This window comes from Chinchilla lanigera, unplaced genomic scaffold (genome assembly GCF_000276665.1).
Source record: "Chinchilla lanigera isolate Chin_1 unplaced genomic scaffold, ChiLan1.0 scaffold00001, whole genome shotgun sequence".
Classification (NCBI taxonomy): domain Eukaryota; kingdom Metazoa; phylum Chordata; class Mammalia; order Rodentia; family Chinchillidae; genus Chinchilla; species Chinchilla lanigera.
The window spans coordinates 1,376,129-1,448,217 of record NW_004955402.1 but is presented as its reverse complement, the minus strand read 5'-3'; the positions used below and the strand labels follow the sequence as shown (position 1 = coordinate 1,448,217).

At 46.0% G+C, this 72,089-nt stretch overlaps 2 long non-coding RNA genes across 4 annotated transcripts; one reads left to right on the top strand and one right to left on the bottom strand.

Moving 5' to 3' along the window:
* Positions 1 to 16,308: 16,308 nt before the first annotated feature.
* Positions 16,309 to 33,406, bottom strand: LOC106148589. 3 transcript variants are annotated; one of them, XR_001234186.1, is made up of 3 exons: positions 33,299 to 33,406; positions 32,297 to 32,441; positions 16,309 to 17,019 (listed from the first exon to the last, which is right to left on the bottom strand). It is a non-coding gene; the product is annotated as an uncharacterized LOC106148589 (long non-coding RNA). The 3 variants fall into 3 exon arrangements; XR_001234181.1 differs by lacking the exon at positions 16,309 to 17,019 and adding an exon at positions 30,621 to 30,682; XR_001234188.1 differs by lacking the exon at positions 16,309 to 17,019 and adding an exon at positions 31,296 to 31,490.
* Positions 33,407 to 38,813: 5,407 nt separating this feature from the next.
* On the top strand, positions 38,814 to 45,086 carry LOC106148588. Its single transcript, XR_001234177.1, has 2 exons — positions 38,814 to 38,895; positions 42,224 to 45,086. It is a non-coding gene; the product is annotated as an uncharacterized LOC106148588 (long non-coding RNA).
* Positions 45,087 to 72,089: the final 27,003 nt, after the last annotated feature.

Below are 72,089 nucleotides of genomic sequence, written 5' to 3'. Positions count from 1 at the left end.
AAATAACTGTAAAGGGAACAACAGATGCCAGCCCTGGTTGCTCTTTGTACAGGTGAGGGAGGGTCCACCAGCCCCCTCTTCGGTAGACTGCTGAGCGTGCACCTGCCACTGGCTGCACCCCAGCCTCTGCGGGCTCTTCTGAATTAAGTACCACAACCCTCAGCCATAGGGCGGCACCTATCCCTATGTATTTAAAGCCTTAAAAAAATGCATACCTTTGCAGGGGCAGTTCTTGTTTCATAGACCTTGTAACCTTCACGTTTTCCTGCATGCACTGGGGATGTGCTTTGAAGCATCATCCCTTCCCCTGCAGATGAGTCTTGTCCTCTGCAGACTGAGGGTGCGATGACTCTGATGCTTGAAGGCCTGGCCTGAGCCTCCCTGGCTCCTGCTTGGGCTCCTCTTGACCCCTGTCTCCCCTCGCAGCCAGACCTTCCGTGCTGGGCCTCAGGGCTTTCTCTTGAGCCATAGCAGTGGCCAAACAGTCCAGGTCCAGGGAGTCCTGTGTCACCCTGGGAAGACAGTGCCGAGCCTCCAGCCAGATCCCCGATGAAGAAGGGACCTATAGTGAACTGAGGGCAGACCAGTGACGGGGGAGCGGGTGCTTCAGGGGCTCAGCCTCTGCTTCCCGCTGTGAAATCGCCTCGGGTGACGGCGGTGCCTGAGTGCTCCCCAGCGGCTTCCCAGAAGTGACCCAAGCTGTGTCGTCGCAGACCCAGTTCCTTAGCAAATAGTTTTCTTTGATTGTATGGTTCAATCAAGTTTTTTTAAGGGAACAAATTTCTTGCCCTTGTAGCAGCTTAAGGCCAAATTAAAAATACAGTTTTTGTTCTCACCATTTCTGCTTATTTTATCAATTTTATGATTATGTGGGAGTGTTTACACTTGGGATCTGACATGTACCCTGCCTCATTTTTACTGTAGCTTTAAAAAGATCATCTTTAAGGCAAGCACATTGGTGCACACTTGTAGCCCCATAGCGGCAGGCACTTGGGAGGCTGAAACAGGAGTATTGCCTGAACCCAGGAGCTCAAGGCTAGCCTGTGCAAGATAGCAAGACCCCCATCTCAAAAGAAAAAGAAAAAAAAGTCCTCTCTTTTTTCCTTTGAGGTGACATACTTGTCATTTCTTTTCAAATAATGCCAACTTCTCTCTTAATCAAAATATTTTCCTCAGGCTAATACAGAACCTCTGCAACTGGAGTGTGGCTTCTTTCACTATATATGTGTGTAAAGGTATGAGTGTGAATGTTGGTATAAGGTAGTGTGTTTATTAGCTTTGCCTCAGTGTTTTGACGCCCATGGTGAGTGGTTCATCTTAGCTGTCAAGCTGGCTGGATGCAGAGGCTTCCTGGAGAGCTGACTGCATGGGTGGATGAGGCACCGTTTTTCCCAGAGGAGCTCAGAGTGTGTGGGGGCCTGCATCCTGCAATGAGTCAGGAATGGAAATGGCTGTGTTCCCACTGTTCTTTGGCTACCTGTTGAAAAAGCAATTCAACAAAATTGTTCAAAAATGTTTTTAAATGCAGGAAAAGTTGTCAGAAATAACCTAGTGGCTTCCCCCATGTAGACAGAGCTGGAGGGCGGGGACACACAGGCAGAGCACATCAGTGTGTCCTCTGAGCCCCCTGAGGCAGCCTAGGGTCGCTGTCCCAGCTGGGCAGCTTTGGCCTCACCTGGCTTTCTGCTGTCCACTCATGTGCTGCGCTTTATGCTCATAGATGGACAAAACCTACATGAGAAAGCTCAGAGGCACTTAAGCAGCATGTGACATTTGTTGAGTGATGAAGTAGATTTCAGAATGTAAGTTGGAAAATTGAAGTTAATAGAGAAATTTGTACAGGTTAAAGAATGTGTGCCTCTAGGACTCTTGGAATTATATGAGGAAGATCTGTGGATCTGCCACATAAACACCTCTCATTTCATAGGACCGGTGGTCTCCTTACTAGCAAGCCCCTCCTGCCATGTCCAAGTGGGGTGATCACTGTCACCCATCTCCTCTCTGCCTGGTGGAGAAAGTACCTGTGTCACACACAGGTCACTCACCAACACACATGCCTTCGCTTCTACTGTGGAAATAGAACTGCATGCAAAAAGTCAGAACAATTAGAACAGGCAGACCATAAAACAAGATCATTTCTCCAAGTCTCAGGGACATGGGGAAGATCAGGGAGATTCCATGAGATTGGAAGTGCCCTAAGGCAGGGCTGTGACAGCTGTAACAGCAGAGCACTCCGGAGGCCCTGAGGATAGAGGGTAGAGGATGTGACGATGGGAAGAGTTCTACCCAGAAGCTGCACCCGCAGAACACTCCTGCTCCACCTGTGCTCTTCAGTTTCTCCACCTGTGCTCTTCAGTTTCACCCGCTGTGCTGTGACCTACCCTTCTGCCTGATCTCTGCAACAGTTCCCATAGGTCCTCTCTCCCATGCCCTACACACTGCATAACCCAACCTCTTAATGCTTCCCTCAAATTCTCCTTAGACACAAACTGTGACAGTACAAGGATGCCCAAAGCTTAGCTCCATTGCTCGCCCCTAGTATCAGTGCTTTGTCTAAGGGCAGGAAGCTGTAAACGCATCCCTGACTGTGGTATTTCTGATAGCATCAGGCAGGAAGAGGATCCGTTTTTCCAGATGGGCCAGAATTCCAGGTGACCTTCCACCTGCCTGGAGGCAGTTGCTCTGCCCTCCTCTGAGGCTCTTGCGTGTCCTTACCTGTACTGCAAGTCTCCCGTCCTCAAATAAGTCCTGGAGCCAGCTACATCTCTGTCCTTTCCTGCTATTTGAACACTGGCATGGCCTGAAAGGAATCCATGCCCTCCAGCTCCCAACACCACAATGTCTAAAAGCAAATGCAGCAGCCCTAAGAAGTTCACCATGGTCTTTTCTCCTTATTCATAAAAAACAGATATGAAGTCACTGCAGAACCAACCACATAAACTAAGACCATGCCCTTTGGAGATACCCCTGGCATTCATCAAATCTCATCTCAAATAATTCTCTACAACTTAAACACAGGGAAGGAATTTAAACTCAGTAGGGATTTAGAGTCTGAGAATAAACATGAACATGTGTGTTTGGCACAGAAGGAAAGCAGGGGGCCAGTGGAGCATTTCCCCTTCAAGCTCCGGGTCTCCCTGGGTTCTTAGGAAGACAGATGAAGGGAACATTTTCACCTGCAAGCCTGCAAGAAAGAATTTATGAGTCTAAACTGCTGCCAGAAGGACTAAAAATTTGGAAGTGACCATGCTTACTAGTTATCATCAGTGTAGTATTAGCCCGATAGACAATCCACAAATAGTAGGTTGATCATTTAATCTTAATAACAATGAATTGCAATGTGCTGTTTCTTTGTCATTACCATAGCAGATAATAACAAGAAATTTTATTCCCACAGGATTTTTAAGTAAGTTTCAGAACAATAAATAAAGGGGGTTATAGATTCAACCCCAAGAAAAAATAGATAATCAATAAACACAGACAGTAACCCTAAGGAAGAAATACCTAGGTTTATAGTTTGAACAGCTGGGCAAAGAGTGGCTTCAGTTAGTGAAATCTGGAAGTAGAGAAGGAAGGGAGAAGACAGAGCAGGGGCAGGGTGGAAAGGGACAGGGAAGGCTCATTTTAGGTATGTTCGCTTTTGTGGTAGATTGGCACCTGGTGGTCAGCTTGTAACCCCCAGCTGAACTGAACCAGCGTGGTGCTGGGTGTGGGAGGCCCACCTGACGATTGTTGCCCGCAGCATAAGAGGCAGGACTGGAGAGGAGGAAGTTAGGCTGTTGGGAGCAGGTAGAACTGTTGGGAAGCTGGTAGGGAGCTGTGGGTTCTCTTGGGCTATTCTGCTGGAAGACCCTGTTGTGCTGGCTTTCCTCATGAACTTGGTTGTCCTCATCAGAGGAGGAGCTCAGGACCTTGTTGTTGCTGAGAATGGCTATGATTCACTGGGGGAGCTCTGGTCCTCACTTTGAGCATCCCTTCCTGGCTCTAGAGGGGAAGATGGTGTGCCTTGGTCTGTCTCCTGGAGAAGCTTGTCATGTTCCTGTTGGGAACTCAGCTTCCCTCATCACTGGAGGAGCTCAGGACCTCACTGTTACTGAGGACGGCTGTGGTACTTTTGAGGGGAGCTCTGGATCTTACTTTGTGGTCGCTTCCTGGCTCCAGTGCCGATCCCTCAGCCTGCTGGCACAGATCCTTCATCCTGCTGGCACAGACTTTCTAGCTTCCACCACTGACCTTTGGGCCTTCCCAGTGCAGATCTGTGAAACAAGCCTGCATAAGACATTGTCATGGGCTCTAGTCCTCCAGTTGGACTCATGGGAGGTATTGCTAGGTCTTCAGCTGGACTTATGCAGACATTACTGTGGGATCCAGGCCCTCAGCTGGATTCTTTGGTCTCTAGTGTGTAGACAGATTTCCTGCCCTCTCTTTGTATATAACTCTTTGGGTAACTATTATAAATAATTTTATCAAATGTGTGTCCTGTGTTATATTATTCCCCTTGCAGAACCCCAACTACAACAGCTCTGGAGTGCCTGCAGAAAGTTCCAGACAAGAGGCCAAGTACAATCAGTTACACACATTTAGAACTCTCAAAATTTGAGCAAGACATAGAAATATAGGCATTACAAGTACATAAATAAATAGTATCACTGTATGGGAAAGGAACTGGAGTTTCATTTTGGTATATACACACACAAGCATTCCCTTAGGGGAGGTTGCTTTCAGGATTCCCCCATGAACTCCAAAATCAGAGGCATGGTGACCACACACCCCAGTCGGTGAAGACAGTCCTGACAGACATCTGAGGCAGAGGCCTGGCAACCACACCTGTCTCTTCTGTGGAGGACTACCTGGGTGACTCTCCTTGAAGGAGGAGCAATTGCCTCCATTTTGGCTGAACTTGACCTTATTTCCATGTATTGATATGTACAGTGCTGGCTGGGACTTTTCCTTATCTCCTCAGTTGGTTTCAAGCAATGCATATTGGTCCAGCTTAGGTGCTGATATGTAGTCTTTGAAGCGAAGACCACAGGGCAATGTTTGCCACGTCCCCTGCAGCTCCCAGATAAAACATGTATGAGCTGGCACGTGGTGGGATGGAGAGCCGTGCTCCACCCCACTCTGTCAGCGTGGATGAGCCTCAAGATAAGAGGCTATGACTTCCCAGGGCATAAAAGATTGCACATCAGAGCTGAAGCACTGACCCCAAAACATTAGATACTATCTCAATTGTGTTATGCAGGTTACTCTTTCTGTGTATCCTTCTCTCTGCATATGGCAGAGGTGATTTCAGACCTCCTACCTAGCCCAGCTCATGTACTCCCCGCCACTCTCACAGTCACTCACCCTCAAGCCACTCCCCTCTTCATGAATTAATAAAATCCGTATTCAGTCCTAGGTCAACGCCTTTGTCCTGGTTAACCATCATCCTAGCCGGACTTAGGACCCCCTTGATTCCCTACCATTTGGGATCTATTATTGTGTCTTTATTTATGCCGTGGGTTGCACTGGGAGTGGTAGACTGAAACTGATGGGATTCCAATAACTTTTCCATGGGATTACAAATATAAACTTCCTAGACCATGGCAAGGACAGGGAGGGGCACTCTATATCCTCTGCTTTGCACTATAAACTGCCAGTTGGGTTGTGTAGATCTGCAACCCAGTATCTTTCTTTCCCTTCCCTGGACAAGCTTCTCAAGGCCTCTCTGCCCACAACCTCAGCTATCCAAGGGCCTGTCCCTTGGGACAGTGCATCCTCATCCTGCCTTGTGGTCAGAACTGGAGACTCCCATGATGACCCTGAGTTCAAGGCCCGATTCCTGGGAAACATCCGGGAAACCATGAGGTGTCCTGAGCTCCAGCAGCACACACAGTGACCCTCAGCTAGAGTTGCTCTTGACCGCCTTTCACAAGATTGTGCTAACGCTTGTGTTCCTTGGTTGTTTGTGGTCTTTCTGTGGTGTGCCATATGTATTTTATTAGGTCTTTCCTTAAAGCTAATTTAAATTTAAGTAACAACCATTAAGTTAAGCAGTGAAATTCAGATCTTCCCCCTGGCTGTGATGTTCATACTGTTCTAAAAGAAGGTCACGCTTACTGTGGAAATTAGTTATCAATAGTAACTCATTCTTGCTTAGTTGCTCTGTTTGGTGCTACCACACAGATCTGTCACCAGAGCTCACCCAGCTTTTCAGCTGCAGGAAGTAAGGCTTGTTAAACCCGTTCAGCTCATTGGTGGTTGAGTTGAAAAATCTAATAGGTTTGATTTTGAAAATCTAAACTTTATTGCTCTGTTTTCCCAAAATCTCCAGATAGCACCTATGTAGCAGTGAAGATGCAGAGCCACGCAGTCAGGTGGGCACTGGTCCAGTTTCCATTCCTGTATATTTCTTGTTTGTGGCTTTGGATTTGTTATCTACCCCGGCAAAAACATCTTTTTGTCATTTGCAAAATGGAGATAAAAGAAGTAGCTCCGTTACATGGCATGTGTGTGAAATAATATTCTAGGTGCATTTCATGTTACAATATCATGTGGGACACACTTGCACCAATCATATTTTCTTAGGTTCCTTTGATATAATGGTTAAGATGAAAACATAACTCTCATAGCACTTTATAAAAATCTCATATAAGGGAGAAAATAAAAGCCTCTAGCATATTTTTAAAATTATCTTAAATGAACAGTTTAGGAATCATTTGGTTTTGCCTGTGATAATCATGGCTAAAGGCGGAGAAGATTTGGAGATTACTGACACAAAGACAAGCATTTTCCTGGCCAGTCCTGAGGACACAATGACCTTTGAGTCCCAAAGCAAGAGGCCATTTGAACTGTAGCCACAGCAACCCTGGGAAGGAGAAGAAATCATACTTTAAAGATTAGTCTTTCCAACCCTCCTGCCCTGAAAACCAAAGGGACAAGCACATAATTTAGAACAAAAAGAAAAAAATTGGCCCTATGCTTCTATTCTGTCAAAGATCAGACATTACCAGTATTTTATTTGATTCCATCATTTTTTTCCAGACCAGTGTATTGCAGCTAGCCAGGTACAGATGCATAATGTATAAATCAGTCTTGTTGACTATTATATTAAATTCTGGAGAATTGCTGATTGTCTTCGGAAAGCCAAAAATGTTTCTCATATGAGGTTTTCTGAACCCCAGCCAGACTTGCAATGGATTGTATGTCTGGTGGCTATGTGCAGGGGACAAAGGTCAAATAGCCCCAATGTCCTGGCAGGGCCACTGTGTTTTCTAGCTCTGCTGCGGTTCTGGGGGCGGTAAGTGTTGGCAGAGTGACCGGAAAGGTATTGCACTTGACTGGCTGAAAGATAAGTTCTCTTTCATTGGTTTCCTAATGACTGGCTGGTTCATGCAAAAAGAACCACAAAAAATTTCAAAACTCTTGCTAATCCAGAGCAAAATAATGGTCACATCACTTTGCTAGAGATGTGGTGCACATTTGTGGAACATATCTCTTAGGACAGACAGTGAACCTCAATCACATTCACCACTGAAGTAGATCTACGAGCGAAGGGTGAGGAAGCACCACAGGCCAGAGACTTCAAATGCTGGAGACAATGGACACTCCCCCACCCGCCACGTGCCTGGAATGTCTCCATCTTTCTCACCAGCTGAGGCAGGTGGCAGTGAAGGGACAGTCCCGGAGTTTGCTAGGAACTGAGCTAAGCTGCTCTTGGATCTAGGATGCAGTTAGCAACTGAACACCCTGCATTAGTAGAAACAATATTTTTTATACAGTGAAGTCTGCATCTGGCTTGAACCAAAGTCTCTTTGATTTTGGTTTAATCACCACTGTGATTCCTCGAGAGCTGGAGACCTAAGGAATATGTGGGCTATTGTTGTGGCACGACTTAGAGTGAAGAAAGATCCAGCACTAGCACAGCAGTTGTCCACATCCTGGTGGAACCTTTACACATTGGCCTTAAATGCAGTATGGTTCAGTCTGGTAAGTTTGTATACTTGCTGCCCTGGTGGTTCTAGTTACTCACTAGAGATTTCAGAAAGATTGGGGAAACAAAGGAGTGTGGCAGGATGAATGACCACCTGGCTCATAGACCTTAACTGCCCTCCATGTGGGTCTTATGACATCCGTTCCGTGGAAAATGATCAGCGACTATCAAGCTGTAACCAAATGCATGACTGTCTCAACTATAGTTGCTGTGTTAGACACAAGCTTCAGAGACCAGCGCTGTGTAAATGACAAAGTTGTTCTTAGCAGTGGTGAAGAAGGTGTTCCAGAAAGAAACTGTAAGTTACATGAGGGGTGCAGTGGCATTGTGGTACCACAGTGTCCACCTGTGTCACCAGCTGCTTGGGGGCTCCCCATGGCACAAGTGGGTAGAAAGTAGCACTGAGTCTTTGATGGTTTCAGACATTGGGAGATGTTGGGATGGGGTGAAGACATTTCACCTGTGGGATGGACTTGGATCTGGGAACCTAGGGATGGACTCTGGTAGACAGCATAATACCCCTGAATGTGTTCAAGCCCTCATCCCCTTAAGTCTATAAACATGTTAGCTTAAGTTGTAAAGTGAACTGTGTAGATGCGACTGAGGATCAGAGAAAGGAATAGGATCCTGGATTATTTGGATGTGTCCAATGGAATCAGAGGGCCCCTATTACAGGGAGGCAGGAAGACCAATACCGGAGAGGAGGAGGGATCATAGAAACATAAGTCAGTGACAGAGAGGCGTAGGGGTTGAAGATGTAGGTGCTATACCACTGGAGATGAGGATGAAAGAAGAGGCCACAAGCCAAGGGATGGGGGTAACCTTGAGAAATTGGAAAAGTCAAAGAAATGGTTTTCTACCAGAGCTTCTGGAAAGAAGTTAACCCTACTGCAACTTCAATTTGGGGATTTCTGATCTCTAAAACTATAATATAAATTTATGTTGTTTAAAGTTTGTGATAACTTACTCTGGCAGCAATAGGAAATTAATACAGACGTGTTCATAAAGTTGTAGAAGTTCCCATTTCAGTGCCTGCACTCATTCTCCAAGAGAACTGGAGATGACACTGGCATCAGACGAGCTACTACTGTGTAGGGAAGACAGTTCCACCCACTGAAAAGAAGAACCTAAGAGCAGGCTGTTTAGCAGCTCTGGAGCAACAGTTGGCTTCCTGCCGCAGTGGCAGTGGTCAGCCCTGGCCAGATTCCAGAGGGAGCTGCCCCTGGGCCAGGCCGTCAGTGTGAGCTCGAGCAGAGGAGCAGCTGCTGTGATTTCCCCCCTTCTGCAGAGAAAAGAGGGTTAATGTTGGTTCTCAGAAGAATGGTATGGCCACTGCCCTTGATACTTCTACTTTTGGCAACCTGACAATGTTAGTCTTAGCTTGCCTAAGGCAATGTCTACACTACTGTCTGAGGCTTGTTACTGTACAGCTTTTCTTGGGTCTAGCTCCTGAATGCAGGCTCCCACGGGCCCAGAAGCCCACCCACGGCAGTGGCTGTGAGTAGCACTAGACCTTAACCCGGAAACACCTGTATGTGACTCAGCTTGGCTGGGATTGTCGCTTACATGTCATTTACTAAGACAGGTAGTAATCCAGTGGCCATTTTTGCTGAAGGATTTGACTCTGCCTGTTTAAGTAGCACTTGAGAATAACCATGCAATGACTCCAAAGCCTATTTTCACTCATTCTGGACATTGTTGGTCCAGAAGTAAGTAGCAGTCTGCTGCTGCAGCTCTACTGATATTAGTGATTCCTGGACATTTTATTCTTTTCTGCCTGATTAAAAGAATGGTTCATAGATGCTCAACTGCATCTTTATAGCAGCACAGTTGCTCACTGCTCGCTGCGGGTGTCTGCTGTGTGGATCTCACAGAATGGCCCATCGCCTCTGGAGGCAGAGACAGGCCCTGCAAGCACCTCCCACAGAATAGGTTGGTTGGCTTGGGTCAGCTTTAACAGCCATCAGCAATCATTTTCAGGGATTTGTTAGAGGCCAAGATCAGAATATTTGAGACTAATGCATCCTAACTCTTCTCTTATGGGTCCTTTCCAAAAATTTTAAAGCACTAATTTGTCTTTTGCCAGGAAATATTAGGTTGGTTTAGATTCAACTAAGTGGGCTTTACTTTAAAAAAAAAAAAAAAAAGCAGAGAGATTTTATGTTGGATTATGACATAGGAATCTGTGTTGCCTTTCCTTATAAAGATGGCAGTTTGACACTGACAGATACAAACTCAGGGTCTGGAGTGAATGGAGGAGGTCGGCTCGGGGATGTTTGTGACCAGGAGTTGTGCAGTCACACACAGCCCGGGTGCACTTTCCCATCTCGCCTGTGACACAGGCCGGGAGAATCACCTCAAACTGGTGCAGCAGGGAGAAAGCGATCAAATTAGAGACCCAACCAGCTTCCCGGCAGCCTCCAGGCCAGCCGAGAGTGAGTTTAACCGTTCTGTGCTGTCCTATTGAAGGCTGTGCTTGCCGACAGGCTCTGCAGAGGGTGAGATGACTCCATCATACTTACTCCATCATACTCCATCTTACTTCCATCATACTTACTCCATCATACTCCATCTTACTTCCACTGATTGCGTGAGGGAGCTCCAGGCAGGCCAAGTTTCCAGCCTAGAATGGCCTGAGAGGGCTGATGAGAGTACTGGGGCACCTTTGACTGTTTTGTTAAATGATAATTGTGATTTAGATAATTCTGCAGGTGATAGTTCCTCTGCCTTTTGTTGAATGGTAGTTGATGCGTGCACATCGGCAGAGGCGTGCGTGTACTTGTGTGTGTGTGCGTGGGGGCTGTGCTGCGACTCGGGGCTGAACAGCTCTCCGAGGCCTCCTGCCCTCAGAGAAGGTGCTGTCCCAAGCGGACTGGACCCGGGGGGCGAAGCCGGCTTGCCCTTAGGGGCGTGACTGGGAAGGTGCGGCTCCCCAGCAGCTCCCGCTCCCGCGCTCTCTCTGCTTCGTGGCCACCAGGGTGTGAGCAGCTTTCTTCTGCCCAGCCCCTTCCACCAGGATGCTCTGCCTTGGAGCAGCCGGGGGCTGGAGAGGTGGACCAGGACAAACTTCTCCGGCTTTGAACTGTAGCTGCTGGTGTCTACCGCCTCCCAGTGACAGGAAAGTAAGACGGTGCGTGCATGTGTGGGTGTGTGGGTGTGTGCATGTGTGGGTGGGTGTGTACATGTGTGTATGAGTGCATGCATGTGTGGGTGTGTGTGCATGCATGTGTGAGTGGGTGTGTGCGTGGGTGGTGTATGTGTGCGTATGTGTGTATGCATGGGCGGGTGTGTGCGTGTGTGAGGGTGTGCGTATGTGGCTGTGTTCATGTGTGCATGATTGTGCATGTGTGTGTGTGTGTGTGTGCGTATACATGCATGGGTGGGTGTATGCGTGCGTGGGTGTGTGTGCATGGGTGGGTGTGTACGTGTGGGTGTGTGTATGAGTGTATACATGTGTGGGTGGGGTGTGCACATGTGTGTATGCGTGCGTGGGTGGGTGTGCGTGGGTGGGTGGGTGTGTGCATGTGTGTGAGTGTGCGTGTGTGGGTGAGTGTGCGCCTTTGTGAGTGTGCATGTGGACTTGAGGGTGCACCTGTGCACGTGCGTGCTCATCTGTGGATGTGGACATATCTGTGGATGTGTAGCAACCATGGCTGTGTGTGCATGGGGAGGGAGCGTCGTGAAACAAATTTTTAGAAGGCTGAATCTATTGTAAAGTAAGCCCGGCATTTAATTTGAATAACCTAGAGTGAGTGCATGGCTTGCTTGTTCTCTGCAGAGTTCACCACTCTCCAGGCTGCGCTCCGTGACAAGAAGCTGGCACCTTGTCTCCCACGGCACGTACCTCTCACCTTGTCACTGCACCCACACAGGGCCCCTGGCCTACGTGTCTGTAGCTCTACGATACTGTTATAAAACTCTTGTCTGTATTCTAAGTACTTAAACTAACACCTGAGTTTTTCCACTGGTCAGTGTTTTACATAATGACTGGCTCATTAGAGAAATGCAATAGAATTGTGTAGGTCCATCAGATGTCCATCCAATTAGCCAAATAAGGAAAAGAAAAATATTTCACATTTACTTTGGTTCTCATGGTATAAATTTTGTACTAGTGTTGGTATTATCTAAAAAGTACATGGTTTATATTAGGTGAAATATTTCTAGCAAAGCTCTTTAAAACACAGTGACTGTAGCTTAGAGTTACATTTTTTGCTAATTTTAGACTTCATTCCATTCTTCTGTCTCTTAATGAAGCTGCTCAGACAGAACACAAAATTTATCATTTGGAAAATTATAATGCTATATAGTAAAGACTTATAAAAGAATGATTAAGTCAATATTAGGCTTTAAAACCTTTGTTTTTATATATTTTTCAGAGCAGTTTTGGGTTCACAGCAGACCGAATAGAAAGTGCAGACGATTCTCGTTTACTGTCTGTCCCAGCACACACGACTTCCTCGAGGTGGCACATTTATGACAGTTGGTGAACCTGCCACCTCACAATCACTCAGGGTCCACAGTTATGCCAGGGTTCACTCCTGATGCTGTGCATTCTGTGAGCTTGGACCAATGCGTAGTGACATGTACCTCCCATCACAACGTCACACAGAACAGTGTCGCCACCTTACACACCCTCCCCACTCACCCCTTCCCCCACAGCCCATGCCAGCTACTGATCCTTTTCCTGCCACCATAGTTTTGCCTCTCCCAGACTGGCATGTGTTGGAACCATACAGCATGTAGTCTTTTCAGATGGCGCCTTCCATTTGGTAGTAGTCATTTAAGTTTCCTCCATGTCTTTTAATTATTCGATAGCTAATTTATTTTCAGCACTTAATAATCTTCCATTGTCTGGGAGGACCACAGTTTATTTACCCATTCACCAACTGAAAGACATCTTGGTTGCTTCTGAGTTTTAGCAATTATGATCCACACTGCTATAAACACCCCTGAGATCTCTGGGGGAGGAGATGAATTTTCAACTCACATAAATACCAAGAAGCTTTACTGCAAAATTGCACAATAAAAGTAGGTTAAATTTTTAAAGAAACTCCTAAACTGTCTTCCAAAATAGCCTTCAATTTTTCATTCCCATGAACAGTGAGTAAGAGTTCCTCTTGCTCCACATCCTCACCAGCATTGAGTGTTGTCAACATTTGCGGTTTTAGCCATCTTAATGAATGTATAGTAGATAACAGGATCATATTGTTGCCTTAATATGCAATTGTGCAATGATATATGATGTTGCATATCTCTTCATGTGTTTATTTATCACCTGTTTACCTTCTTTGGTGAAGTCCTGTCCAGGTCTTTTGTCTTTTTTTAAATTGTGTCATCTGTTTTTTTTTTTTTACTGTTGAGTCTTACAGGTTCCGTGTACGTGTTGGACAACAGCACTTTCTCAGATGTATCTTTACAAACATTTTTGACTAGGATTCTTGTTGCACACTTTTAAAGTGGAGCAGAAGTTTTGAATTTTAATGAAGTTCAATTTGTCAATGATTCTCTCATAGATTGTGCCTTTGGTGTTGCGTTCTTAAAAGTTTTTGTCTTATCTAAGATTGTCTCCTGGGTTGTTTTCTAATTCTACAGTTTTTCATGTTGCACTTGACACTACGGTCCACATTTCCTTAGTTTTTTGAAGGGTATAAGCCCTGTACGGGTTTTCTTTTGGCAGGGCCGGGGTCCAGACTTCTTTAAAAGGACTGTCTGTTCTCCATTACGTCATACTTGCTCCTTTGTCAAAGGTCACTGAAACACGTTCATGTAGGCCTATTCTGGGGCCTTACGCTCTGTTCCGTGGGTGTGATGGTCTGTCCCTTTGCCAGTACCACACTTTTCTCATTAATGCAGTTTTGTAGTAGGTCTGAAATATTACACTGCTCTTTGTTCTTCAGTCATTTCATTAGCTTTTCTGTGTTCTTTGCCGTTCTATCTATGCTTTAGAATAATTTTCAGTGCCCATAAAATAACTTGCTGAGGTTTTATTTGGGAATGTATTGACTATAGAATAAATTGGGGAAAAAAAAACTCATCTTGATAACACTAAGACTTTGTATCCATGGGATATCTCTCCATCTTGGCAATACTGGATCTTCCTGTCCATGAAAGGAGGACATTTCTCTATTTTTAGAGTTTTCCCTTGATTTCTTTCATCAGAGTTTTGCAGTTTTCCTCAGATAGATCTTATAAATATTTTGTTAGGTTTGTACTGAATTTCGAGAGATACTAATGTAAATGTACTGTGTTTTTAATTTCCAAGTCCAGTGTTTCATCATTGGCACATAGGAAAATGATTTCCTGCCTAAGGGAGAATGAAGACATTTTTAAGCTCCACTGTAGTGGATGCTGCAGCCAGGTCCTCTCTTTAAAGTGAGGCATCCGTGGCCCAGCTGCTAAGACCACCCGCCATTGCACTCCTCCTGGAATGATCCCTAGCCCTGAGAACTACCTTGCCCAAGATTATACCCGCTCCAGGCTGACGGAAGTTTATAAGGGCCTGCTACTTTGCAGTCTGAAGAAGCCTTAAAGCCAGCCAGCCTCGGAGCTTTCTGTGGGACGGGCTGAAGCATGAGTGGCAGCCGCACTGTGATCAGCGTCCTACCTGCCCTCTCTTCTCCCAGGGGCACCTCCTGAGAGCCTCCTCAGAGGAGCTTCTATGTAACCAACCATTTCTGACTTTCTGTGCTGAAGAGAACCAGCTTAAGAGCATTGGTACATGGAGTGGACCTGGCAAGCATTTTTCTGCTGGGGTTCAGAGGTGGAACGCGTGCGGGAAGGCTGGTGTTGAGGACACCGTTGCTAAGGGGAACGTTTGCACGTCGCCTGGAATGCTCTCGTGCAGTGGTGGGGAACCTATGGCACGCATGCCACGGAAGGCACAGAGCCCTCTCTATCAGCGTAAGAGCTGAGCCACCCCAGCAGCTGAGCATCGGATGTTCAGGTTTAATCACATTGTTTGCGCTTCATGATAAGTAAGTGGGTTTTGGGTTGCAGTTTGGGCATTCATCTCTAAAAGATTTGCCATCACTGTTCTTTCTAGTGGCACAACTTCTAATCCTCTGCTGGCGGGGAGGGAGACGGAGAACCAATGAGAAGGGCCACGGTGGCCGCGTCCTGCACTTGAGAGGCACACCACAGCCTCCTCGTTCCCAAGTGGGCTGCTGGACCACAGTGACGAGTCCAGCTCACCACGGGTGCAGTGCCTCACGTATGTCTCTGTGGTTGGAGCTGGACTGGAGCCGAACATTCTCACTTGCACTTACCTTTCCTATCTGCCACACTTCAGCCGGAACCACTGAAGATTGCTAGAGCACTGAGTAGCATCTAATGATGCCAGTGCTAAACCATAGAATCTTATTTCCGCACTTAGTGCAGGCTGCTTATGGGAACTTTCTTGCTCTTTTCATGCTAAAAATGGAAGGCGTATTATAGGAGATCCCTAACCCATTTTCCCTCAAAGGAGAACAGATAGAACGTATGAGCGATTTCTCTGTTACTGCTTAGTTTAGTCGCCAGTGAGCTAAATGCATTGAAAAGACTCTTGGAACATTTTAAGATAAATTCCTGCAAAATAAAAACAAATTTAATGTTCCCTTATTTTAAAATATGGCCCAGAACTGCTAAAGGAAGCATTCTTTATCTCTTCGCAATAAATTAAACATGCATTTGGTTCACTGAGAGCCAAGAGCTAATATATAAAAGCAAATAGCTGAGTTTCAATGTACATTTTTTGAGTTCTTCAAAATATTTCAGTGTGAAGCATACTGATAACAAACAGCATTGAGATGGATCCTAGATTGTCTGAGATTGTGTCTGGCATCACAAATAAACTATTTAGAATAAAAGAGTTTTATGTAATAAAAATTGTCATTTTTTTAGAAATTAAAATCATTTAAATTGTACTTAAAAAGTAAATCCTAATTTTACAATACTATTGCTTCATAACATAGTACATGTGGTAGTTATATGTCATTTCTAAATATTAAATTTTGATTATACTGAAAATTTAGATATTTCGGGAAAGTCAGGATTTAAAAGTATTCTCCTCCTGGTAGCTATAAGACAAAAAATTGAAACAATTTTCCATTTTCCTTAACATATTTTATTGGTTTGAGAAATAATAATTTTATTTCTAATAAGCTTTTTTCTCTACTTATCAAGCCACTCATTTCAACAAAACTTTTTCAAAGAGTTATTCTAGGTATATGTGTAAATTTTTTCTTAATTGTTCTTTATATAACACCAACAAAAATAAATTGTTGTATATATACTAAACAGTATTTCCTAGGCTGAAGGTATACTCACTGAGCTCAGCACAGGTGAAGGCCCTGGGTTCGATCCTCAGCATCAAAAAGTAATACATTAAAATACTTGCCCAAATTAGGAAATTCTGAGTAGTGTAACATTAAAACCAAATTAATGAGCCACAATAAACCCTTTTCATTCTCATAGCTCTTTTCTAGTGGTAAAGAACTATGCTAATTTTAAAACTTTTATCTAATCTAAAGAGAAGTCTCATTTTCCTTTACTACAATGCTATCCTTCATATTCATTAAAATATCGACTTCACCCCGCTTTATGAGCTTGCCAGGTAAAATTATAGATATGATTGCAAGTTCAGGAGAGCAGGGGAATCTGCAAGAAATTTGGATCTTTGGACTTAAATTACTGCACAAGAATGCCTTAAAAACTGCTTTTTCAGAGGACTTCACTGTATCCATTACCCCTCCTGAAACAAAAAACAAGAAGAATGACCTTTCTGTAGTAGACCTTAGGCAGTGCAGAATGGTGACCCCTGAGAAGCAGGAAGTGAGTGAGGGGTCCTTTCCTTGCCCCCACAGCTGCCTGGAGGGGGTTCTCATGCACCAACACCCTCAAAAGAGCTCAGCAGTCTCCTGAGCTTTGAGGAGAAGGATCCAAGTATCTGGAGAGGCCAGGGCAGCGTAAGCTCACTTGGCAGAGACACAGAGAGGACAGCTGCAGGAAGGGTGTCCTGGAAGGTTTCAGAGAGCACGCTGAGGGTCACTTGTGCACGAGGAAACCACCTGCAGCCAGGAGAAGAAGCATCTGAGCAAGCAGTAGTCACTGAGACCCACACGGGCCTGGAGTCCCCAGGGTGCAGCACCACCCGGCCCAGGAACACTAGGCAGAGCCTCTTCAGCATCACAGTGACCTTGGGAAGATCAGGTTCCTCCATAAAATTATAGGAACACAAAATTATACCCAATGAAATGAACTTCACAGTTCTGGGATCCCAGTCAAATATTACTAGACATGCAGAGAAGCAGGAAATGCAATCCAGAATGACTACAGCAATCAATTAATAGAAATAGACCAAGAAATGACATAAACAGTAGAATTAATAAGGACACGAAAATGTTATGACTTCAGACAGCAGTAGAGTGGTGGTTGCCAGGGACTGGAGGGAAAAGCCAGGGACGGTGGGGAAATGGACGATGTGTAATGGGTCTAGGCTCTCAGTTTTACAAGGTGAAAAGATTTAGGGAGGAGCGAGGTGGTGACGGTTGCACATTAGGAGTGAATTTAATACTACTGGACTGTACACTTCAAATAGGTAAGATGTTCAATTTTATATGTTCATTCTAGAATACAATGGATATGGAAAAATTTATATCTATGCTCCATATGTTCAAGAAGAGAAAAACACTGAGCATATTAGGGACAAATGTGGAAGATTTACAGTATTCTCATTTGAAGTTCTAATAATAAAGAAAATTCTTGATATGAAAACCATACTGCATGGGATAAACAGCATCGCAGACATTACAGAAGAAAAGATCAGTAACTTTAAAGATGGAGCAATAAAAACTGTCTAAAATGATGAAACAGAAAAAAGGTAAGGAAATATAAATAAGTAGAGCATCATGTAACTGGATGACTATTCAGGGCTGCTAATATACATGTAATTAGAATCCCTGTGGAAGAGAAAACTGAAAGAACACTTTTAAAACGGCCTAAAATTTTCCAGATTTCATGAAAACTGTAAACCCTTAGATCCAAGGAGTTCAATGAAATCCTAATATAAGAAAGGTATGGCCAAGCTGTATTTTATAACAAAGATATAGGCTTTTCCCCCAGAATTCACCTACTTAAATAGAAATCGCACTTTCATTAAAAGTTGCCATTTTCAGGAGCTAAAGCTCTGTTTTCAGTTCAAGGAAATCTTTTTGGATTGAGCAACATTGTGTAAGAGGTAAAATAAACTCACTTTATATTTTCTAAGAAGTTTGTATAGTGTTTTTAAAGTAATGTTTGTGACTTTTAAATACTTGATACCATCAAGCCAACCATCTCCTCATTCATATTTTCCTAATTCTCCCATTTAAACATTCTTTTTGTCACCAACAAGCTTATGGTTCCATTTAATGAAGTGCAGAACTCCTTAAGTATGTAACATAAAACACATGGTAGTACACACACCCAGAAGTAGTTAAGTCAATGGGATATTCAGAAAGCGCCCCATTCTCTACAGCTCCGGGTTCCAAAAAAAGTAAATCAACCACACCTATCTAAAATAATTTTGGATTGAGTGCTTGAATTGGGACATTTTCAGAAAAACAATCACAGCAGGAATTCCTTAAAGGAACAAATTTGAGAAGAAAAATGAACCTAACTATAAAATACTTTTTTCTAATGTCCAGTACACTGAGTATTAAATCTAGTTTAAAAAAAAAAAAAGATGGCATTGCTTCTTGGCCTTTTGGCCAAAATCAAATGTAAAAAGAAGGTGGGATACATTTCCTTTAAAATTCCACTAAAGGTCATTGGTGCTTCCTGTGCACTTTGATAGCCTTTTAGCACAAATAAATATTGTTCCTTGTCATCTAACTTACTGGAAGTAAAATCAAATGTGAGGGAAATATGGTGACTTTAATTCCCAATATAGTTTTGAATCTTTGCTCCTTTGCTAACTTAAAGTTTTTAAATGTTGTGTCTAGTTGATCTACTTGTGACAGTGGGGTATTAAGGCCCCCCACTTATAATGTGTTGGTCTTTATCTGATCATTTCAGTATAGAGTTTGTTTTATGAAGTGGGCACATTGACGTTTAGTGCCTATATGTTTCTAATTCCTATCTCTTCCTGTTGAATTGCTGCCTTAAATAATATGTACTGACTTTATTTGCCTCTTCTATTTACTTTTGGCTTTGAAGTCCTTATATCTGAAATTAGGTAGCTACTCCTGCTTTAATGGAGAGTTCCATTATATGGAATATTATCTTCCATTCTTTGATTTTTAATCTGAATTTCTTTTTGGATTAAATGTGTTTCTTATATACACCATATCTTTCATGAAACCGAAAGGGAAGAACTACTCCAAGTCTTTCCTGGAGGCCAGCATTATACTCATGCCAAAATCAGAAAAAAAACAACTGAAAAATAAAACTGCAGGCCAATCTCTTTAAGGAACATAGACACAAAAATCCTCAAGATACTGGCAAACAGAATGCAACAAATCGTAAAAAAATAGATCACACACCAAGTCAAGATTCATCCCAGGGATGCAAGAATGGTTTAACATATACAAATCAATACTCTGGTTTCTCTTCAGATCATATAAATCTTTCACCTTTTTAACATATATAAATCAATAAATTTAATACATCACGTAAACAGAAGCAAGAACAATCAGATCACTATGGGAATCGCTTCTTCCCAGCCCCCAAAATACACTCCGCTCAAGGGTCTCTTAAGAAACTTAAACACCCCGGGTCTCAGAGAGACTGTCAAACCAAAACAAATACTTTTTACTGCCAGACAGCTTGGCCTCAGTACACACTTGATAATGGAAGCCACTGGCCCAAGGAAGGTATTTTTGATTTTAATATCCTCCCTAACCTAGACAGTGTCTGCTACCGCAACAGCAAATGGTCAGAAATAACTTACATACTAGGCTTCTTTGCCCGTAGGGTGCGTCCCTCTCTCCTTCAGGGTGTGAAGCCTCCCAGGTGTTACTGGCCCACTCCCCACCTCAAAATCCCTCCCCCAGATACTCCTCTCAAACTGCTGGATGATATTCCTTCTGTCCATGTGCCTCCCCCACCTTATCCTCAACCACTTCCTCACCCTCTCTCACCATCGGCCTCCCCTCCCCTATCCTCCACCATTTCCTCCTCCCCCACTCCTCTGTCACCATTTTGTTCCCCAACACACCATACCCAATCTCATTCCTCCCACTCGTCACCATCTTCTCACCCACTGTCACCTCCTTCTGGCCATCTGCCATTTTCTTAACCCTCCTCCACCCCTCCATTGCCATTTTCTCCCCAGCGCACCATGCCCAGTCTCACTGCTCCCACCCCCCACCACCTTGTAGCCGACCTCCATCTTCTTCCGGCCAGCCACCATCTTCTTTTGATGAGCCATCATCTTCCTACCGTCAATAGCTATCTTGTAGTCAGCTGACATCTCCTGAGCGCCAACCCCTCCTTCCTTTCATTGAACAGGCTGGCCCAGAGGGGCTAGTTTGCATACACATCTCTTTTACCTGCTCTGATCTTTCTCAAATCTCTCACAAATGAGGCTCTTTCTCTACAGTCTCCCACAACTATATCAAAGAGTTACAATTTGTGATTAATTCCTATTATTTACTTTACAAAGACCTCTATATCATCCTTGCATCCACCCTCTCCACTCAACAAAAAATTCAGCTGTGGGAAGCAGCACAAGCCGAAGCTGACCAAAGACACCAGACTAATCTTAACCATCCTACTTTGGCTGCTGCTGTACCAAATGTGGACCCCTACTAGGATTATCAGGGAAATAATGGCTCGTGGTGCATGGCTACAACGATTGGTTGCATTACTGCAGGTCTAAACAAACTTTCCCACAAGTAAACTAATTATCAAAAACTTCAGGAATAAACCCAACACACTGATGAAAATCCTCCTGAATTTCTTACACGCTTTACTGATACCCTAACCAAATACACTAATCTGGATCCTTAAACCCCTGAGCAAATAACCCTTATTAACTCCCATTTCATCTCCCAATCTGCCCCAGACATTTGGGTCACATTATAAAAGACAGAGTCTGGCCCTCAAACCCCACAGGGAGATCTCCTTAATCTGGCCTTCCATGTCTTCAATAATGGAGAAGAACAACAGAAATAGAACAGACAACAACATGCCAAACTTACATGCCAACTTTGGCTGCAGCTCTTGGGGTTTCTGAAAAAACAGCCTAAGCCGAGTGGTGCTACCTGAGCCTCTCCTAGACCATGCTTTAAGTGTGGAAAAGAAGGATATCGGGCACTGCCCCAACCCACAGCTACAACCTTATCCCATCTGCAGTCTTGAGGGTCACTGGAAGTCCTGTCTGCCAGCTACCGGGTAAGTCATCTAACTCCCTACCCTCACAGAAGATCTAATCACCTCCACTGGACTCATCATTAGCTGGCCTGCTCAGTCTTGCTGCTGAAGAGGATTGACGGGACTCTGGGGCCACAACCCCATCAAGGTATCTTTCTCAGAGCCCTGAGCCTTGCTGGATATCTCAGGTAAGACACTCTCTTTTCTTGTTGACAGAGGGGCTACATATAATGTTCTACCTGAGTTCTCGGGTCTCTGTATCCGATCCATGATTTCCATTGTGGGTGTTGACAGCCAGCCTCACAACCCTCCAGACAGGACCCATCCTCTGCAGATTCCAGATTCTCTTCTTCACCGGTGATTTCCTTGTCATTCCAACTTGTCCCACAGCCCTCTTGGGTAGGGATCGCCTCCAAAAGCTTAACTTCTCTTTCACCATCTCTCTTCCCATGACTCTCATTCTTGAAATTCAAGCACCACGTGTCACCAGTTCTTCCCCTCCCCTTCTGCCTTCTCTTGTCAGTCCTATCGTTTGGGACACCTCCACTCCTACCCATGCTACTCATGCTGCTCCTGTGCTGATTCACCTCAAAAATCCTTCAACTTTCCCATGTGTTTCCCAATACCCAATAGCTCCAAAACACCAACAGGGAATTAAACCTACAATCCAATGTCTCTTAGCCAGTGGCTTTCTCTGAGCTGCCCATTCACTGTACAGTACCCTTATTTTCCTGTACTCAAGCCTAATGGCTCCTACCATTTGGTTCAAGATCTCAGCTGTCAATGAAGCAGTGATGCCGATTCACCCAGTGGTACCTCACCCTTACACTATGCTCTCCCATATTCCCCTGTTCCCCTCCTATTGTACAGTTCTACATCTTAAAGATGCATTCTTTATTATACCCCTACACCCTGACTGTCAAGACCTGTTTGCATTCACATGGACAGACCCAGATACACTTGGGTCCCTACAGCTCACATGGACAGTCCTACCTCAAGGGTTCGGAGATAGCTCTCACTCCTTTAGCCAACCCCTTGCTGCCAACCCTGCAACTCTTGACCTCAAACCCAGTGCTGTCCTTCAGTATATAAATGACCTTCTTCTCTGCTCCCCATCATATGCTTCAGCTATACAACATACAGATTTTTCCTCAACTTCCTCTCCAGTTGTGGATATAGAGTATCCCCTACCAAAGTTCAGTTAGCCTTGCCAAAGTCAAACATTTGGGACTTACTCTTACCCTTGCTCTTACCCGGTTCTGGGACACTCCTTCATGCACCCACTTTCCTAAGCCCTTTCAAGCTCATGTATGGGAAACCATTCTTGCTCAACAACCTCCCAGCCTCACAATGCCTTCCTCCTGAGGCAGACTACATTCCTATCCTCTTTCCTCAGATACCTACTCTGCCAACATGCCAATACCTGTCTTCCACAGCCAGTCACAGGCCCAAGCCAAAACACTCCCATCTCCCCAGGAGACCTAATCTTTCTCAAATCTTCTATGCCCACAGGACTACAGCCTAAGTGGACAGGACCATACATAGCTACCCTCACAACACCAACAGCAATAAAAATCGCCAAACTTCCCTCCTGGTTCCATATCACCCAGGTTAAACAATGTCCCAACAACAACCCCAATATCCCTCACCCCACATCCCCAGAGTGGTCATCACACCTCCTTTCCCTTAACTGCCTTCCACTCACCAAGAGGCCCCAAGAGCCCCCATTTCATCTACGTATTGTTACCCAGTCTGGTTCCTGACCCCCTATCTCCTGCTGAGCCTCGCATTTACTGTCAGGCTCTGGGTCACCACTCCAAAAGATTATAAAATTCCACATAAAGTTGCCTTTCTATTCCTATATGGGATAACAGTAGTGATCCAAGATAACATTTGATACAAAAAATGACAATGTGTCCCTTCAAGACCAACTTCCATGTTCTTCCCCTAATCTCAAAATAAACTCTCTATTTCCTTTTCACACATGCAGCAACAACCCTCTGATCTTCTGAACATGATACATCACCTGCTCATTTTAACTCTGCCCCTAGTCTGACCTAATGAAAACCTGTTCTCCAGCTCCCTCCTCTGAGGATCCCTGCAATCTCCTGCAACCCTCCCATGCAAACAATAAAGGCTTGTTTTCATCTCCATCGGTGTCACTCAATAGCGCCAAAACCTAACAGACACTGATAGTGAAGAGAGAAACTAGGAAAACAATACCATTCACAGTAGCATCAAAAAATTAAATACTTAGGAATTAATTAAGGAAATGAAAGACCTCTGCAACAAAAACTACAGTTTTTTGGAAAAGGAGTTCAAAATGAAATCAGAAAATGGAAAGATAGCCTGTTTCTGGATAGGTGGAACCAGTAGTGTCAAAATGACTACACTTCCAAAACTGATATACGGATTCAAGGCAATACCAATCAAAATGCCAGTAACATTCCTCAGAGAACTAGAGAAAACAATCCTAAAATTCATATGGACCCACCAGAGACCCAGAATAGCAAAAGCAATCCTGGGTGACAAGGAAAGCAGGAAGCATTGCAATCCCAGACTTGAAGTTATACAGCCCTACAAAGCTGCAGTGATTTTTTAAAAAGCCAACATGGTACTGGCACAAAACCAAACATGTGGCTCAGTGGAACAGAATAGGCCAGTGGTGGTGAACATTTTAGAGTTTTCAATTGGTATAAACAGCTCACTGCAACACAGAAGCCATAGGTTCACCTCCACTGGAATAGGGATGTAGAAACAGCCCTAGACACATTCAGCTAATTGATCTTTGATAGAGGTACCGAGAACATTTGCTGGAGGAAAGCCAGCCTCTTTAATGAGTGGTGGTGTGAAAACTGGCTATCCACAAGTAGAAGATTGAATCTAGACCCGTGTCTCTCACCACGCACTAAACTAAAATCAAAATGATCAAAGATCTAAATGTTAAGACAGAAACACTTAATCTGTTGAATATAAAATGGGTAAAACTCTTGAAGACATAGGTGTAGGTCGAGGACTTTCTGTACAGAACCATAACTGCACAAGAAATACTACCAAGATCAACAAATGAGATCATATCAAATTTAAAAATTTCTGCACACCAATAGAAAACAACAGCCAAGAGAGTGAAGAGACAACCTACAGAATGGGAAAAATTTTCCAGCTCTGCCTCAGAGAGAGGGATAATACCTAAAATGTATAAAAACTCAAAAACTTAAGCCCCTAAAATAAAAGACTCAATGAAAAAATGAGCAAGTGAAATGAACAGATTCTTCTCAGAAGAAGTACAAATGTCCAATAAATACATGAAAAAATGTTCAACACCTCTGACCAATAAAAAATGCAAATTAATACAACACTGAGATTCCATCTCACTCTAGAAAAAATAGCAATCATCAAGAAATCAGATAATAACAAATATTGGCAATGCTGCAGGGAAATAACTCCTTCTACATTATTGGTAGGAATGTAAAATAGTACAACCATTATAGAAGTCAGTTTGAAGATTCCCCAAAAACTCAAAACTAGGAATTCCATTTGACCTAGGTATTCCCCTTTTAGGTATCTTCCTTAAAGACTTAAAGAAATAATATTGCAGTGACACATGCATGCTAATATATATAGCAGCAAAATTCATATCTACATCTTGGAAATAGCCTATATATCTATCAATAGATGAATAGATAAAGAAAATGTAGCATTTATGCACTGTCTTACTATGAATGTGGTAGGTACACACTCATTGCTGGGACAAAATATCCTACTCCCACAAGTTAAAAGAGATGTTTATTTTAGCTCACAGTTTGTAGAGGTTTCAGACCATAGTCAGCTGGCTTCAAGGCAGATGGCATAGCAGAGGAGCATAGCAGAGGAGAAACAGTCCGTGGCAGGGCAGACAGAAAGCAGCAAGCAGTGACTCTACCTTTTATATCACCTAGGATATAAACTATTGAATGGTGCCACCTATACCCAGGGTGGGGCTTATCCACACTCAGAACTATGCTTAACTAACTTAGTTATCACACACCCTTAATCCCAGTGTCACACACCCTAGATCCAACTATCTCTGAAAAGCCCCACCTCTGAGCACGTGAGGCTTGGGGGGGACATCTGGATATAAACCATAACAGACACATGGAGTGCCACTCACCATAAAGAAGGATAAATTTGAGTCATTTGTAGGAAAATAAATGCACCTTGAAGCCATAATGTTAAGTGAAATAAACCAGACACACAACTATAAATGTTGTATAGCTTCTCTTATATGAGAAACCTAAAGTATAAATAAAGAACAAAATAAATGATTGATAATAGGAAATAGGGAGACAGATCCCTCTCAAATGGGAAAGGGATCAAGAGATGGCAGGGGAGGGAGGGAGAGGAGAGGACGGGATTTAAAAGAGAGTTAAGATATGTACACACACCGATTCCCTATGAGGGATGTAATCGTTATGTACTACAAATGTACTAATTTTAAAATGAGAGGAAAAGTTTTAATTTGGGGGATTTTATGATGATTAAATTAAATAATAAGATATCACAGGTGCATGTGAGATCTCATCAAGACCCACCGTGGCGACTGCAGTCCCTAGCTCACTCCACTGTATTTTTAATCCATGCACTTGCTGCTGCTGTCCTCACCCAGCTTTTCAACTCAAAGACACTGAGATGCTGACTCTTCTTGGTTGTGTGTCACTGAGATGGCTGGGCTTGAGTTTTTCCCAGCTCCCTGCACCACCAAATCAAATCAAGTGTCTGTCAAGGAATCTCCCAGTCCCCACTGCCTCCCCTCTGGCCCTGGAGAGCCCTGCTTGGGTCATGAGTCTGGAGGGAGGCGGGAAGGGAAACAACAACCCTGGCTGCAGCTCCCTCTTCTTACAACAGGATTGAGCTTTTCTTCAACAAAGCTTCTAAATTCAGTGTGTGCTTTCTGAGTCCTGAAATGGCTGTTTTTGATAATTTTGTCCAATTTTATCATTGCTTTCCAGGGAGAAAATTTGCCAAACTCTTCACTATACTGGAAGCCTAACATCAGCTTTCATAATTTTAAGCCATGGAGATGTGAGGACTTTTTGTTAGCTGACCTCACTTGAGGGGTGTAGCAGGTACCTGGACAGTTCACTGCACCAACGCTCTCGGGTCCCAGGGAGAAGCTCTGGTTCAGACCCCTTGTCTCCATTTCTCTCTCGGTATCTGTCCACCAGGAGGAAGGGGAAAAGAGTGAGGCACTGGGACTAAGAAGAATGTTCTGAAAAAGGTGGGCAATGTGCATAAAAAAGGTGGAAAATCTGGATAGGAGAGGGACACAATAAGAAAAGTCAAATGGAAATTCCTCAGATAAAAAGCACCACATGCCAGGTGTGGTAGTGCATACCTGTAAATCTCAGCACTTAGGAGGCTGAAGTAGGAAGGCTGAAAGTTCAGAGAAGCCTAGGTTACATATTGAGAACCCTTTTTCAAAAGAAGAGAAGCATAATATTAGAAATGAAAAGAAAACCTCTTCAGTTCACTTGACAACACAGGGAGAGAATGAGTGAACCAAAACCAGGCTAAAAAGCAGGACAGCTGGCTCTCCCAGACATTGCTGGAGGAACAGAAAATAATGCGACCACTCTGAAGTCGTTTGACAGGTTATACTCCGTAAATCACACTTTTGGACATTCATCCCTGAGAAATGAGAATTTGCTCCCACAAACCTTTATGCAAGTTGTCATAGCTGCTCTATTTCTAATAGAAAAAATACTGAAAACAACCCATACATTCTTCAGTGGCTGACCAAACTCTATACATTCATGCATACAACCTAATGCTACTCAAAAATGGAAAGGAATAAATTATTAATATAGGCAAAACTCTGGTCTCGTGTTTAATGGGAAAAGTCAACATCAGGAGGTTATATAATGTGGATTCTGTTTTTATTTAACTTTTAGTAATCTGCCTAGAAAAATGATTGTGCTTTACTAAAATAATTTTCTGTGCTTCTTGTTTTTGTCAGACTTAGAAAACTGATTCTTCTCTGTTCAAAGAGCTAAGCTGTGTTGTCATTTTTACAACTCTGTAACTTTCTGGCTTTTGCCCTTGACATCTTCTAATTGTCACTGTGGTTAAATGAGTAACTTCACTTTTGTGGGCCCAGGGTGACTGTATGTAATCAAGTGGTCCTATTTAAGCAGTTTTACATTTTTTATAACTTCCCAAAATCAAATTCTAAATGAAGTTGTTTTTACTTCAAACTGCCTTTGGGATTTTCCAAAAGGTCTCTGGAAAATCTCAGAAAAATTTATTCTCTATCCCTATAAAAAGAGAGTTACTAACCTGATTAGGCATATTTAATTTGCTAATTGCGTGGATGCATGGTCAAATAAAGGTGATGTTTAAACCCTGGTATTTGTATGAACACATTGCTATTAATGTAAGTGAATTTGGCTAAGGTCTGGACACACCTGGACATTAGCTCCTTAAATAGCAAAGTGCTACTGAGAACCTACTCAAGGGTAGTTAGAAACTAGCATTTCAAGAATGGATATGTGCAGGAAAAGCTGGGGTGTGTGGTCAGTGACTTCTGCTGTCACAAGTTACAAACACTCACCCAGAATATAATTTCCCCCAAAAAGAAACAAGTGAGCTGTGGAGAGGCTGAGGACCGTGTGTGGCTGCACAAAGAATCCCAAAGCTTCCTCTTGCATTCAGCAACAAGCAGCTTCCTCCTCCCTTCCTGTAAATTCTTCCCTGGCAGCCCATCAGGGAGGCAGGCCTGGGCTTTTCCCCACCTCCTGGCCTTCTCACTAGTCTTCCTACAATAAAGCTTTCTTTCTCTCTCTCTTTCTCTCTTTCTTTCTTTCTTGCTTTCTTTCTTTCTTTCTTTCTAGCACAAACTTATTCCGTGGCATTGGTTTCTATGAGTGTCAAGTAGCAAGCCAGAAATTGTATGACCTTCCTAGAAAGCCAACATGTCCTGGTATAATGTTACCGATCCTAACTCCAATTATTATTTTTAAATGTTGTATGCCACAGAACCTTCAATGGCATTGAAATGAACTCTCGTCAGACTGTTAACACTGACATATTAGTCAGGTGTCCTATTACTTGCAGGAAATATCCAATACCACAACGTAAAGGAGGAGAGGTTTAATATGGCTCATGGGTTCAGGGGAGTCAGTCCGTGGTCAGCTGCCCCAAGGAAGAAATGTCATGGGAAAGGGGCCTGGCAGAGCAAGGCTGCTCAGTCGTGCTAGCTGGGAAGCAGACCAGGGGAACAGTGCCAGAGGAGTCAGGGACCACATGCATCACCCAAGGTCACACTTCCATGACTCACCAGGCACACCCGGAAGCATGCTTTACAAATCACAGAGGCAGTTCACAAGATAATCAAATTAGCACAATTAAACTTAACGCTGCACATGGACATTGTCTTTTCTCATTTATAGACAAGTATTGCTTTAATCTGATGCTTTCCTAAATTTTTGCCAAGCGGCTATAATCTGAAAGGTCTTCAAAGAGATTCCTGGAAAAGGTTCTGACAAATACAGGTTTATGATACCTTTAAGATTTCAGCACTGCACAGGTGAGAATTTCCAGACCTCTGAAAGAGAATGATGGGCCCATTAAATGGCCGATCCAAGACTTGGCAGAACTGGTGTCCATTACTGGAACTCAGTGAATTGATATGAATTGCTGCAATTCTTCAGACTTCTCAACTGAAACACTCTTTTTCTATAGTTTATTTCCTCACATTTAAGGTTTCTTCTCTTTCTCTTAAACTACCTAAAACAATAATAATCTCATAGGTTACATGTTTGCAAACAGCTTTGTAACATGTATCTTCTTCTTCTAACTCCATCCCTTCTGAATGATGAAACTTTTCTTGGGTGCTCTTATTTTTATAGGTAAATCATGATTTGCATAGGTTAGTAACAGTCTGTTCTTATAACACGACACAATTGGAAACACTGGTTCTTTTTTTTTGCACCAGGAATCTAACTCGGGACCTTGTGCTTACCAGACAGGCACTTGTGCCACTAAGCTATATCCCCAGCCAACACTGGTTTTATTCCCAAGGCTCTGATCAGAATATCATATTGAGAATAACATGTATAGAATCAGATACAAAGCAATGGTCATGAAGAGTGAAAGCCAACTCTATGGAGGACAAATCCTCTTGGGAAAACAGGTATTTGCCTGATTTAGGATTCCCTGCCTTACAGATGAATGAGAAAAGCCACTCCTGGAAGGCTTGGCAATCTCAAGAAGAGAGGAATTCACCTATCTATGGGTATTTCAGGTGAAGTCTGGTGTAGTCCTGGCTTGGATTCCTAGCCATGAGACACTTTTAAAAGTTCAACCTGAGACTCCTTATTGAAATTCCCAGCAAAGCAAATTCTGAAAGAACTATGTGGTCAATAACTATTCTTTGTTTAATGAGATTGGACTTATTTTACAAATAAATAAGTCTTAGTATGCTTAGAAATGGAGATGACTTTAATGACAAAAAGAATTTTGGGCAGTGTGTTCTTCAGAGAAGATAGTTGTTTCAACAAATGCCGGTCTAAGTGCCTCACATATGGCTGTGTTCTGTGCAAGTAGCTTTCAGCTGAAGTTGGCACATTTTGTAAAACTTGTATGTATCTTTTAAAGATAATAACAGGGCTGGGGATGTAGCTCAGCGGCACAGCACCTGCCTGGCAAGCACGAGGTTGTGAGTTCAATTCCCAGTACCAAAAAAAAATTTTTTTAATTAAAAAAATAAAGATAATAATAAAAGAAAAGCTAATATTTATAAAAAAGAATTTTGAGGTTTATATATTGAATTATATATAAAGAATTTTGAGGTTTATATTGAGAATTTTATATATAAAGAATTTTAAGGTTTATATTGAGGTTTATTATAGCACATCCAGTATTATATTCTAGGCCTATCATTTGTCTTTGAACTTTTGTTATCTAACAGTAATGTAGACTAAATCCTGAATTCTTCTGGTTTTCCAAACTAATATTTTGTTTTCTCCTATGCTTCTGACTTGGTGTCATTGCCCTCACCCAGATCCCTGTAAGTTGAAGCTGAATGACAAAATACAAACTTCAGAGAAGCCACAACCACTCATAAATGGACAACATTTACACCTACTGCTGTACAGACCACTCAGACAGTCCACCCAAGTACGCCTAACATCACCAGAGGCATTCAAAGCACATACATGTACACAAAATGAACAAATAAAGTTCAGCCCAACTGCTAGAAATTTCAACTGGTTGTTCCTCAGATTCCGAAGCTGGATTTATAGTCTGCTCCAGTCTGTTCTCAAAGCCTTTGTTTTTCTCTTGTTTCCATGGAGATGGCTCTTACTAAATGCTGCTTGCTCCTATCTGCAATATCATGTTCTGAAAAAAAATAAAATGCAAACTATAGACCAATATCCTTCATGAACACACACAAATAACTTCCACAAGACGCTAGCAAACAAAACCACACAGTGTATAAAAGAGTGATGTCTACGGCTGAAGGAGTTCATGCCAAGAATACAAGGCTGGCTCAAGGCTGGCTTTATTTATTTAAAATAAATCAACGTAATTTAACAAAATGTTGTGTTGAACTGTGTGCCTCAAAAAGGACATGGTGAACTTCTAACCCCAAGGATCTATGAATCTGATTTGAAAATATGTGTTTTGCAAAATGTCCTCAAGCTGAGTTCTTAGAGTGGCCCTAGCCTGGTATTGTTAATGTGTTTGTAAGAAGAGAGAGACACAGAGGGGAGAGCTCCATGTGAAGATACAGAAACAAACAGGGCGGGCCTGGTGTGGTGGCGCACGCCTGTAATCCCAGCACTCGGGAGGCTGAGGCAGGAGGATCATTGCAAGTTCGGGCTACAAAGTAAGCTCAAGGCCAGCCTGAGCTACATATCAAGACCCTGTCTCAAAAAGACAAAAGAAAAAAAAGAAACACACAGGGCGATAACAACCAAGAGAGATGACCGAGGCAGAGAATGGACTGAGGCATCTATTAGCCAAGGAATTCAAGACTTGGTGGAAAACACCAGCAGCTTAGAGAGGAGAGGAAGGATTTTCCACTAGAGGTTCAAAGAAGCAGGGTGCTGCCAGTGTGCTGATTCTGGAGTGGTGGCTTCCAGAACTATGCCACTATGTTCCCGTTGTCCTGAGCCATCTGCTGCTACCGCTTTGTTCTGGCCACCTAGAAAATGAATGCCCTGACTGGAGCGGACAGCTGACAGAGGCTCAGCAGAGGAGAAATAAAATACTGGAAATGTGTGATATCTATCTATTTATTTTTCTTTAAATCTACCCAAGTTTAAGACTGAAAGAGAACTTCTTAAGCTCCTAAGCGGTACCACACACATCAAGTGAAAATTTCATCTAACACCATGCTGAATTGTGAAAGCCTAAATGCTTGCCCTCCAATTAGGAGTTAACTGAAGGCGTTCTTTCTCACCACTTCTGTGAAACATCATAGAAACAGTCCCACTCAGTACAATAAGACAAGAAAAAGAAAAACACAGAAAATTCCTGCAAGAAGACATAATACTGTCTCCTTTGGCAGCTTCTATGATTATCTAAAAAGAGAGCCCATAGATTGTCTTTAAAGGCTTCCAAAACTAATAAATAGTTGTAGCAAAATGGGAAGATATAAGCATAACATTAAAAAATGACTTTTGTTCCACTTAAATGCAGTGACTAATTAGAAATTAAAATGGGGGCAAGTCGCATTTTAAAAGCATTCATAAAAAATGAAATGCCTGTGCATGAACATGACAACTTATATGTAGGACGTCTCTGCTGACAACCTCCAAGCACTGACAAAGCAACGCAAAAAAACAAAGTAAATGGGAAGATGTACTACGTTTACAGATTAAAAGAGTCACTATAATCAAGCTTTTAATTTTCTAGAGTGACTTGCAAATGCATAGCTATCTTCTATGATTTCTTGTATATATCAACACATGTATTCTAAAATCTACAGAGAAAGTAAGAACTACTTACCTTGTATGTAGAATCAAAAACACTGTGAAGGTGAAAAGGAAATTAATAAAGATGAACAGCTGAAACAGAAGGGCTTCGAACTTGAGCAGACGCATCCCATGGCAATCCTCCATGAGCGCAGGACGAGGTCCTCAGTGTCATCAGTCTCCAGAGACACAAAAAATAAAAACACGATGGAAAACAGCACACTTTCAAGAAAATGACTAAAATAAAAGGAGTGACAGTACCAGCTATCAGGAAGGGCACGGAATTCATACACACACCTGATGGAACTAAAGTTACACAATCTTCTTGGAGAACTGTTCGGCAGTTTCTCATAGTTTCATATACACCCACTCTATGGCTCAGCAATTCTACTCCAAAGTTTTCATCCAGGAGAAATTAAAACGTATGTTCACAGAAAGCCAAAATGTGATTGTTCACAGCATCTTTATTCATGTAGGTTGAATATCCCTAATCAAAAGTTCTGAAACCAGGGGCTGGGGATTTAGCTCAGTGGCAAAGCACCTGCCTGGCAAGTGCAAGGTTGTGAGTTCGATTCCTGGTGCCGGAAGAAAAGACAAAAGACAAAAAAAAAAAGAAAAAGAAAAAAAATTCTGAAACCTAAAATGCTCTAAGACCCAAAATTTTGAGCTGCAATACACTGCCAAAAGTGGAAAATTCCACAACATGAAAGTGTGTTTCATCCACACAATTATTTAAAATATTACATTAAATAAGTCAGGCAATGTATATAAAGTATGTACGAAGCATAAGTGAATTTTGTGTTTAGACTTCCATGCTATCCCCATAATGTCTCATTATATATAGGCAAATATTCCAAAATTTGAAAAAATCCTCAATTCCAAACCCTTTTAGTTCCAAGCCTTTCAGATAATGGATAATTCCTATAATAGCCAAATGGAAACAGCTGCAAGGCCCACCTCCCCTGACAAGGGATAAAGACCTGATGGTACATTTGTCAAATGCAAACTAAGCTGCACAGAGAAGACAGGTACTCACGAGGGCAACCCGCGTGACTCTCGGAAAGCGCCACACTGGAGGGAGAGAACCAGACTCCAGTAACACCTTGTGCTCCCGTTTGTCTGAGTCAGGGCAGGGAAGATTAATCACTGGTGACAGAAATCAGACACAGATATGTGGGGTGGACTGGGGAGGCAGAGTTGTGCGGGGAAAGTTCTGTACCTTATTTGGGAAGTGGTTTGTATGGGTGTCCATGGTTGTCAAAATCCATTGAACTGAGTACAGATATGTGGGATTTATTTTCTGTAAACTATATGCAGCTATCTGCTTATCTAGCACTTTGTTAATTCAGTCAGACCAATTCCCCACACTGCTGAAATGAGTCATACATTGTTCAAAAATTTCCAACTGTATACCCTCCGTGTCTTTTTAAAATCCCAGCTTCATTTCTTCTTTTTCTTCCCTAAATTACGAAAGTACGCCTCTTCTTGTTTTACATTTGATCAGCCTTATCAAAAGTTTATGACTGTGTTTTTGTTTCTCTAATTTCTGCTTTTATTATGTCTGTCCTGCTTATTTAGGAATTGGTCTTTTTCCTCTTTCTCAATTCTTGAGTTTGACTCTGAAGTCACTGATTCTTTATTATTCCTTTTGAAAAGTTTTATTAAGTCAGGAACTGTGAATGTTTTGAGATGTCGTCCTGTGGACACACTGCTGCTCCTCTCCAGTCCCGGGATAGGAGAGGCCTCCAGACGCACAGCAGGAGTCAGAGCTCTACACACAGCACAGGGGGACCTCCCACACCCCTGCTCCTTCGTGGGAAGGATGCTGCACCCTGCACCCCTCTGGAATGTTAGTCACGTCTCCTGGCATTGGTCAAATGAGCTTGTGATCCAGGGCTTTCCATTTCAAACTGTCACCCAGGAAGGTGACCCTAAGTCCCTCAGGTGACACAAGGTTATTTAATCTATTTCCCAGGTCCCTACCCAGGAATGTAGGCTTTTGCCCCTATCTCAAAAACTAAAAGAGCGTTTGCTGTCTTCTGGTTGGACTGCACTCTCCCCAACTTTAAGGAGACAAATATCCACAGTTACAGTCGCCAAGGCATGTGAAAAGTAAAATATTTGGAAGATAAAGGAAGGCATAATTCAGATTTGCAGCATTTTGCTTTCAGTGGTTCAGGCGGCCAGAACCTTGCAAAACTAAGAGACATCCAGGGAAGATTTATTTTCCCATGCATGCATTTTAAGGCTATAAATTTCCCTCTGTTGGCCGATTTAAGGGTATTCACAAATGTTGCCTTGAAAGTTCTACTCTCTTCTAAATATTTTCTAATTTATGATTTCTTTCTTTAGTTCCCTCCCCTTCTGAGATATTTTAAGTGTGACTGGTTTCCAGCATTTTGAGGGGAGATGTGGATTTCTTTGGCTCTCCATTTTAATGAAATGTGTTCAATGTGGAAAAAACAAACAACTGAGCTCACCAGAAGCTGTTACCAGTCCTCTGGTTGGCATTTGTTGATTCTAGCCTGGATGTGGTATTCTGCTCCCCTTGGAGTTTTGGGATCATGGCTCAGTGTATTTCACCCAAGTATAGCACCTCGGCACCGGAGAAAACAGAAACGGAAGGTCACCCTCACCTTCTGCTCACCACTCGTAGGAAACAGGTCAGGAAGCCGAGAAAGGCCTTCTCCCACCCGCCTTCTCCTGAGGTTCGCATCTTTGGACGTTCCTTGGAGAGAGGCCCTGCCTAGACCCGGGGGCAGGAAGGTTCAGGACACAGGAAGCATCTGAACCACAGCCTGGCCACAGTCCCTTTTGTTATCACGAGCTCAGAGCCACTTCCTGCAATCATATTTCCCCGTGACTGTCTGCTCTGGGTTAAACCTGATCATGAGCACAGCTTTACCTTGCTTTTGTTCTTCATTTCCATAGGAAGTTTCTTGTGTCACGTAAAAATCATGTTAAATAAACGTACAGTTTTCTCTTGTTAATCTGCATCTTGTCAGAAGGACCTCAACCGTGAACCAGGTGATAGGTGAGAAAAACATTTATTCTCTGCAGTAGTAATGTGTGTGTGTGTGTGTGTGTGTGTGTGTGTGTGTGTTTTATATCTAAAATGCACCCTGCATGTCTCACATGTTGGGGAAGTGGCTGGATCTTGGGGGACACTAGCCCTGACTTGCCACAGGAGGTGGGGCCAGATTTGACCTGGTTACGGGAGCATGACCTGGGACAGCGTATCCCGCCCCAGCTCCTCCTGTCTCTTGGCTTCCTGCTGCCATGGTGTGAGCACCTTTTCCTCCACCGGGCCCTCCACCATCCCACTCCTGCCTTGGAACCAGCAGATCATGGACTGCACCCATGAGCCTCTTACCTCTGCAGTCATGAGTGTGGGGCGTTGTGTGCCAAGGACCAGAGAGTGACTAGGACACATGTTCGTGCATCATAAGATTTGACATTTTAACCATCTTATCTATACAACTCAGCAACATTAATGTTTTATATTCTGTAATTATTAGTTGTGAACTTGTACCTGTTAAATCAATGGTATCATGCTGCTCAAATCATCTATACCCTCATTAGCTTTTCTTGCTGCATTTCTATTACTGTAAGAGGTACAAATTCTATTACCATAATTTCATGTGTTTTCTTGCAATTATGTGTTTTTACACCATATTCTTTGGCACTGTGTTGTAAAAACTACAATTATTCTATCTTCCCAGGAAATTATCCATCCCACCAATATGTAATTACCCCAACTACCCCACACACATTTTTGAATTAAAATTTACTTTATTGCATGTGATGCTATCACCAGGGTCGAGCTGAGTGAGTGGAGGAAGGGACCCTTCCAGGAGAGCGGAGGTGACCAGATTTATTTCCCCCATAGGGGTGCCCTGTGGAAGCAGCTCCTCGCCACACTGTGCGGAGAGAACTCTGCAGAGTGGAGAAGGAGCTGCCTCTCCTCTGACCCAGTCCTTAGCTGAGCCAAAGTCCTTGCTCCTCTCTGTAGCTGCGCCCCTTGAAGACACATGGAACCCCAAGTCAGGCTCTTGCAAGGGACCCTGGCATGTGCACACCACAACACCAGGTGTTTCTCCTTCTGCCCTTCTGTCTTGCTGTCTTATATATTTGTGTCAAAACTGTAAAGGACTCACTTGTCAGACTTGGATTTAGGAATGAATCAGATTTAGGAACAAGTCCAACTTAGGAGGGTTCTCTTGGAGCAGGACCCATTAGGGAGTCGGGACTTGCTGTATTTTGGTTGAATTAGAACAAACTTAGGGGGTGACTGTGATAGTTAACCGTGTCAGCTTGAGTAAGAAACGCCCAACTAAATTGGATCAGCATAGTCCTGGGTGTGGCTAAGGGGATTTACCGAAGACAGAAGACCCGCCCTAGATTGAGTGACACCAACCAATGGCTGGGGGCCTGAATGAAGTAAAAGGGAAAGGAAGAAGGAAGCTGCTTCTGTTTCTTCAGAGGAGCCCCAGTCTCCCCCTCAGCTTGGACATTATCTCTTGGCTTTCAGTGCAGACCCTTCAGCCTCTTGATACGGACTCACGGGACACCAAAGTGAGCTCTAGGCCTTCAACTGGATCCATCAGATCTCAGCACACAGACAGCCCTTCTGCACAGTCCCACACCTGACTCTGTGGGCGGCCCTTGTAAGCCTACCTTGTAAATCCACATATATTTGTATGTCTTGCATTGAATCTGTTTTTCTGGTAAGTGCTGACTGATGCAAGGACCAAATGTGCCTTGAGGAGTGCAGCAGCGAGAGTGAGCACAGGCTGCTGTGGATGCTGCACACGCTCAAAGAGGCCAGCTGCGCAGGGTCTGAGCCTGCGGTCAAAGCCACTCAGGAGGATGAGACAGGAGGATGCTGAGCCCAGCTGTTCAAGGCCAGGCTGGGCAGAAGAGCAGGCAGAAGTGAGAGAGGAAAGCAGCCCAAAGCAGAATCCACACCAACATCACCTTATGCTGCTCCTTCCTTTGTAAGGCTGAATAACGTCCCACCGTGTGCACTGTATGTATCAAATTTCATCATGTCCTTCCTCCTGCAGTGGGCACAAGTTATTTCTGCCTCTTAACTATGGGGATAACTGATTCCTGGGGAGAAAAAGCCACAGAGGAACAGAGAAATCAAGCCATCTGTTTTTCTTCACAAAGCAGTAGTGGACTCTTTATCATTTTCATGAATAACTTTCTCAAGCACTCTTTCTCTTTCTACACACAGATATCAAAACAAATATAGATACACAGAGAGAGAGTGGCTTTACACAAGAGACCTTGTGCTAACGTGCTGTCCTCGCACTTGGCTCTTAACTGACATTTGGCCACTATCATGTTCTCACATCAAAGCCTTCTGTCTACCTCAGCACTATGGTGACCGGATCATAGCTCGTTAAATGAGCCAGCAGCAGGTCACTTACCACATTCCCTACACAGGGAAATGCAGTGTGATCAATCATTTGTACATAAACATTAGAGAGGGCTTGGTGACAGTATCTGGGCACAGCCATCACGGTGCAACTTCAGCTCAAAAGAAACCGCTCAGTGTACAAATAAGAATGTCCTGCATTTTTCTAATCTGGAAAATGAATTGTACATGAGAAAAAATATTACTTTATTCTAGTGTACATCAAGGAACGGAACAACCCTTCGTGATTTGCGGTCTGTTTTAATTCTTTTATGGTTTCCCTGTGAACAACTACTGCACATTTTTCTTCTTATGAAAGCTATCCTTTTCTTACAAAAATATTTGTGATCATTTTTGTTTAAATATTTGTCTCCCTTTTGGAGTTTCCTTTGAGCATCTATAGAGCATTTTTTGACAAATAGAAGTTTTATTATTTTTTAAGTAAGTTTCCATATCTTATTTTGTAGCATCTGCTTTTGCTGACATTCTTAGGCATTTATCACCATAATCCAAAGGGTGCAGCCACCGCAGTGACGCACAGCTGTAGTAACAGTCCGGAGGGAGGCCAAAGCAGGAGGATCACAAGTTCAAGTCCCACCTGGGCAACGTAGCAAAGCCCTGTCTCTAACTATCACCGCAGTTTCCTCTTTCTTAATGTGTACAGACATGTGCACAGATTATAACATTTCAAATATTTTGTTTTTGTTTTTTGCAACGCTAGGAATTGGACTCAGGGCCTTGTGTATGCTACACAAGTGCTCTGCCACTGAGCTGCATCCCCAGAGCCAGGACATTTTATAATCTATAGTTTCTTTTCAGCTTTTAAAAGTAAAGTGTTCATACAGTTGGAATATATTACAATGAGGTGAGGATGTACTTCAGTATTTTCAAAACTAAACATTGAGGTTTTCCAATGCCATCTATTAAATAATTATTTCCCTTATTAATTTAAGGTGTCAGGGTGTCACATTGTAAAACACATCTATGTGTGAGCTTTATTGTCCCATCAAGTACAGTGCCCCAAGTTGAAACAGTGAATTTTATACAAAACTGAGCTTGTCTCACGAAGTCAAAGAAGGATGTTACAGATGGAGGAGGAAGTTAGAAGAGTGCTGATTGGAAATAATAAGAAGTTCCTGGCAGTGCCCACGCGGAGAGAGTTCCAAAAGCGGGGCTTGCTGAGGTGCTTGCTGAGTTGTGGTCTTACGTAGGTAAGTGGAGAGCAGGAATTGTTTTAAACAGGTGGCTCTGTGGGCTTAGGGTCTAAAGAAAATTAATTTCTTAATTTGGCTGAGTTTAAAGGAAGCCTGGTTCAAAGGAAAATGGTTACTCTGCATTTCTAAGTTCCTCCAAGTCCAGGCCAGAGGCAGGAAGGAACAGCCAACTCACCAGCACATTCTGCCTAAGTCTCTTTCCCGGAAGGGCAGGTTCTTATCTGCCCATTCTTACCCTAGCTTTGTATCCTTTTCCCGGTGTTTCTTATGTCACTAAGCTTAACTAGCTGCGTGGCTTGAATTAGCTCTTAACTCACTGTGTGTGCTCTTTTCTTTGTATCCAGCCAACCCAGTCTGCCCCTTACTGACTGCCTCCTTATAAGCTGGCTAAACTGTCTGCATCCGTCAGAGTATTTTACTGATGACGCACTGTTCTAATCACATTTTCAAATGACTGTGTACTTTGCCATTTTTCTTTTATTTTCATAGCTTTCAGATTACTTTCCCTTTTTTCAATGTAAACATGAAAGAACTATAAAAAAGTTTCAAATGAATCTTTGTGTTGTAGCTCTAGAATATGTTAATTTCAGGAAAAATACTTTCTAATAAAATTAACTCCCTAAAAACTGGGTACACTAATTTTCCAACTTTTCCTTTATGTTCTTCAGTAAAACTTTGTCATTTTCTTTCATAGATTCTGTCAAAGAGCAGAGCAGCAGCCTCTGTGCTCTGTGGATCCCTCCTGGCTTCCCGTCTGACCAGTCCTCCTCTCCCTTTGCATACCTCCTACCCTCCTTCCAGGGGCCAAACCCAGGAGGTGCTCAGCCAGGAACCTCCACCTCCAAAACTATAAGCAAACTTATCTCTATAAAGCACCCAGCATCAGTTATTTTGTTCTAGCGGTGGACAGTGGGCTAACGTACCTGGCTATATGAATTTTGCTAGCACCACTTCTGTGGCTTAAATTACCATTTTCTCCTTTGTAAGTAATAACCTGTAGGGGTTTCTTTTATCTAAATTTCCTCCGTGAGTTTTAGAATACATTGATGATTTTTCCTTAAACCAAATATTACTCTGCTGCTGGTGACAAGGATTTCAAACTCTGTCATTTCTTTTTTCATAGTGTTGATTGGCATTTTACCACAGGGAAGAGATCTGCTTCCCCCCAGCTCCTCGCCCCCTCCTCCCTGCTTTCCTTCCCTCCTCCCGTCCTACGGACCGATGAACTCTCCCCTCAACGGGCCAGTGTCCATTGCTGTCCTTATTATGGATTCTTTCACTGTCCTGCCAGATTCCATTTCTTAATATTTTATTTATTCATCATCAATATTTATAAGTGATATTGATCTACAGTTTTTATATTGTGTCCTACCTTTATCCGGTTTTAATACAGTTTTTATAGGTGTTGTAAGAGTTACCAGAAAACCCTAGAGCAATTGAAGTTACAGAAAAAGTCATTGGTTTCTATTGAGTCTTAGTTTTTATGTGAGTAAATCTGGTTCTCTCTCTCTGTGTTTCACTGATTTTGTAGTTAAACTTACACTTTATCTTATACTTAATATTATTTAGGATAGATTCCTGTGAAGTACTTTTATAATTATTTTACTTTTTCTAATACTCTATTTTCCCATTCTTATTTCTAATTTGATATTCCGTATTTCCCCCATGTACCCCTTGATTTAAAGATCTTCTGCTTGCTGTCAAAATTGTCATTTATTTTTCTCTTGAAAATTTAGCCCTTGGGCTGGGGATTTAGCTCAGCGGCAAAAGCACCTGCCTGGCAAGCGCAAGGTCGTGAGTTCGGTTCCCGGTACCGGAGAAAAACCAAAAACCAAAAAAAAAAAAAACACAAAACGAAAATTTAGCCCTTGATATTTGCATCAATTCTGTTATTCTTCCTATTTCCAGCTTATCATAACAGCTGTACTAATTTCTCACGTCTGCTATCCTTAGGCCTACTTTGCAATACTTTTTACAACCTACATTTTATTCAAAACTCTGCTTTCCTCTGAATACAGCTTGACAATGAGCCTTTGATTTTTATTTGGAGTGTTCCTATTATTATTATTTTCTAAATATTCTTCAATTTCTGACTCTACTTTCTCTTTGATCCTAAAGTTACTTTCAAGATGGTTTTAGAATTTCAAAACTGTTAAGGCATTCATTTGTTTATTTCTACCTTTGGTCCTTGCATGTATTGTTGCCCAGTCAAAAATACTTCTTACTAGAATTTATTTTCAATTTTCTATTTGTCATGTAATACATGGCTAACCGGTACACATGTTGCCTTAAATGTGTGAAAGGAAACATCCGGCCATGTGTTTGAAGTGCGCCTTTTGGCCTGTGTGAGACCGCGCTGTAAACCGCAGGGTTCATGCTGAGCCTCCGCATGGACTCTCCCATCTGGTCATGAAGGATGGAGCAGGGGACAGTAACCGCTCTCCTTCCACTTTCTGTTGATCTCTCTCTTCCTAATAGTTCTCACTCTGTGTCAGTATAAAAAGAATATCTTTGTGGCTCAAGTTCAACTTTCAATCACACCCCCTGCCTTCTACTTCAAGTTTGCCTGTTGGTTCTCCGACCAGTTCCCTGCCAGCAGAGCACATTTAACACCCCAACTAGGGAAGATGGGGACTGCAGGGAGCTGCACGGCCAGCTGTCTCAGCATCCGCCCCCCAGCTCTGTCCTTCCAGTGCTGGAAAGTGTCCGGACAGGTGTCAAGGCTGCCGGAAGGCTCAGCCTCGGAAGAGCAGGTACTTCCTGTCTCTGCTAAATCTCGATGAGTAAGTTAGTCTTTGCACGGAAGTGAGGAATGACTTGGGGAAGTATGTCCTTGAGGCCTGATTCACGCTGTCCCTGATGTCATAGTCTCCTTTCGTGCTGTTCCTGGGGCCTGTTGGTCCTGCACCATGGCCTATAGTTGCAAAGGTCTTGCCTTTTAAGCTCCAAATCACATTTCCTGGAAATCCTGTGCTGTCGTTTGATGGGGTGGAGATTTGAAACCTGTTCTGCTTAACTTCCCCACAACCTCTCTCTTCCTCTCTTGATCTCTCTCTGGTTTGGTTTGGTTTTGTTTTGTTATGAGACAGGATCTCATTATGTAGCTCAGACTGGCCTTGAACTCACTATGTACTCCGGGAAGGCCTCGAACTCATGGTGATTCTCCTGTCTCAGCCCCCCACATGCTGTGAGTACAGGCTTGCACCGCCACACCTGGCATCACACACAGAACGTTTTCTGAAGGTTCTGGCTCCCCAAGAATCATTAGGGTGCTCCTTGAGACTTCACAGTCTAACACCCAACTTCCCTGAACCTGATTTGACAGGTCTGCTGTGGGACCCAGAAACCTACATCTCCCACGTCTCAACTAAGGCAGAGGCCAAAGGGTGTGCTGTGGACACTGCAGCAAGCTATCAGGGGAGGCCAAGGCACAGATGTCCTGGGGCAGCCACTCCAGCTTCCTGGGAGGACTCGTGAGAGAAGCAGGTTGCGATCTCTGATATGGAATTGAAGTAAAAACATCTGTTTATTCTGTGTTCTCCTGTGTCTGCACAAACACACTGAAAAGGGGCCAAGCGCACTCTGAGTCATCGAAGCTCCGTCCCTGTGCCGTCTGAGAAGCTCAGTGTGTGACCAGCCGAGGCTGTAACCTGTGACTCGTGCTTGCAGGGCTGCCAACCCCTCACAGCCAGGTAGAAGGCATTCAAGAGCTTGGCAGGCAAATTCAGTCTGAAGCGTTAGCGAGAAGACAGGCAGTGAGGCACTTAGATTTCACTTCTGCTGGAAAACAAATACCATTGCACACTGCATCTGGGCCACACTGCCCCAATCTGCCTTTTCCTTAAAGACGCTTTGCGGAACAGAGGTCTTTATTCTGTTCCAGGTTGTTCGGGAAGCGTGAGGCGCACGACTATTTGACCCTCCAGGTTGGGCAGCTTCATCTGATAGACAATTCAAGCCGTGTATTTACCAGTGAGCAGCAGCACCCTCGAGGCGGTGAGTGTGTGGAGCTGGCTGCAGGGTCCAGCCTACGCTGGGAAGCCTCGTTTCCCGCTGCAAGACTCCCTCCCTACGGCCGCTGCAGGAACAGTCAGAGCGGAGTTTGTGGGAAACCCAGGAGCGCTGCCTCTCCCACCGGCGGTTTAACTCTGGACAAGCTGTCCCGTTCTCCGAGTCCCATTTGCCACCACCTTAGCCAGCTTTCCGTATCAGTAACACATGCCTGAGACCGTGGACCTCACAGGGGAAGCGTGGACTTCCCGGCCCTGGTCCGGCCCAGCCCCTCGCTTCTGGGCCTGCAGCGAGGCGCACGGGGTGGGGCAAAGCCATGGAACTCGTGGGAACACGACAGGAAGAGGAAGCTCCCTCCAGGGTCGTGTCCCCTCCACGGCCTGTGCCCAGCAATCTGTGGCTGCCCAGGCCCCGCCTCCACACCTTCCGCAGCCTGAACGTGGGAGCTTTGAGGACATCTACCAGCAAACCTGTAGGACCCAGATGAGAAAGCAGCCACGCTGTTCAGGAACACAGAGGACCCAGGGTCACGGTGAGGTGAACGCAGATGGTGCAGAAGCCCCACCCACGTTCGTCCAGGTCTGTGCCAAGCAGGAATGCGGCCAGTCCAGGTTGTGCCCCCTTAAAGGACAGCTCAGCCATTGTACCTCGTGGCAGGCACTTATCACAACCCTGTCACACCTTGCACAGCAAGTAATCTGTAATCTGTGCCCTAAAGGTATGCTTTGCACCAGGAAACAGGACTTCATCTGCCGACCTGGTCATGTATGCTTGGTGGAAACCGTAGCAGGAGGTGAAGGACACCAAACAAACCAGGGTCCAGGAGCCACAGAATGTCACAGCCTCTGGTCCAGGCCCTCGGAGCTTGCAGATGATGTGGGGGCAGGGCAGGGCAGGACGGGGAGACGCCTCCTTGGTTCTGTTGCTGTCACAGCAAAGCCACATGTATCCTTCGCCCAGATTTGGCTTCCTTGGCATTGTTTCAAAATGAATTAATTTTTCAGTTGACAAATAAGAATCATACAAGCATTTCCTTGAAGCACGAGCTTTCACTAAAGCTTCCCATTCAGCCACTTGCTGTCAAGCCCAGCACCAGGGGCTGGTGACACAGACACGTGGTCCCCGCCAGGTCTGGACAGGAGCCCCCGGCATGGACAAAGACAGCTCTGACCTCTGTCCCTGCCACCCTAGTAACTCCAGAACCCCTGGAGCAGTTCTGGAGGAAATAAAAACTGTAATCGCTAATTGATCCTCTGGCCCAAATGATGTTTATTTGGAATGTTTTCTTTCTGCTGTGAAACTGAGCCGTGCACTGAGAAGTCACAAAGCGCCATTCTCCCGGCGTCGGCAGAAGTGGATTTAATTTCCGGAGTCGGGCGTGCGCCTGGGCCTCTGGGCCTGTGAAAGAGGCTCAGAAGTTCGGTCCAGAGCCCCCGTAGGTCACGGAGGCAGCCGGGGGCCTGTGGAGCGCAGGGGCTCCATGGCACGGAGCATCACTTTCTCATAAAAACACAGTGAACTAAGAGTCCGGACGGCGGACGTCTGGCTTGTGATCAGATTTTGGCTGAAGCTGATGATCCTGGAGCAGCGGGGGAAAGGTGAGCCCCGCTGTCCCGGCCACATTCCTGTGCCGTCAGCCTCCGTTCCGGAGCCCTGCCGAGCCCCGAGTGCGGCGGGAGCCCAAGCATGGCGCTGCTCCTTCTGCTCGTGAGACCGCCAACCTCTTCCCGTTCCCAGTCACAACACGGCCGGGCGGGCTGGGACCCACTCGTGCCTTCCGAAGCGTTTTCTCATCTCCTTAAAATAATTCCGCGTCAGCTGCAAACTAGCAAGAAGGAGGACGTGTGGCGGGGAGGTTCCCAGTGCCCAAAGACGCGGGCGTTTCCTGTGCCCGGAAGCCCGCTCAAGGAAAACTGGGCTGGCATGGTCAGCCCTTTCTGGCCAAAGTGTGCCAACAAGTACATTTGCAGGATACATTTTTGACTGTGAATTAGCTAAACTAGAAATGCATGACTTAGTGTTATATGCAGAAATGCGGTTATTTTGGTAGCTCAATACCTTGGAAAGAGAATATTGATTCATGTGGGGCCTGAGGCATTTAATTAATCATAACTTCCCAAAAGATTGCTGAAACTTTTGTTTTAGTGGTACTGGAGATTGATCCCAGGGGTGCTCTACCACTGTGATATACTCTCAGCTCTTTCTTCAGTTTCTATTTTGAGACAGGGTCTGGCTAAGTTAGCCAGGTTGGCCCCAAATTTGCATCCTCCTGCCTCAGCCTCCTGAGTAGCTGAGAGTACAGGAATGTGCCACTGTGCCAGCTGCTGAAACCCTTCCGAATGTACCATCTCTTTTACCATCCTCCACAGGGGCTGGAAGGGCATGGTGCCCCTGGGAGGGCTCAGCTGTGTACACAGAGGCTACAAAGGGTTCTGTGGCTGAGTTTGGTGAGGGCGGTGTGAGCAGAGACCCTCGACAGCTTGTGGGAGGTGGGAGGCCGTCACGAGCTGGGACCATGAGCAGGCACAGGTCAGATTTTGCTCCTTCTCCTTACTCCTGCCAAGCTGCCCATGGCCACGGGGACAGGAGGCGCAGAGTGCCCAGCCAAGTGTGGGCAGGACACTCCCAGAGCACAGGACAGGAAGTGGCCCTGGCGGGCAGTGAAGACCTGAGCATCCCAGGAACCGGGTGCCCTGGCCGGGCATGTCCAAGTCTGACCCTCTCTCACTGCGGTGCCAGGCTCAGATAAGGGCTCTGCTCCAAGGGCCCCGTGGCCTTGCTGTCCGTGCTGCTGCGGCTTGGAAGTGTCCCTGGCACTCTGGGGGCTGGAAGGGCAGCCTGGTGAGAGAAAGGGAGGCCACCGAGCAGCCCTCAGAGGGGACACTGGCATCCCAGCCCCTTCCTGTCTGTTTCCCAGTCACCATGAGGCACTGTCCCCCGTCACCCACCAGGAGCAGCAGGCCAGGCGCTGGTGTGCAGTACCCTGAGACCGCGGGCACAGCAAGCCTCTCTCTCCTCTGAGGGCAGCTCCTCATGATCCCCCACAGCACAGAGATCCAACCAACACCGGGCCATGGGGAGAGAGGACACACGGCCACCGGAGCCTGGCAGCCTTCCTGTCTGAGCCGCCTCCAGGGAAGGTGACCCCTGCGGAAGGGCAGCCAGGGGCAGCCAGAGGGGGCTGTGTGCTAAGCAACCTCAGCAGGAGAGCCAGGGACAGTAGTCTTTGCTGGACATGCAGGGAGGCAGTGACACAGGCCTCGCAGTAGATGCCCATCCCTGACCCTTCAGGGAGGAGGACACAGCTCCTGTCCACCAGCGTGGGAAGGCAAAGCTCCTGCAGCTCGCCCAGGACAGGCACCTCGCTCTGAGATATGGTCCCAAGGGCGGTGGAGACCCCGGCACGAGTTGAACCAAGCCTGGATCCTCTGAGCAGCCAGGTGGGGCCCACACACAGGATCAGGAAGACAAGAGATCGCTGTTCCGGGGTGAGCAACCTGACCGACAGAGGAGCGGGGCTCAGCGACCCGCACCTGCCCACTGCCCGGCCCCGGCAATGACAGAGACATGCGCACGGTGGGCTCAGACGAAAACCCAGCTGTGTACTTTGGCTGCGGCAGTGCTCAGGCCAGGGGCCCTGCGCAGCCGGGATTTATCCGCAGATGGCCTCGGGGGAGCGCAGTCAGGCCACTGGGAAATTTCCTGAATGAAAGAACAGAGTTTCTTCTCGCTGAGAAAACTCCTTCACCAGTGGGCTGTGTGTGACTTAGACACACTGTCTTGGTTACTTTCTCTCGTTGCTGAGACAAATACCTGACACCCAAAATTAAGGAAGGAAAGGTTTATTTAGCTCACAGTTTGCGGAGGTTTCAGTCCATACTCAACTGGCTCCGAGGCAGAGCGGCACATGGCAGCGGAACACAGCAAAAACAACAAGAGCAAAAGGGAGAGTGGCAGAGAAGAGCGAGTCTCTTTCCCTCCCTCACATTGTAAGCAGGCTACCCCCACCCAGCGGGCGTGTAGCACTCACATAATCTCCGTGGGGTCCTCCTGCACAGGCTCAGATGAATACAAAGTAAGCACCCTGGCTCCCTGCTGAGTCACATATCCAAACTCCTAGACTCCCCAAGTTCACACAATGTATCAACCATAACATGAGCTGACCTACACAGGAGGGTGCCGCACCAAGACCCCGTGCCACAAGGCCACTGCTGGAGGCTGCCGCCCTGGTCCGCTGCCAGGGCTCAAGGAAGCGGGTCCCCAACAATTCCTAGGGTGTTTCACAGTAGCTACAGGAGTCTGAAGACTCGCAGCATGGAAATGCCCAACATTTGAGAAACACCAGTCACTCTATGGACCACATTCTTACACAGCACACACAAACACGTAGAATATCATGTGCCAATTAAAATTAAAAAGTTAAAATGAAAACCCCTATTTTCTAAAGGTATGTATGATGCCTATGTGAGTGCCACAGGCTGAGGACCAGCTGGCTGCCTGCAGAGCCAGGCACCCTGGATTCCTGGACCGGAAGTTGTGGGCTGCTGTCCCTCTGCAGGGACAGAGGGCTGGGAGGCTGCACTGCAGCAGCCTCCTGCCTGGCAGCTGTGATCACGTGCTCTGGGGGCCCGAGTGGAAGGAGCAACCAATCTGCAGATTACAGAAGGCGTCGGACAGGAGGGCAGGCAGTCTCCACATACCCAAGCAGTGGAGGAGGCAACAGGCCGCGCTCCAAAAGAAGATTCTGATCCCGAATGCTCTGCAGGCTGAGGGCAGGTCCCAGGGGCTCTGCTGCCAGGACTCAGGAAGCTGGACCGAGGCTGAGGTGTGGACTCCTGCTGCAGGGGCCCTGAGGAGTTGTTTGAAAGCGTGTTCAAGTCAGAGCCTGGGCTAGGGTGTGGGGAATATGAGGCATGGGTTTGAGCCCCAGCTCCGCAACATAACAGAAGGGAGGAAACGTGCGCAGGAGGCTGTTAGATCCGACTGTGACCTGATGGAAGGAGATCAACAGCACCCTCAAGGGCAGGGACAAGGATGGATTCCGTTGTGAGTAGAGCGTGCATTTGAGCAACTTTCCAAGCTGCTGCGTCGCTAGGGAAGGGACCGAGAAAGGCAGGGCTGTGTCTCCTGGAGTCATTTGCTAAAGAACCTAAACCTAGAAGTACTTTCTGGGGGGTCAAGGACATAGCTCAGTGGTAGGGGCTTGCTCGAGACCCTGGGTTCGATCCTGGCACTGCCGAAAGGAAAGCTTATGTTCGTGTACTACTGGATGCTAACTTTGAGAGCAGAGACTCTGGCGTGGCAGATGTCCTTGCGGGGCACAGGCCTGGCCACAGAGGTCCTTCTGGAGCCTAGCGCTGTGCTTAACACGCATCAGGCCCGCTATGCCTGGTCTGCCTTGGACCCAGGTGAGACCCGGGACTGAGGGGAATTACCATGGCTGGTGGCTGTAGGAGGCGAGGGTGTTCACTTATAGCGTGGTGGATTTGCCATTTTTGATCAGACCCAGAAAGAAAACATAGCATAAAAGGGCATTCTTATGTCTTGCCCCCACCTGGCTGCTGGGAGGGTGGTAGATATGACATCACTATTTTGCTAACCTGAGTTCTCCAAACCTTGCCTGTGCCAAGTCTCGCCCCAAAATGAGTCCTTGACTAGGGAAAAACATTTCAGGCAGGAACCACATTTTACACGCCTCTTAGTCTGTATCCTTGGTGCCCACATTTACCCCCATTAATTTTTTTCCAAAAATCACATTTAAAGTGTAGCGTTAACAACTGCCAGATTCCTCGGGTATTTATTCTTTCAACCAATCATTTTAACAGCAGCCTTTAATCTTCCATTCCCAGGCCTTACTTCACACACAGGCATGATTTATAACAGAAAGTTATTAATTCCACAAGACAGGGATTTTTTTCAAGGACTGGGAACATTCACAAAAAACAGGGTATGACTCCTACTGGTTGTTCTGAAAAATCTGTATGCTATAAAAATTGGTAACATTTGTCATCCAGTGCAGGAAAAGGGAAATTAGTAAAACACTCCTCATAAAGGACACATTCTTGGATTTTTTCTATTTATTTTTCTCTCAAAAATATCTCAAATTTTATCTTCTTTGGTACAAAATGATCAGAAAGGCTTCTTTTGAAGAACTATGATTTTTGTGTGTCCCCAGAGAACTTTGAGTTAAAGGCCAGAGATAAAGAAAATCTCCAAATCCAGGAAGAACTCCGGCCAGCAGCCCGACTCAGAGTGAGAGCACGCTCCTCCGTGGCTCTGTTGAGAAATGGAGCGGGAGCTCGGGACCCGCCAGGGTCGTGACCACTGTCGGCTCACTGTGGTCCCCCGGTGGGAGCAAAGAGCTCAGGAACTCTGCAGCTTCTGGGGAAAGATGATCTGTCCCGTCACCCAAGAAACCCAGGCCAAGCCACAGAAGACTGGAAAAGGGGCTTGCTGCAGACGTGCCTGCCATGAGGGGAATCTCAGAGGTTCTGTAGTTCACAGCTTATTTGGAGAGAAGGAATCAATTGTGTCATGAGAAGTGAACCAAGTGATGAGGTTTCTTTCCATCTGTAGGAAACGAGGGGTGAGAAGGAGAAAGATGAGGGCGTTTTCTCTTTTCAACAATAAACATTTTGGTCAAGGCAACATCTTGAACAGGAGTAAAGAAGCCACGCTGCCCTCCCTCTCAGGTCGGTGGCTCCTGACCTGGACACAGCGTTCTCTCTGGGCAGAAAGCAGTGCGTCAGTGGTCTCTGCTGATGCCGCTGTCCTTGTGGGCTGTAGGGAGTGGACCAGGAACAAGTGATACTTTAGCACAGACGAGACGGGCGTTGCTGACCCCATGTAATTGCCTTCCATTGCTTACCATAGAGGCACGGAGAGTGCTGAGGGTGGAGAGGCTCTGCCCCGACTGAAGAGTCCTCGGCTGCTCTCCCTTTGGGTATCTGCTCCAGGCTGGGAAGCTCAGCTTTCTGAGTGCCACCATGACTCCACAGTGGAAACTTGCACCCCCGACCTCCTGGGACAGGTCTCAGAACACAGGTATCCTAAAACTACAGTGGCACTCTATATCACTGTGCACTTATTGTGGCTTCAATGTATCACAGGTTTTTTAGAAAATACATCCAGTTTTGTATGGCAGAGATTTCACTATTTCACGGGACTTTGCAGTATATAGGTGTTTATATAATATTTATGATTTTAGTTATTTTTGCCTCAACAATTTTAAACAATATAAAAACTATAAAAAATGTTAATTCAAACATATTAAAAGAATATTAAATTGAAATAAAATACAGTATGTATTTCATCAGCAGATGAATACCATACTGTACACAATGGAAATACAGTATACCACTACTGCTTGCACAAGTTTGCCAATGCAACATTGTACACGGCACTCTATTGGCTGATGGAATGGAAGGTGACCACCCACAGCACTGTGTTCTGTATCCTGGGCGCTGATTGGCTCAGTGACCATAACATCGATCTGTTTGCTGTCCTGCACTGTGCCCACACGTTCAGCATCTCTCCTTGTCCACTTCACATCAAGTACCACATAGAATTTTGCATGTTGTTAAAATTATGTAGGTTTAAGGGTGTAGAAAGTGTTTAAGAGCATATAAAGTGTTTATAAGAGTGTAGGAAAGGTTAATAAGAGAGTGGGAAAGGTTTATGTGAGTGTGGGAAGGGTTTAAAAAGCCTTAAACATATATAAATAATAAAATAAATAAAACACGGCTACTTCGTGGATTTTGATCTATTGCATGGGCCTCTGGAACATAACTCCCGCAACAGGTGAGGGATCACTGTATTTCACAAAATTGCCTTTGGACTGTGTGGATAAGGTGTGTATAAAATAATAAATAAATTTCATGTTTAGACTCGGGTCCCGTCTCCAAGATCTCTCATTATGTTTATGTAGACATTCCCAAACCCAACAAGAATCTTAAATCTGAGCATTTTGGATAAAGGATATTTGATCTATGCTTGTTTTGTTCTTTTTTTTTTAACCTGGTATAATGCTTAACTATTGCTCCATTACAAACTGAGAAGATCCTCTGATGCCTGAATTATATTAGGAAATTTTCCTTCAAATATTTATTCATAGTTTTATCTAAATAGTTATTCTTCAAATTTTGACATCAGAAGAAAAGTTCTGAACTAATTTTATTTTGATGAAGTAAGAAAGGAGGAAAATATAATAATTTCTGAATTTGCCATTCCATCAGGATCTTTGGTAAAATATCTAAAATTGAACTTATTATTTCACCTTAAGAGAAATTGAAAACCCCAGTCCAACAGTTTCTAGTGGCCTATGGATCAAGGTTAAAACAGAAAGGAAATTTTTTTTCCTATAGTGAAATCTTGCTATATTGCCAGGCAAATGAGCAGTGTACAAAACAGTGCACACAGCATAATCTCACTTGGGTGAAGCACAGCACTGAATAATTAGGGCAGGGGCTGGGGATTTAGCTCAGCGGCACAGCGCCTGCCTGACAAGCGCAAGGTCGTGAGTTTGATTCCCAGTACCTGAAAAATCAAGTGAATAATTAGGGCAAATTGTTAAGCCGTGTGGAGCCCAGGGATGCCCGTAGGTAGGCGATGTGTGCGTGTGTGTGACGCCTGCATGCAGGTGTGCAAGGCAGCAGCACAGGTGATGTGTGTGCGTGCCACAGACGTGCAGATGCAGAGTGAGAGGGAGACTGGAGTGGCAGACACCAAACTGCTCATTTGTAGAACTTCAGTCTTCTGTCTTCGGCCCTCTGTAATTTTCTAAAATCTCTGAGAGGAGCATGTGCATTTCTAAAGGCAGTCTGGGGGGCTTGCTGTTGGCCCTCCTCAAGACACTCTTACACCTGCACATCCTGCGGACAGAGGAGGCTGCCCTGCTCCACAGAGCTCAAATGCCCGGGTGCCCAGTGGCCCCTAGCACGCGTCCTGGCTGGTGAGGGGCACCCTGGGGACACTGAAGAGAGCCGGGGCAGGTGGAGGGCTCCCTCGGGAGGTCCTCACACCCCTCTTGGGGATCAGTAACAACCTGCACCTCCAGGTGCTGGTACAGCCTTGCATTCTGCGCTGTGTCCACAGTTTTCCTGCTCTGAGGCCACCACTGACAAAGACATCTCCAACCCCGGTGTACCAGCAACACAGCCACCGCATCCCCGCTGAGATGCAGCGGGAGCGCAGGCAAAGACCCCGTGGCCTTGTCCTGGGCTTCCTGCTGACCCTGCTCCTGGTGGTCACTGGGCCTGTGCTGGCTGCTGTGGGGTTAGTGGGGCCGGGGTGGGGTGCGCCATGCACAAGCCCCGCTTCTTCCCAGGCAGGAGGCATCCTGAGCAGCTTCGGGCACCCCGGCGTTGCTCCAGCTGTCCTGTAGTGGACTCCTTGCTCCCTTCCTTCCAACTTCAGTCAGCCTGGCCCGGCCTTCCTGGAGATCGACGCCTTTCCCACCCAGGCTGGCCACAGCGGCCCTGACCGGGAGTTTCGAGTTTCTGTGCCGCGCTCCCCACAGCAGACACAGTGGGGTGAGCAAAGGGCCCTTCCTTCCTCCCACGCACACTCTCCCCTGACGTGGCGAAGTCAGGGTCAGGATGAGCTGCAGGGAGCTGCCGGCCGTGAAGAGGTCACAGGCCGCGAGGATGCATGCCAGGGGCACAGGCCAGGATTCCCGGGCCGCTCCTGGCTCCACTCAGGCCCCTCCCCTCCATCCACAGGGAGGATGCGCCGGTGGAGGGACCAGGCGGCTTCCCCAGAAGGTCCCCATACCACAGGAAAGCCACTGTGGAGCTAGCACTAGAGAACTGAACTCTTCTCTGTCCTGAAAGGAGCGTCTAGGAAAACCAAAACTCCAGGAAGGAACAGCAAGACCATCACAGTGCTGGGCATTTCATTAAAAATTACCAGAAACAGGAAAAAGTGGCCCTTGATGAAGATTATCCATCAGCAGATACAGACCCAGAACTCATAAAGGTAATAACCTTAGGAGACAAGCACCCCGGATGTGGCTGGGACTGCATTCTAGAGTTCGGGAAACAGGGAGGAGCTGTGTGAAGGAGAGGCTCGGGATAAGGAGCCAAGGAAAATGCCACGTAGACATCGAAAACACTCAGTGGGGTCCTCAGCAGACCCACGTGACAGCTGAAAGGGTAACACATTAGGAAATGTGCTTTACCAGCTACCAGGGAGAGAGAATGAGAATTCCAAGGGAAACAGAAGAAATAGCATCGATAGTTGGAGTCCCTAGAAGGAATGTATGTAAGAAAACACTTGAAAATATAATGGCTGAGAGTCTTCCAAATTTGGTGAAAGCAGTCGTCCCCTAGAGCCAAGATAATCAATGAATTCCAAATGAAACAACCGGGAAAGAGCCTCCTCTCAGACATGAATTACAAAAGAAAAGTGATACATTTCTTTGTTGACACATTTTATTTATAAAACTCATAAATTTCATCAAAACTGAAAAAACTTACTCCTCAAAAGATGCTTCCTAGGAAGTGAAAACGTTCGCCATAGGATGGGTGGAGACAGATGCAGAACATACACACAACCAGGACTTGTACCTGAAGCGGAGAACACCTAACAGAATAGTAACAAGCAACCCAATAAAATTTTGGTTTAAAAAATGGGCAGATAATAAAGACGGCACCCAATGCAAGGGAAGATGCCCCGTGTCACCCGTCACCACAGCTCTGTACAGAAAGCCAGGAATCGGCACTCCGGGCCAGGGTTAAAGCCAACGCAGCTGGTAGTGTGAGCTCCGCAAGATCCCACAGGCAGGACACTGGGCCGAAGCACGGGGATTGCTTCAGAAAACAGGTCTGAGCTTCTCTAAAAATGAAGCCTGAACTGTACTGGACGCAGCAGTGCTACTCCTGGGAATGGCCCGAGGGAGAGGAGACAGCAGCCACACACGCTCCTCAGCGACCACGTGGGTCAGCGAAGCGGCAGGCTGAGTCGTGTCCCCCGAGGATCCTGGGCCAGGTGCCGACTCCAGGCCGCGCGGGGCCCTGTGCGGAGACAGAGCCTCCGATGGCTGAAGCTCATGGCTCCACACTCAGTGACCGTGCACTCCGAGGAGGAGGGCAGGGTGTAAAGAGTCCCACAGGCAGGGCCCACGCAGAGACACGGGGCGGTGCTGCCCTCTGCGCCCAGAGAGGCTTGGGGAAAGCAGCCCTCGCGTCTGAGCTCAGCTCCGCCTGGATCCGGGGAGAAGTGGAGCCGCCCCTCCTGGTCCTGCGCCCCACCTCCAGGAGCCGACAGGACCGCAGCAACGGACGGGAGAGTCGCAAGTGCTGCTTCTCAGACTCCTGTGTGAGGCCGCTGCGCACAGAGGACCCTCGAGGCGGCAGTCATTACGCAACCTGCAGGTGGTGGGTGTGCCTGGAGTTCTAGAAAACACACCCTTGCCTATAATGACAGGAAGCAAATCTGTGGCTACCTGGGGTAGGGAGGGGGGGAAGGACGGATTACTAAGGGACAAGAGAAAACTGCAGGACAAGGAGGGTATCTCTATTGCTCAATTATAAACTTCCTGGGTGTGCCCGGCTCAAAACTTACCGGCTGTACACTGCACATTTTAAGGGACCTCAGCTCGTTCCGCGTCAGGTACACTCAATAAAGCGGCAAGTTCTTCCACAAGTAACAAAAGTCACCTGAAACTTGCCATCTTCAAAGCCTATCACCCACACCAGAGACGGCGGCACACAGCCGTAATCCCAGACCTTTGGGAGGCTAAGGCACGAGGATCCCAAGTTCCAGCCCAGCCTGGGCAACCAGCCTATCATTTAGCAAAACTATGTCTCAAAAACTAAAAAAGGGCTGGGGATGTGGCTGTGTGAAGACCCTGAGTACAGTCCTCAGCGCTTAAAGAACAAAAACAAAACCACATCCCCCACTCTTAGGGCCGAGCCATGGCTGTGAGGGTTATGGGACCCCCTCCTCAGGGGCGTCTCCCCATTCCACTACGCGGCTCCCAAAAGATGCGGCTCTCGTAGCAACCTGCCTGAGGTAGGGAGGCCTAAAGCATAAAACAGAATAAATCTTAGGAGTCGTTACTCCCCTTTCAGGGTGTTTCTCTGCCCCTTCTTGATAGAGTTCAGTGTTACAGTGACCAGTTGTTATCACCTACATGTCCTCAGTTTGGGCGCCGCAGCTATGGTACACTGAAGAGGAGCCTGCCGTGCCGCTCAGCAGGTGCCGGCCCCCACCGCCCATGTCCCCGACTAACACCCACGCCGAGGCCCCACACAGAGCTCAGCTCTTGTTCATAGCAACTCCCAGAGGTTCCATCCTGGGCTGTGTGAAAAGTGGCCTCGGGAGCCGGAACACAGCCCGGGCAACTTTGACAAGGTCAGAGGAGTGGAGGCCTGGAGCACAGGTCTCAGGGCGGGTGGGAGCATCTCTGCAGGTTGCCGGGGAGAGGCGGGCAGCGCAGCTCGGTCCCAGGGCGCTCCATCATCTGCGGGGATCTCCAGCCACGGGCACCGGTCCCCCTCCGCCTCTCTGGTTGCAGGAGACTCAAAGCTGCCCAGATGCCCCCCGTATCTGAGGAGCAGGCCGGCCTGCTGGACAAGCCTCCATGCTCTCAGCCTGCGGCTCCTCACTCCCGGCTCACCCCCTCCTCAGCTTTCGGGCAGGGCCTCGCCACCCAAAGAGCCTCTTCTGGCTCCACTGTGATGAGGGTGGGTCCTGGCTGAGGACTGAAGGCTTCCATTTTAATCCTAGGTGCTCTGAGCTCCCGAGCCAGACGCCCCAGCATGGATCGGGCACGGGCCCAGGCTCCGCTCTGCCTGCAGCCGGCTGCGGTTCTGACAGGGCCCTGTGCAGGGGGCTCTGCCATGGTCAAGGACTGTCTCAGGTTCAGGGTTAAATACTTCTCTGCCACTGAATGAGGAGGAGAACAACAAGGAACTGCTGAAGTGAAGACAGACGACCTGCAGCCCCAGCCGTGCATTAGCTATGCATTAGCAGCAGCCCTCACAGATAGCAAACTTCGGTGGAAAGTCATCGCCTTAAACCACCTCTGGGAACCGGCCCGAGGAGTCTGAACCCTGACTTCAGTTAACAAGGCAAACGGAGCCTTCCTCTCCCGGAGTCAGCTTTAGGCGAGGTGACCCCACACTGGGCAGCGGTGGTCAAGAAAGGCGAGAGAGAACAGGGGCTGGCGAGGGCACGGAGCACTGGCACAGGGTGTCCTGGCACAGCCTCTGTGGATGACAGCGTGCAGGCTCCTGCAGGGTTAAACCAGAGCTGCCCTGTCCTGGCAGCCCTTCCTGTGTGCGTGCACCCAGGCCAGTGAAGGTATCCTCGTCCCACCCCAGAAAGAACAGCCGTTGTCAGGAAATCAAGCAGTGACAAGCGCTGTTAAGGCTGACGGGAAAAGGACGCTGTCGGTGGGAATGTGAACTAGTACAGCCACTGTGGAAATCAATACGGAGATTCCCCAAAAGGCTAAAACTAGACATTCCATTCAACCCAGCTGTTCCCCTCCTAGCTATCTTCCTGCAAGAGTTAAAGACATCATGTTGCATGCTACATGCACCCCCGTGTTTATATCAGCACAACTCATGAGAGTTAATCTTGGAAGCAGCCCGTACGTCCACCAACAGATGAAAGGATAAGGATATGTGGTGTTCACGCACAGAGGGGCACCACTCTGCTCTAAGGAGGGATAAACTTGAGTCGTGTAGGCAAATGGATGCACCTTGAGACCATACTGCTACATGAAGCAAACCAGACACATAAGGTTAAGTAACGAATGGTTTCTCTCTCGCATGAGAAAGTAGAAATAAATTTTAAAAATAAAAGAGCGATAATAGGAAGCAAGGAGAGGGGCTGGGGATTTAGCTCAGCGGCACAGCACCTGCCTGGCAAGTGCAACGTTGTGAGTTCGATTCCCAGTACCAGAAAAAAAAAAAAAAAAAAAGGAAGCAAGGAGACAGATCTCTTGTAAGTGGGAAGCAATGGAAGGGAGGCGGGAGGGAGAGAAGGGGGATGCGGAAAGGATGGAGCTGTGTCTTGTACGTGCAGTTCTCTGTGCGAATGTAATCACTAGGCACTGCACAGGTGCGCTAACACGATAACATGCTTTAAAAGGACACCTTCACTCTCCTGCTACTGCAGCTCCTCCGCAACAGCCAGCGCGCAGCACGCACCCGTCGAGGGGGCGCCGCTGAGAAATCATGCTTCCCAGGTGAGCACTCAGAAGACCCTGGCGCTGGCCGAGACTCGGGGACCTGGAGAACACCCGATGGCATGAGCCAGAGACAGGAAGAAAAGCATTGTCTGATCTCGTGGACGTGTGGAGTTTTTTAAAACATTGAATACATAGAAATGATACGGGAAAGGGAACCACATCTACTCCATTTTGTGTTCTGGTGCCATTTTAAAGCTCAAGTGTCTGTTTCCTTAAGTTTCTTTCTTGTAAGTGTTGTCATAGTTCCCTAACCCAATACCACCTGACGCTCTGTCATAAGACTGCTTGTCCCCCATGTACAATGTCAAGCACCTTTGTTCCTTTGCCACAGGCTAAGCTTTGTAGGAGTATTTCTTTCACTGCACTAAATCATACCAGAAAAACCTAATCACCCCCTCTAGACCCAGAACTAGAACTGTATACCTGTTCCCCCCTCCTGCCCTTTGGGGTTGGTTCTTGGTTATGCAGAGAGTGCCCAACGCCGGCCCCCAATAAACTCGCTTGTCTCTGCATCCAGCCTCTGTGGGTGACTCAATTAAATAAGCACCTTTGCCGAAACAAAAACAGGCTGAAGTAGTCTTGACCGGGGTTGGAGGAAGCAGGAAGATGTAGGTCAAAGCCTGCAAAGCACAAACACAAGGGACAAACAAGTCAAATCAAAGGCACAGCCTGAAGCTTTTACAGGTAAATGGTCACAACTCGAGACCACCCTCATAAGTGAAGTAAACCAGACCTGCATGTGTAAGCACTGCATTGTCTCACTAGTGTAAGACCTGAAAGAGTGAATAAAAATTAGGAGGTATGACAGACGTTGTGAAATGAAAGGAAAATGTTCAAAAGTAAAGAGCAACTGGGGTGAGGGAACAGAGAAAAGAAAGAAGGGGAAATTATATATGTATGCATATACAGGATAGCTAACATAGTTGTACTACTGACTTCTATCGCTTTACTGAAAGAGTTAATGATTACTTGTTTGATCAATCTTGCACATCTCTATTTGTTTTCCTGAGAAACCACTTTGAAGATATCAACATGTAATACAACAACCACTGTTAGTTTCCTACCACTTTGTCTGTAACTCTGTATTGCTTGTATTGTTCTTATGCTATTTTGCAAATCCGTGTCTGTTTGTTAATGTTTTCCTTCTTTTATTTTTAAAATAATTTTTTTTAAAAAGTCACAGCCTGAAGATCCCAGGTGGTAATGGCCAGGATTTGTGCAAAATAAGGGGATTTTTAGCTGCTTTTACCCATGGGGGGGAAATGCACAACTTATATGAGACTATGGATATGTTCATTTGTTCTACTATAGTAATAATTTACTCATATATGTATTCATAATATCATGTAGTGTACCTTAAATAATAAAATTTACTTCTAAACAATCTTATCTCCATCACATAATAACTAATTACTCTTAAGAAAATCGCTTAACATCCCAAGGTATCTACTTCTCATTTAAAATATGGGATAAAATGCTACTGTCTTGGTGTATATTCGGTATGAGTTTAAATGAGCTCAGGCAAGTAGAGCGCTTAGTGCTAAGTTATCAGGCATTACCCTCGTAGCTATGGATGTGTGAAGCTGTGTCTCTGCCGGCCTGAGCCTTGGGAATGTCCCTGAATTTACAAGGGCACAGCAGACCTGCAAAACGAACAGGTGGACACAGTTTGCTTCTGTAATAAGAACTGGAGCGAAGGGCAGCTGCCTCCCCCCAGGTGTGCATCAAAGTGGCTCCTCCAGTGCCCAGATGTTCCCTTTGACAAATGTGTCACACTGTTCTGGCCAGGAGGGCAGGGGCCAGCCACAGAGGCTGGGCTTTGGGGGTTTTTTAATTTTTATTTTTATTATTAGTACCTGTTTGAAGTATGTGCATAATGATTGCATTTATCACAGGAAGTAGGTCCATGTACACAACACATCTTAATTCTTTAGAGACACTTGTAAAAGCCTCCTTGGAGACTTTATTTTTTAAGGTTCAAATTCAGCAAGTGAAGGCAGAAACGTATGCAGACAGACACAACAGACCCAGCCTCCTGCCCTGAGCCCTCTGCTGGGAGGGACTCCGCATGGAACGCACTAATTCACTCCACAGCGGAAGAACAAATCGAGTGTGAGGGGATGTTCCAAGGCCTTGGACGCCGCCCCATTTGAAGGTCCGGCCGCCCTACAGCGGATTGCCGCAGACACCGCCAGCAAAGCTGGGAGCTGAGTCTCTGACCTCCAGCACCCGGAGCTGCGACGGTGGCCTGCCACTCTCCCTCCACTGCACAGGAGTGCAGTTCTCTCCGAGGTGAAAGGATCTGCACCAGAGCTGCGACAGTAACTCCGGGGAAGCAGGGGGAGACAGGCGGAAGCTTCGCTCCTGTTGTCTGCTGTTCAGTGTTGTCTGCACCTTCAAAGTCATCCCATCAGAGAAACTACTGAAGCCCAGCCAGGCACAGCCTGGACCTTCCCAAGGCATGTGGGCAGGAATCTGCCCCGTGACCCTGAAACCCTGAAGGAAGGTTGCAGGGAACACAGGGTCCCAGCAGGACACACACCAGCACTTGAACCCAAGGACACCAGACAGAATCAGAACTGGAAGCTATCGGCGGCGTGATGCCCAGAACCCAGGGAAATGAGTGCCCAGTGAAAACAAACTGGAAAAGAAGGGCAAATGCGGAGCTTGCACCGTTTGTCTGAAGCATTACAGGAAAACTGAAACAACCAGAAGAATGTGTTGCTGGCACAGAATACATGTGTACATCAATGAGTACCCAAAAACAGATGTAAATACATGGGCTGCTGGCAAGGATCCCAAGACAATTCGGTGGGAAAGCCTAGCAACGGGGGCTTCACCAGCTGGATTTCAACTCGGGAAATAAACTGATACTGACCATTGCCTCACAATGCCCATAGAAGTAGTTCAAGGTGGATTACAGTTCAAACTGTAGGAGCTAAAGTGCGAAAGTATGAGAAGAAGAAAATCAAGGACACGAAGATGGGTGAAGATCTTGTGAAGAAGCCAGAAAACCCACACAACATATTTTGAAAATATAGCAAAACCGACTTCATTAAAGTTAGAGATTTAGGCACTTCCCAAGACAGGAAAATGAACATGCAATGTATTGAGTCAGAGAAAATATTTTCAGAATACATATTAGATGAAGAACTTAGATGTATTTTCTAAAAACATATTAGATGAAGGATATAGAAGAAGGCCTTATAACTTCATAATCCCCAAGAAAAATATTCTATAGAAAAGAGACCAAAAAATGTGCACAGATATTTTGCCAAAGAGACACATGAATGCTCACAAGGACAAGCAATTGCTCAATGCCATCAGGAATCAGGGCAATGCAAGGGAAAAGCCGCAGAGTCAGTGATACCAGGCCTCTTGATGGCTACGATTTCAAAGCAGAAAACATCAAGAGCGGGCATAGATCAGAGCAAGTCACCCTCATGCTCTTCAGACCACGGAGGTGGGCATGTGCACCTCTCAGGAGGGTGTGGAGGCATCTTCCAAGGGAAACGCTCACTTACCATACAGCAGCACCCTCTCGGCACTTACCAGGGAGGAACAAAGACCCTGATCTTCACGGACGTGTGGGTCTTGCTGGCAGCACTGTTCCCAGCAGCCCCAGACCAGAGCCAGTGCAGATGCTGCTCAACCAGATGTGCGTGGCCAACCAATTGGGATATGTCCATTCTACAGAATGTTAGTGAGCCACAAGAAAGAACAGAATAAGGCTACATGAGAAATGATGTTCCCGGGCTGGGGAGGTAGCTCAGCAGGCACAGCGCCTGCCTGGCAAGTGTGAGGCCCTGAGTTTGATTCCCAGTACCAAAAACAAAACAAAACAAAAAATGGTGTTCCCTGTAAAGCCCAAAGTCCAGCAGACTGCCCTCTGCCCCCTGTGTGAGCCCTAGCAGATGCAAAATTTCAGACAGCAGGTAGGTGAGTGACTACCTATACAGGGAACTGGGCAGAAAGGTCTCAAAGGAAGACACTGATTGTGACAGGGGCCAGAGGCTGTCAAGACTCTCTAAAGCCAAGTTACCCCAAGGGAATGGATTTAGCTATCAATCAATTCTTCCATCACAGGGTTGGAGGATGCACAACAAATTCATGAGTGAGTGAGGACAGGAACCCACAGCTACAGGTGAAGGCCAAGTCTGCTTAGGCGGAGGATCAGTGTTCAACAGTGGCCAACAACTTCACATGGATAAACGGAATCCAGACGTGATGTATAGACTATGTTCTGCAGCAGATTTCAAGGTATTTTATAGAGTTGTCATAAATCATGTTTGTTTCACATATGTGTCTAGTTAAAAACAAAGAAGAATTTAAAACATCTTACCACAGCAATGTATGTGCACCCATTTCATAGCAGCACAATTTGTTTTTTGGTTTTTTAAATTAAAAAACTGACAAAATAACAATGAAGACAAAATCAAAACAACAGAAATGATACAAAACAAAATGATAGGAATTTACAATGGTTGCTACATTACACACTGTTATCTTCAACAGAGTTGCTCAGTCCACCAGACGTAAGAATGTCAGATTGATCAAACAAAGACAGTAACAAGTAAAAAAAATAAAATAAAATAATTGGAAATGATGCAGAGCTTCACCATACAAGATGGTAGAAGCTCAACAATGGTTCTAATACTGCATATTGTTGTTTTCAGATCAGTCATTCTGATTACCAGATTCAAGCAATAGCAGCATAATTTGTCATAGCAAAATTGTGGAAGCAACACAAATGCCCATCAACTGAGGAGTGGATAAGAAAGATGTGGTATTTTTATACAATGGAGTATTACTCAGCTATAAAGAAAGATAAACTTGAGGCTTTTAGAGACCATACTCATAAGTGAAATAAATCAGACCCACATATGTAAACACCGTATTGTCTCCCTAGTGTAAGAATCTGAAAGAGTAAATAAAACTGAAAGGTGCAATAGATATTGTGAAAGGAAAAGAAACTGCTTAATAGGAAAGAACAACTCGGATGAGGGAAAGAAGATAAGAAAGAAGGAAGGGAAATATTATATATCTATATATACATATATAAATGCACTCAGGATACCTAAGATAATTGCACTATGAATTTCTATTGGTTTATTGAAAGGAACAGCTAACATTATTTTTTGATCAATCTTGCATGCCTCTGTCTGGTAATCTGAGCAACTACTTTGAAGATAGCAGTAAGTAATACAACAACCATTGTTGATTTCCTATCATCTTGTTTTGAAATTCTGTATTGTTTTCATAGTTTTTGTGTTGTTTTGTTTTTCTGTTTTCATTATTTTTGTTTTTATTCTTTTCTCTTTAAAATAAAAAAAAAGAAAAGAAAGAAAATCACCAGACATTGGAAAACTATAAAATATACCTTTAGGTAATCGTGGCTCAAATAAAAAGGGAAATTTGTAAGTATTTTTAAATAAATGAAAATAATAACACAATATCTAAAACTTTGGGGAATGCAATTAAGGCAGAATTAGAAAAAATTTATGTCAGTAAAATTCTATTTTATAAAAAAGATCTCAAGTCAGTGACCCATGCTTCGAAGTTAACAAACTTGAAACCAAAGTCCATATCAAACCCAAACAGAAGAAAGGAAATAACAATTAAATTCAAATACTCCTCCTTTTGCTTTTGTCCTTTTGTCAAGTAAACTGTATGATCTTTACCTTTATCATAATTAGTGTACATTTAATATACATAGATAAAATGTGTTTTCAGCCAAGAGATGAAATTTTGGAGTTATACTTATTTAACCTATGCTACCTACTTTGAGACACTTGAGGCAAAAATAACATATTTTAAATTATCCTCTATTGAGTAGAATATTTTAATTACATACTTATTTTTCTATTGATTCTTCCTATCCCGTGTTACTACCAGATTTTGCTAGTATAACAAAAAAAAATTTAAAATATTTCATGTTACCATTTTTAAAATTCGGATTAAGTTTAAATCAAGTGTGCAAGTGATTTATTTCCATTTTTTTTCACCTGTCTTTCATTTACCACTCATCTTTTTAAACTCTGTTTTCTCTCTTTAATATTGATGTAGATTTATCTTTGAAAGAAACTGACAAATTACAATAGGCGTGGGAGTCAGGCGCATAGAACAGCTCCACTGTTTCTTGGATATGGATTTTAATTATGAAATTTTAGTACCTTGGACATCTTCCTTGTCTCACCCATCTCTATCTTCACGTTAGTGTTTCTCTCAGCTGCTTTTGTCTTTGGTCTTTGTTATTCCTGTTCCTTTTTCATGGACACGTTTCCTTTCTGATGATATAAAGATTCTTCTGGGCTCTTTGCAAATCATAGCTGCCCTATGAGTCGATTAGAGTGTTTGATTTGCCTTGTTTTATGGTACTTTTTCCAAGGGCCTACTTTTAAAAAATCTTTAATGATGACCAAGTACAGGTCAATCATTTGGTGTATGGATATTTCTTTTTTCCATTCCCTTCCAGCCAGAGTGAATAATCTCTGGCCACCAGCTGGAGACAAATGGGGCAGACACCAGGCTCTGGAGATTTGCTGTGATTCTGTGAGATTTTACCCACTCAGAGATCCTTCACTCTCTCACCCTGCCTTCTCAAAGCACCTCCTTCTCAAAGCTGTTTAGGAGGAAACAGCCTCAATTACGTCAGGTCTCTCTGTGAGTCCAGTGAAGTAGAAGCTTGGATGGACCCTTGGACTTCTCCTGTCTAAAACTCTAAAGCAGTACATAAAAAGCCCTACTCTCCACATGGACTAATACTAACGCTTTCCATCAATGAGATGGAAATTACAAACAATTTACTCATTACACTGCTCATGATAAATACATTTAAGTATCAAATTTTTAGGATTCTATCATCTTTCACAATGTAGACAATGGCACACCGTGGGGTGGAAAGTGACCGGGCTGGAGAGCCACCTGTGCAAATGTGGATTGTGTCATTGGGCACCAGCTTCGAATCTCTTCCCGCTGCCTTGCCACAGCAGCAGGATCGGACAAGCTGGGAAGCAACCTGGCCGGACGCGTTGGAACTAGGGTCTGCTATGAGACCATCTTTCTGATAAGCAGATGCACCTCCTACAGGAGTCCTAAGACGGACGAGACCCAACAGAAGTGGAAGCCAGGGAGGAGACTAGTTCTTCTGTCATAAAGAAAAGGGGACTAGGCAGCTCTGTGTCCACTGTCACAGCCGTCATAGAGGTGTCCCCAACACTTCTGTCTCAGTGGCAAGCAGACCTTTGGGATTCTGCTTGCGCAGACTGGATGTTTCCCCTGCACTTTTGAATCCCGGGTGTTGATCACACCAGCTTAGCTGGTAATTCTCTCTCACAGGTTTTCTTCTGTTATTTGTAATAGGAAGCACAGGAAGATACAGTGACTGGTGGCTGATATAGTTTTGGGCAGTAAAGCATCCAAAAGGAAAGTTTATGATTGATTCTTTGATAAGGTTGGGGTGAAGACAGTGTCACAAGAGAGTTACTATTATTTTCTGTTCTCTGCATAGTGAGTCCAAGGCCAGTGCGGACTACAGACTGAGACCTGGTCTCGGCCCCCACCCCACCCCAAACCACAGTGCCAAGAAAATTCAGCGGAGAAGTAAATAACAAGGGTGTATACCTGTCTAAAAAATGAGCCCAAACATACAAACTCTAGCTCACCACACACACACAAAATTGAAACTCTGAAAGCAAAGAGAGGAACAGAAAATGTGCACACTGTAGAAAGCAAAGACTTCTTAAACCATATGCAAAATTAAAAGCAAAGAAAAGGAGATGGCTGATGAGCTATTTCCCAGGCCATACAGTATTTCCCAAGGGATGGCAGGCCTGGTTCTAAGGCAGGACTGGCAAGAGGACTCACCACTCCTCATACGCTGGATGCTAAGTGGGAAAGGGCTTCCCAGAACACTCGCCCAACTTCCTGATTCTGTACCTGAACGGAGCAAGGCCAAGAGATCCTCAGTCAGTGAGTGGGACTCACTCGGGTTCCTACGGCAAAAACACTCATTTCTCTTTGGCTCTGATTATGTAGCATGGCACGTGCTGCAAAATAGTAGCTCAGTAGTTACTCGCTGACTGTGAAGAGATCATTTTCAGATAACTATATCAACAAAATTAAATGGAGTACAATGCTATTCCCCAATATTTTTATAATTTAGTTCATATTTTAAAAGCAAAATGTTAATAGGAGAAAAGAAAACTAAATCCTGAAAAAATTCAATATCCAACTCTATTTTGATCAAGAGACAAAGGAGTAAGATTTTATTTCTTATAAACTGTAGCTGAAACGTTCAGCTTCACTGAGGTAGGGAGACGATGTTACCCTCACTGCCTGGTTTTGTAGGATTTCTTTGGTCTACCCCGACTGGAGTATCTCCTTGTACCCGCATTAGGTTAGGCCTGTGCCGTTTTCAAGGGAAGAGAGACACTGCTCACAGCTCCTGTGTGGCAGAGAGGCTGCCCCAAGGGCTAACCCAGCCTCCCCCATTTTCTGACATGAATAGTTTTCCATGTATCACCACCACCTCACTTCCAGGCACAATTTACTAGACTGTAAGCTGTTTAAGAAAAAATATTCTATGAAGAAATTTATAGTCATCCTCGTCTGTCTTCCCCATGGCTCCTTTCTTCCCATCCTTAACTTCCTCTGGCTTTGAGCAAGCATTGTGTGGGTTTCCTCCCTGCAGGGTGGCCTTTCCCGTGTGGCTGGGACATAGGCCAAATCCTCAATGTGGGATACGAGGCCCTGTGCTGGCCCGTGTTCTGTTACCATAAAAACTCCTGAAGTAATTGGCTGATAAAGAGGAAAGCTTCACTGCAGCTCACAGTGGGGGAGGTTCAGTCCACAGTCAAGGGCAGCCACGGCAGCAGCCTCTGAGTGGAGCCGTCATGGCCGAACACATGGGCCGGGAAAGAGCTCACCGCACAGGCACGACTGGGAGGGAGGGAAGGGGGAGGCTGGGGCCACTGTGCCCTGCGGGGCCGCACCAAGGACCACTTCCTCCCAGCAGGCCTCCCCTCCTGGGCTTCCCATCATCCCCTGGAATGAAGCCTTTAGCACCTGACCTTTGGGGCCGCCTGGCGTGCTAGACACGGCAGCCCCAACACCCCACCTCCAGTTCACTCTCTCACCGGCTCCAGGTTGCCTCTGCCCCTCCAGCACTACCCCGAAACCTGCAAAGACCTGCATGCCTCCGCCTTGCACACAGCCTTCTCCTTTGTGCATTTCCTTTCTCTACTGTGTTCCACAGCTCCTATGCGCCCTGAATCTGTTCCCAATGCCCCGTGTATCTGTCTGATCATTTGCCCCGTTTTATCTATATTTCTCTTCCACTTTATCTATTTTCCCCAAGAATTCTATGGGGCCCATCTGCAAAGAGTTGGCACCGGCCGGGGCCCGTGGAGCATGACCCTGTGGCCTCAGCATGGTCTCCTGGCTTCCCGGCCCCAGGTTAAGCCTCATGGACACATCAGTGGTGCATTGCCAGCCGGGGTGTTGAAGCTTTCGTGTGAAATATTCTAAATGTGGGGAACTCAAAATCCTGCTGGGCTTCTGTTTTTCAGATGCAGGGCAAGGCCCGAGTTGCTTCCACATTTCACAGGGCTTAGATCCAGCAGACAGCACACACCTACGCTTGTGAAGAAGTAAAACTGCTTTGATGAGAAATGTTTTTAGCTCCTCTGCTTACTACAGTCACAGCTCACCAGTGTCATCAGACTAACAGAGATACGTCCATGCAGGGCAAAACGCGCATGGTTGGCAGTTGTGAGTGGAGAAACATTCCCATGCCAGACACAGTTTTCAGCCACACTGAAGGACTCAGCCTCTCGTCCTGGACTCCCAGTGCCCAGAGTGACTACCATCACTCAGATCCCCCAGCAGGGCCTGCGTCAGCCTGCAGGGTTTCCGTGCTGCCCTTGCATGTTCCAGGTTCAGCCGAAGCCCAGCCTCCCAGGGAACCGCAGCTGAGCACCATCGGGCCTCTGATGTGTGGGTGCTGCCCTCCACCCAGTGGGAGAAACTGTCCTCTCTCTCCAAACAGCTTTCTCACTTTACTCACACGTCAAACGATGGACTCACACTTAGCACACAGCAAAGGTGCATGTATATGACCACTTCATGTGCCGAAGGAATCAAAGATAGAAATGGTTGTTAACCAGCTTGTGGGTAACCCTGGCGAAGGTCACCGACACAGAAAGGAAGTCATCCAACAAACAATGAGACTCCAGCACAGTCGGCTCCTGGCAAGCAGTCCGTTATTATTTATGCGATCTCCTGTCCTTCCTGGCGTAACTGCCCAGGCATTTGTTCCACGAAATATTTATTTATTCAAAGCTTCTCTTCATCAACAGGAAGGCAGGGATTTGCAGAGCTCTTTCTTGTGCTTTGTTTTCTTCATGAGTAATTAATTAGTAGCTCTGGAGATTACCAGGGAGATTTTAAAAAGAAGACACAGATGGTACTGTTCGTCTCTGTGTTTTAGGCTTTGATCATCTAAGCCAGAGGACTGGAAAGTGGGCAGGGGCCCCGGGCACCCGCAGCACTGGCAGGGAGAGGCTCGTGGAGCCACGGTCCAGTGAGGCACATGGCTCCTTTCTGCCAAACACAGATGGGCAGAGACCACGGGAGACCCTGGAAGCAGAGCCCAGCAAGGCCGGACCGTGGAGAAGAAGGCAACGGTGGCGGAGGGCTGTGCCACGCTGCCCCTTACGGACTGAGCCCAGCTGAACCCCAGGGGGAATTGAAAGCTGAACCTCATATTACTTATGGCCTGTATTTTTAAAAAAGTTGGCATTTTTGAGTGAAAGAGTACCCAGAGCATGCTGTCCTTCCTGTTGGTAGGGCTTTCCAGCCACCAAAGGGCTTCCTGTAACCCAAGCTTCAGAAAATCAGAAAAGGCAACGGGGCCCAGACCTGCCCCTGGCCTTTCTCCACTTGTGTGCTGTTTGTGGATGAAGGTCCACACCCCAGCCCAGAGCAGGGAAGAAATTTTAAACAGAAAACATACACACCAGGCCAGGGCTATAGCTCAGCAGCACAGCACCTGCCTAGCAAGCACAAGGTCATGAGTTCAATTCCTGGTACCAAAAAAAGGAAAAAAAAACGCACACACCTCTCTCAAAGCATGGAGGTGCCGTTCAAGGAGCAGCGCTATCTTCTAGCCAGATCGCTGGGTCCTTCTGGGACCAACTTGGACACAAGCCATGCGCTGTCACTTAGTCTTGAGAGCCAGATGCCCACACAGTTCTGTACTTGAGTCTGACCTCTGAGGGCACCTGAGAGGAGATATGTACCCTCAGCCCCACCCAGAGGTGGGAAGCACATCTCTCAGATCCTTTCCCGGCTGCAGCGTGGCCCCTGCAAAGGCAGCTCACACCCCTCACCCAGAGGGACCATGCAGGGTCTTGCACATGCAGTCCGCATGCACCAGATACCAGATCTCCACAGGCTGAGGTGCTTACAGCCAGCAGAACTTCCTGTCTCCAGTCCCTACAAGTCCCAAGCCGCAGTGCTGCCTGAGCTGCTCTCTCTGGGGGCTCCAGGGGAGACTCCATGACCTGCCTTCTCTGGATCTGGGGCCGCCCCTCCAGCTCTGTGGTCCCACCACCTACTGCTCTGCTGTCTCTCTCATCCGGACACTGTGGCTGGAGACAGCACCCCTGGGGACAGTCAAGGACAAACTCCCACTGTCAGGACCCCGACCGTGAAGCTTTTCCTCACAGGAGGACACAGGCTCCAAGGACGGGACTGGACCTGTGCCTCTGGGTGGCCAGCTTTGCCCACCTTAGTGAGTCTTCTCTCCTCGACCAGCTGACCCTTTCCTACTGGACACCTGCGTCTCTCCAGCAGCCACAGCACAACAAGCAGACCAGGACGACTAAGCAACAAGGACTAAGCCTTGCAGCTCTGGAAGCTGGTGGGAGCACCAGCGGGGGATGCGGCTGGGGTCTGGCAGGGCTTGCTTCCCGCCCCGCAGGTGACAACATGCCTCCCCCTGCGGTGCACTCCGCGGGGAGACAGAGAGTGCCCCAGCCCATGACGCAGCTCCTCCCCTGCTGCGGCTGGGGGGCAGGGGTGGACAGTGAGGGTGGTGGGCATGTCCAGCTGTCCTCCTGGTGGCTAGCAGGCCCTGAGGCTGCTGTCCACCCGTCCTCAAAGATGGACTTACCCTTAAGTGGCCAGAAGCCCTGAGCGTCTCTCAGGAGGAGACAGGCTAGAAAATATTGTCTGAACAGGACCAGAATCCTTCCACTGTTGGTGTCAATTTTATTATATTTTAATTACATTACTTAAAAATAAAGGCGAATTATTTTCTCAAAATAGTAGCCATTAAATAAGCACATAAGCCAAACTGCGTGGAGAATGCGTGGGCCTTTCTGAACGTGGTAACTCACAAGGCTTCCTGCAGACAGAGCTTTCTGGAGTGAGCAGAGCCCTTCCCATCTCCCCAAGGTAGCAAGGTTTGAAAGCCAGCGTCTGCCGGGGGTTCCTCTCTGCAGCCCACCTGTGCTGCGGTTTCACGGTCGCCATCGCCTTGAGCATCCGCTTGCATTTATACCCCGCCACTCTAGGAGCAAACACAGGTCACAAAGAGCCTACAAAAGCCTCCCACTGTCCTTCTCGAGGCATGAATAATGTATCCCCTCGGCTGTTCAGAAGCACAAGTGCGTTTACCAGCTGCACACCAACCAACCCCCTCCGCACAGCCGTGGCCTCCCCACCATCACAGTGCGAGGGAGGAAGGGCCCAGCCTCGGTCGCCCATCTCACTGCCCAAGGCATCTTCCCCACGGGCACTAACTCGAAATAACACTGATTAGGCTCATTTTAGTGGATTTTAGGAAAACCAACACAGGGTCCCCATTAGGCCTGGCCTGCCTCTGTGAATCTAGGCATGAAGGAGCCACCGCCTGGCCCTGCTGTGTCCCCACCCTCGTGGTCATGTGACCTGTGTCCACCTCACTGTCTCCCCCTTGGTATCAAGGCTTTCGTGTTAGCTGGGCCTGCCATTTCTGAACTGTGTGCCCCACGGTGATGGGCTGACCTTCAGCAGACTCATCCGTCCACCCAGAACAGAACCTGCCTCACAGAGCCCCGGTGGTGACCCGGTGTGTCCTCAGCTCCCACTGACCTTCCTTCCCACCCCCACGTGCCCATCCTCTCCTTCCTGTGTAACACACAGTGATCTGAGAAGGGAACACCTGTTCTGATTAATGTTTACCAATGTGACAGACACACGGTTCTGAGCCTCCTCTGCCTCCCTGGCATCCGTGTCAGGCCTGACCCAAGTCCTCTGAGACCCAGTCACCCCATCATCTGGCTGGATTCAACTTCTCCCTCCCACACAGTGGCCTGAGATCTATCCAAGCACCTCTCAAATCCAGCACAGCCCAGCGGCTGACCATGGCAAACCCAAGTGGGTAACACTGGTCCTGGAGGCACATCCGCCTTCATCTGGGCCAACCCACACCTCGTGGGAGGTTGGAGGGACAGTGTGGTGACACCCGAGGTAGCAGCCCACGTCCCCTTTCCCCTCCCTTGAGTCCTGCTATCCCGGCTCCCTGAGGGCCTCAGGGCCTCTCTTCACCCTGGGATCTATGTGGAAGAAAAGACGCTGGTTCTGTCATTTCCCGTGTCCTGCTGTGCTTTGTCCTCTGTGTCTTGCTGAACCCCAGTCCTCCTCCAGGAAGTGGCCGCCTTGGCTATGGCGCTCTGCAGAGAAAGCCCTTAGGCCACATTAGAAAAAATCGCAATGGCATGGCTCAATAATGTCCTGGTTATTGACTGCATGAATACAGCTTCTAATGTGTGAGAGCAACAGGGAAACAAAAGTGTAATAGAAATAATTCACCCTTCATGTCCCGCCACTCAGTGGGAGACTGCCCAGCAGTCCCCGGGGCTCCGATCATCTTGTTTGCATATCCTGTGGAAACACCGGGACGGGAAGCCCGGCACAGAGGCGCAGGCACTGAGCAGTGTTCCCAGGGACGCTGACAGTAGATAGTCCAGTTAGCTGTGACACTCACAGACTTGAACAGTTAAACTCCACACTGAGGAGGGCAGTAGACTTTTAGTGACTCATCTAAATGCCCTCCTAAAGGTGCTTTGTGTGAACACTACGCTAACAAGAGCAGAGTGGATGTGCTTTTACTAGCGGAGGAAAAACTTCCCTTTCGGTGGTCTGGCTCGGCAGCCATGAGCCTGTTTCCCCTACTAACTCAGTCACCGTCCATGGAGTCCTAACATAGGGAAGATCATCTGCCCCGTTACTGATCCCAGCAGAAAGCACCCCAAAGTTCCAGGGGATGTCTGCGAGAGCGGACGGGGCTGGGCTTCGCGTGACGTTTCTGTTCTCTGCACAACGCTCTGCGTGTGTGAAGAACAAGCCCTTAGTGACTCACATCGGGGAGCTGGGAGTGGATATGAGGTGTCAAGAAGCTTCCCACAGGCGGGTTTCGGGGTGAGAAATGTTATCTGAAAGCGCATAAGAACATCTATTAGGGTCCACTTTACTTAAAACACGCCTTACACAATGTGAGAATGATGACTGATGCAACACAGTTTGCTCTTCAAGGAGACTGTAACATACAAAGGCGACTTACAGAAAATACTCGCAAAAACTTTTTGCAAGATAAAAACATGGGGTGTTGGTGGCAGAGAAAATGTACTTCCTGCCACAGGATCCATTTGAATTGTTAATAAGCTGCGGAAAGCATGAGTTATATCTCCCCCATAAACCCTCCCCAGATTCCTGCATCACCAGAGTATCCTACCAACATAGCCCACAGTGGGGCCCAACAAACCCTGCTCTGTGAAGCTGGGAGAAGCACGGGAGTAAAGAAGTCAGTACCTGTGTTTACCCAAAACACAGTTTGGTCCTGCGATCCTGAAAAGGGCAACATAAACAATCATAGACGTGGCCAGATTTTCAGATGGCAATGTTAAAAATGACTGAGACCCTGGGCAGCTGACCA